Source organism: Myotis yumanensis, unplaced genomic scaffold (genome assembly GCF_028538775.1).
Source record: "Myotis yumanensis isolate MYYU_CA2020_CCGP unplaced genomic scaffold, mMyoYum1.0.hap1 SCAF_8, whole genome shotgun sequence".
Lineage (NCBI taxonomy): Eukaryota > Metazoa > Chordata > Mammalia > Chiroptera > Vespertilionidae > Myotis > Myotis yumanensis.
In genome coordinates, this window is record NW_027223759.1 from 75,353,117 (window position 1) to 75,407,097 (window position 53,981).

The 53,981-nt window shown below is 40.2% G+C and overlaps 1 protein-coding gene, 1 non-coding gene and 1 pseudogene across 2 annotated transcripts; all 3 read right to left on the reverse strand.

Moving 5' to 3' along the window:
• Window positions 1-4,961: 4,961 nt before the first annotated feature.
• On the reverse strand, window positions 4,962-49,847 carry UBXN4 (UBX domain protein 4). Its single transcript, XM_070423077.1, has 13 exons — window positions 49,688-49,847; window positions 38,943-39,045; window positions 36,176-36,204; window positions 35,184-35,302; window positions 34,413-34,575; window positions 26,786-26,879; window positions 20,227-20,281; window positions 19,331-19,495; window positions 17,043-17,170; window positions 13,675-13,777; window positions 10,955-11,086; window positions 7,590-7,789; window positions 4,962-5,618 (listed from the first exon to the last, which is right to left on the reverse strand). Exons 1-13 carry the CDS (start codon window positions 49,767-49,769, stop codon window positions 5,480-5,482), a joined length of 1,512 nt encoding a protein of 503 aa, XP_070279178.1. The 5' UTR covers window positions 49,770-49,847; the 3' UTR covers window positions 4,962-5,479.
• LOC139015346 (small ribosomal subunit protein uS12-like) lies at window positions 7,798-9,836 on the reverse strand (annotated as a pseudogene).
• LOC139015931 (U1 spliceosomal RNA) lies at window positions 15,550-15,713 on the reverse strand. Its single transcript, XR_011472578.1, has one exon. It is a non-coding gene; the product is annotated as a U1 spliceosomal RNA (small nuclear RNA).
• Window positions 49,848-53,981: the final 4,134 nt, after the last annotated feature.

A 53,981-nucleotide genomic window follows, 5' to 3' on the forward strand; every position in this document is an offset into this window, starting at 1 on the left:
ATTATTTTTAAAAATCAATGGAAAAATACCTTGGGTGAGGGTTAGCAAAAAAAAATAATAATAATAAAGTACAGCATAGGAGATATAGTTAATAATACTGTAATAACTATGCATAGTGCCAGTTGGACACTATAAGTATTAGGAAGAACATTTTGTGAAGTATATGATTGTCTAATCACTATGCTATACACCTGAAACTAATACAAAACAATACTGAATATAAACTGTTATTGGAAAAAAAAATTATTACAAAAAAATAAAGAGCATGAAAAAATTCGGCAGTTATAAAAATAGTCACAGGAAGGCCCTAGTGATCCCTGGTCTGGGCACATACAAGAATCAACCAATGAATGCATAAATAAATAGAACAAGTAAATGTTTCTCTTTTCCTCTCTCTAAAAATCAATAAATTTAAAAAATCATAAAAATAAATTAAAAAATATAGTCACGGGCCCTAGCCGGTTTGGCTCAGTGGATAGAGCGTCGGCCTGCAGACCAAAGGGTCCCAGGTTCAATTCCAGTCAAGGGCATGTACCTTGGTTGCGGGCACATCCCCAGTGGGAGGTGTGCAGGAGGCGGCTGATTGATGTTTCTCTCTCATCGATGTTTCTGGCTCTCTATTCTTCTCCCTTCCTCTCTGTAAAAAATCAATAAAATATATTAAAAAAAATATATATATATATAGTCATGGGTATGTAAAGTTTTTCGAAGGAAATAGTCAATCTATATATATAAAAAGCTAGCAACGGAAACACCATAACGACCAGAACCAGTTGCTATGATGCCCACTTGCCAGCAAACCAGCCTGATCAGGAGTAGGGCCAGCTGGCCAACCTCCCGTGGCCCCTCCCCCGCAGCCGGCCATACCCCCATCAACCCCCTACCCAAACATCCCCTCCCCCCAACTGGCCCCCCCAAACAGCCTCCCCACCCTCATTGGGGGCGGGGCTGGCCAGCCAACCTCCCACAGCCCCTCCCCTGGGCTGCTGACCCCCAATCGGCGCCCCCACCCCAATTGGGGGCGGGGTCCACCAGCCAATCACCTGCAGCCCCTCCCCCTGGCTGGCCCAGCCCTAATCGGGCCGGATCGGGTCGGGCCAGCTGGCCAACCTCAAGCCATCTCCTCCTCCCAACAGGCCCGGCCCTGATCTGCTCCGGTCGGGGCCAGGCTGGCTGGACCCCACCCGTGCATGAATTCGTGCACTGGGCCTTTAGTAATATTATAATAACTATGTATGATGTCAGGTAGGTACTAGCCTTATTGGGGTGATCAATTCATTATATAAATGTCTAATAACTATGTTGTACACCTGAAACTAATAATATTGGATAGCAACTGTAATTGAAAAAATAAACTAGCCTGGCAGTGTGGCTCGAACCTATGAACCAGGAGGTCATGGTTCGATTCCCAGTCAGGGCACATGCCCAGGTTGTGAGCCCGATCCCCAGTGTGGGGCATGCAGGAGGCAACTGATCAATGATTCTCTTTCATCATTCATCTTTCTCTCTCTCCCTCTCCCTTCCTCTCTGAAATCAATAAAAAAATATATATTTTTAAAAAAGAAAAGAAAAAATAAACTAAAAGGCAACAACAACAAAATGAAAACACTTGGGAAAAAAAGTTTTCAACTGTTTTAAAAGAGTGATCATTTTTAAATTTTTTTTTCTCATAAGCATTCCTTACCTGAATTGTTTTATCTATAGAAAATTCCTATGCTCCCCTGCCGTGGACACCAACTTGGGAGTCAAAACTGTGGTACACAAACAATTTTCTCCATTAATAGATAGGAAAGGCTTATTAGATAGGGTGAAGGTAGTTCTAAAATTGATATTAAAGATTTTTCTTAGGTAGCAAAGACTCAGTATTATAAGCTGTCAATCACACCTAAATTAATTTCAAAACTTAATAACCTTTTATTTGGGGGATGAGGACATGAGCAAAATATAAACTTTCATATTAAATAAACTTGTAAGAAGAGCCAGGATAAATTGGGGGAGGGGAGGAAAGAATATTAAAACATCATATAACTAGTTATAAAAAGTAGTTTGGTAGCAGAGAGAGAATAGAAAGATTAACAAAGGAAAAGGAAGCCTATGAGAATAAAGTACGTGACAAAGGTGACATGCCAAATCAGTGGAAAAGATGGATTAGTCCATAAATGATGGTAGGTCAACAGATTAGATCATGAGGATGGCAGCCACAGGCATGGGGAAAGGAGCCAAAGCCCTTCCTGGGATACTAGATTTAAATGTAAAAAAAAGAAACCACGAGAATACTAGAATAGAAGAGTGAATTTTTAAGAATTACTTCCTGAAGTGGGAAAGGTATTTACAAGCAAGACTTAAGAACCAGCAGCCATAAAGAAAGACACACTGCTCTAACTGATTTGGCTCAGTGGATAGAGCGTCGGCCTGCGGACTTAAAGGTCCCAGGTTCAATTCCGGTCAAGGGCATGTACCTTGGTTGTGGGCACATCCCCAGTAGGAGGTGTGCAGGAGGCAGCTGATTGATGTTTCTCTCTTATCGATGTTTCTAACTCTCTATCCCTCTCCCTTCCTCTCTGTAAAAAATCAATAAAATATATTAAAAAAGAAAGAAAGAAAGACACTGATAATACTAGTATGACCTCCTAAATACTGTGGAAAAAATTACCAATAATATATTCATGGAAAGATAAACGGGAGAAACTATTTATATCATATGCTAGACAAAGGGCTGATTTTCTTAATAAATATGGAATTCTTATAAATCAGTAAGAAAAAGATGGAAAAAAACAAAGTAAAAACTAGACAAGAACAGGTATTTCTAAGAAATTAAAATGACCAATAATATTAAAAGATGCTAAACTTCATTTGTGTCCAACACAATGCATAAAAAATGCAGACAGTTTTTCATCCATCATATTGAAAAAGATGAAAAGGTATAATACAATGTTGGCAAGGATATGTGGGGGCGTATATTCATAGAGCCATAAGAGGAGGCAATTTGGTAGGATTTTTTAATAATCCAAACTGCAAACATCCTTTGTAAGTTATACAAACCTACAGGTACATTTTCACACCTAAAAAGATACCTTCACAAAGATATTCGTACCAATGTTTGTAATAGAAACACAAAAAGAAGCAAAGAAATAATAACCAATGGCACTAGAGCAGTGGTTGCCAACATTTTGGACCTCAGACCACCAGCAGTCCGCGGACCACCAGTTGGCGACCGCTGCATTAGAGCATGAATAATAAGTTGGGGTACATTTATCAAGTAAAATGCTATATAGTCATTAATAAGATGACGTAACTATGTACTTATAGGGGAAGATCTTCAAGATTAAAGTAAAAGCAAGCTGCAGAGTAGTATATGTAATATGATCCCATTTATTTAAAATATAAAGATTACATATTTGCTTATTACGCATAAAAATTTTCCAAGAATTACAAAAGAAACTGTTAATAGATTAAGGTTACTTCTGGAGAATAAAACTGGGGGTGAGATTTCATTTTCATTTTATAGCCTCCTATACTACTTTGAGGTTTTCTTTACTATGTATACTTTTTAAAATATAAAGTTGAGGAGGGATCCTCTTATTCAAGGATTGTGAATCATTCTTTTATGTACATTTCTCTAAGATCTATATTTGATTTTTTTCAAGGCAAACTGATGAGGTTCTCCAAGTTTTTGCAAATATATATATATCTAACCAGAGGCCCGGTGCACAAATTCGTGCACAAGTAGGGTCCAGCCAGCCCACCCCGATTGGGGTGGGGTGAGGGGCCGCTCAGGGTTGGGGGCGGGGGGAAGGGCTGCGGGCAGTTGGCTGGCCAGCCCCGCCCCCTAGTCGAAATCCTGGTTCGAGGGGACAATTTGCATATTAGCCTTTTATTATATAGGATGGGCTCACACCCATTTGCCAAGTGCTATATTTTTAAAAATGACAAACCTTTACTAAAATGAGATGCTTGAATTTTTCTTTTTCAAAATCACTTTTTAAATTATGGAAGTAATATGATCATTGCAGAAAATAGAGAAAACATATAAGGGTGCAAAAAAAAGAACTAAAATCACATTTGACCACTCTTACCACAGTTAATATTTGGTGTGTTTTCTTTGCATTATATTAATGCATAGTAGTGTCTATGTTTAAAATGTGTACAATAACTGTACCTACAGGTGTATATCCTACTCCCCCCCAATATATAACAGGTACTCAATAAATATATTAAAAATTGAATTGAATTAGTATTGTACCATTTCTCCTCATTGAAAATTCTTTCTACACAAGGGATTTAGTTGATTTCTAGTTCTTAGGTAAAATAAATAACACTTAATGTATTTATAAACTTTTTCTGCATTTATGATCATTCCTCAGGAAAAATTATAGGATCAAAGAGTATGAAATATTTGTTACTGATGTTTTTCAAAAAGGTTATACCAGCTTTTACTTGAATCTCTAGCATAGCCTGTCTCACTATTTCCTTGCCTAAAACATTACTATTACCATTTTTAAAAGTCATTGTTATTTCATGGTGAAAAACAAAGTTCGCTGAGAAAATTTCTCCCTCCCATTACAAAATAAAGTCCTTCTACATGTTCACTCAAGAGTGGTATCTTCCAACCTAAAAGCAGGTTAAAAGAGGAACTGTTGAGCTTACTCCCTTTTTCAAGCATTATTCTTTTAGTAGGATTCCGCTACCAAAAACATGGATAAAGTAGCATGTAAGTCAGATTAAGAATCTTTTTCACATTATGCAAAGTGATGCCTCACTGATGTAGGAGACAGTATCATATCATCAATGTGTGTCAGAAAATTACTTCCTGCAGTGATATTTAAGGTAAGGTGGCCAGTTAACTTTCCTGAGATAGCTCCAGAAGCAATACTGATGGGAAATCAGGCACATGACCTCAACAGAGCGCTGTGCAACAAAAAGATGGTAGGATAATAAAACTTAAAGCAAAAATAAGATCATTCTGATTTTTAGAAAAGATTTTTTATTCAGAGTTTAAGATTAAAAACTACAAGAATTTACTTGTAGCTGATGAGCAGAGAGAAAAAAACATAAATCATCATCTGATTGGCTAGTTAAAATGCTCTGACTCAGAGTCAAATTACTCAGGGACATGTAGTTACTCTGTGTGGGCTTAGGAGTTCTGGAGCAAAATAGTTCTAAACAAAACGTATCATCTCAGAGCACAGGGCTAACGGGATCTGAAATACTGAGTAAGAAAGCTAATAAAGGGAGGTTGTGAGACCTTTTGATTCTTTTAGGCTTCTAGCAGTTGGTTACCATATGCAAGGACCTAGCAGCGAGTTATTTTCTCTCTTGACTTGTCTGGGTTAAACAACTTTAAACAACTAAGCAGGAATAAAGAGACACTTTATCGATCAGTTAAAAAACATAAAGTAGTCCCACCTCTCCAGTAGAATTTTAGTTGAATTAAATCATAAGAGAAACAATGATTATTGCACATAATGTACTTGTCACACTACATCTGTTGAGTAGAATTTCCATTCCAAGTGTTGTTTTCATCTTCACCATCATCTTGAGTCCTCAATCTATATATCTTCCCCTCTTTTTTAAAGTCTTCTCCCCGTTTCTCCAGCACTCTTTTTCTGACAGGTTCCCTGATATAACAAAAGAGGGAGAAAAGAGAAGATGTCATAAAATAAAAACAGAAGTAACACAAAGCTGTTTCCTTTACAATTCTATTAGTATAGGCAACTATATTTTAAGGAAAGTTCATGGGAGATAATTATATCTACTATTACAGTACTAGGTTTTATGTTTTTGGAAGTTTAACTTCATCTGTTCTCCACGATAAACCAGCTAAATTGTAGTTTCTATTTCCATGTATTTCTTGAAGACTTACTAAGCTTTAGAAGAGTGTGACTATCTGCCACCTAATCTTTCCTTTTATTTATGGAAGCTGACATATATACTAAAACATTTATAACTTACACAGCACCCTAGAAGCTATCCAAAGCTCCACTCATAGCCTAATTCCCAGAAATGGCTAATTAGCAATTTTAATCATTTTATAATGTTTAATAATTTATTTATGCAATTAAGAACAAACAGGATTTCATCTGAAAATGGGAAGGAAACAGATGAAATTTAAGGTAATTCATTTTCCAACACTAGAGGGGAACAGAGAGAGCAAAAAGAAAACAGGAAAACCAAGAATAGAACACAAAGTTTTGCCTCTTAGATATACACTCATCCCATCCTTTTCCCCAACACAAGTCCTGTTCCCTTATTTGAAAAATGTTTTTAAAAACCCACATAGCAAGGTATCAGATACTACAGTACCTCAGGATTAAATGCTCCCACCTATTGCTCAAGAAGAGTTCTAAAGTTCAGCACTAACAAGGCCTCGTTTGAATGCTGTTTTAAGACAAAGAATTTTTCTTTGTCCCCTCCTTTTGAGTAATGTATTAAGGCTATAATTGGTCTTCCTGCCTAACAGTTAAATCTTCATCTAGAGCAGCAGTTCTCAACCTGTGGGGTAGCAACCCCTTTGGTGGTCGAATGACCCTTTCACAGGGGTTGCCTAAGACCGTCCTGCATATCAGATATTTACATTACGATTCATAACAGTAGCAACATTACAGTTATGAAGTAGCAACAGAAATAATTTTATGGTTGGGTCACAACATGAGGAACTGTATTTAAAGGGCCAGAAGGTTGAGAACCACTGATCTAGAGAGTCAATAAGACTAAGAATCTTACTGAGGGCAGACAGGCAAGAATTTTCATTACTTATCATATAGGATTGGAGTGACATTTTGCTATAATGGCTATTAACAGCCTAATAGAATGTTTAACAATAACAGATACATATTAAAATAAATTGTGGTATTATTAGAAGAGGGTAGGTATAATCTCACCTAGGAAAACTTTCTGTTAAACCTTAATATGTAAAACCTTAATCATTAGTGTTATCTATTAGTATTACCATTCTGACCTTGACCATCTACAATAAAAGGTAGGTCTCTTGGTTAAGGAACTAGTCCAATGAACTCTCTGAAGGAGGCACCATTTTAAGTGAATATTCAGTTTCCTCGGTTTGGTCCTTCTCTAAATGACCAGAGAAGATAGTCAGCCAGCAGATCAAAGAACCACTAGGCTTAACATTCTCTAAAGCACAATCTCTCTAAAGAAATTATGCAAGATGACTGTGAAAAATTAATGGAATGAAGTATCTTGTCAGATTAAACATGGCTAGCAAGAAAAAATATGACTATTTAGACCGGGGGGGGGGGGGGGGGGGGATATCTGTTTTTACAGTTATAGGATAAAGAGAATCAATAAATGAAACAACAAAACCAGCAGAGGTGAAGTAGCTTTCCATGGACTAGGTTTTAAAAAGATGGCTGAGGAAACTCATGTAAGTTAACTTCCCAGGAGAGATATAATAAAATCTTCAGAACATTTAGTTTTGTTCCCATATACGGGAAGAAGGCAAAGTACCTTTTACAATTTTTTTCATTTTGAATAAGGTATTGGGCATTACTAACATTTTCCAAATGGGAAAGACAAAAAATAAATAATAAATAAAAAAACATTTTGCAAATGGGGAAAATACAAACAGATACCTTTTCTCTGAATTGCTAGATGATGCAAGGTTTGAGGATTCCGAAGATGATCTCACTGAGGTCTGTGCAGGAGGAGGATTACTAAATAAGAAGTTGCTAATCAATCTCCAGATGGCAAGGAATGGGTAAAGTACTGTCCCCAACAATGTCCAAAAGTCTCCACTGGAAGAATGTACCATAGATGTAGTTGGTCTTCTTGCCTAAAAATTAAGAAATAAACCTAGATGAAGACTACATCAGCCCAATTACATCACAAAGTTCTAGGTGAATCTTTTATCCGAAAAACAAAGTCGTATTAATTTTAGTTTATTGCAAGAAGGGAAAATTACCAACTTTGCTGTGTTGGTTTTTTGTTTTTTTTTCCTTAAGTGTATATAAATCTCTTGAAACACCTCAAGCTCTACTTTTTTTTTGTTGTTGTTCATCTTCACCCAAGGATATTTTTTCCATTTATTTTTAGAGAGAGTGGAAGGGAGGAGGACAGAGAGAAACATCAATGTGAGAGAAAGACATTGATTGGCTGTCTCCCACACATATCAAGCCTGCAACCCAGGTCCGTGCCAGTGCCTTGACCAGAATGGAACCTGTGACCTTTCAGTCAACAGGCCAACACTCTATCCACTGAGCCAAACTGGCTAGGGCTGGAGCTGTACTTTTTATTTTATTTTATTTTATTTAGGCATATGAAAATTTATTACTACTGTGATTTCACCATCAAAACTTATGATCTTGGTCTTTCCTTCTTGCCTTTATATAAGGCCAAAATAGACACATTGGCTACTCTGACAACCTGAAAGCGAACTCCAGAAATGTCACCAACAGCATGACCTTTGTGACCAAATTTAGCAACCAGAACTTCGTCATGTTCCTCAATAAAATTCAAACAACCATCACTGAGTACAAAGTCTGATTATTTGCCATTCTTGATCAGCTGGACCCTAACACACTTCCTGATGGCAGAATTTGGCTGTTTGGCTTCAACCCCTACTTTTTCCAGCACAATTCCCTTTGCATGGGACACACCTCCAAAAGGGTTGGCCTTCGGGGCCGTGCCCAAATGGACTTTCTTGTACTGTTTATCATGCCCCTTCTGATCTCCCCGGTGGCTCCAGAGCTTCCGGGCAGTACAAAGACTGCCAATACTTGCCCATCCTGCTGGTGCCACAGGCCTTGTGCTTTTAATTTTTAAAAAAATATATGTTTTTGTTGATTTAGAGAGAGGAAGGGAGGATAGAGATAAAAACATCGGTGAGAGAATCATTGATCAGCTGCCTCCTGCACACCCCACACTGGGGATCAAGCCCACAACCTGGGCATGTACCCTGACTGGGAATCAAACCAGTGACCTCATGGTTCCTGGGTTGACGCTCAACCTCTGAACCACACCGGCCGGGCTGGAGCTCTACTTTTTAAAGGAGTACTCACTACATAGAAACCAGAAGGTAGTTTTTGGTAAAATGAACCAATTATTTTTAAGAGAATGAAACTTTTGTATTGAATTTATAACTTGGATAAGAAAGGTCTTTTTCTTTCTTTAAACATATCTTTTTTTTTTTTTTTTTTAAATATATTTTATTGATTTTTTACAGAGAGGAAGGGAGAGAGATAGAGAGTTAGAAACATCGATGAGAGAGAAACATCGACCAGCTGCCTCCTGCACATCTCCCACTGGGGATATGCCTGCAACCCAGGTACATGCCCTTGACCGGAATCGAACCTGGGACCTTTCAGTCCGCAGGCCGACGCTCTATCCACTGAGCCAAACCAGTATCGGCTCTTTAAACATATCTTATTGATTTTTTATAGAGAGGAAGGGTGAGGAAAAGTTAGAAACATCAATGGGAGAGAAACACTGATCAGCTGCCTCCTGCACACTCCCTACTAGGAATGTGCCCGCAACCAAGGTACATGCCCTTGACTGGAATCGAACCTAGAACCCTTCAGTCTGCAGGCTGATGCTCTATCCACTGAGCCAAACTGGTCAGGACAGAAAGGTCTTTCTTGATTATTAAAAAGAAGATGGGAAGGTTTTAAATCTCAGTGAATACAACTAATCCTGATTATTGGAGGGCTGTTTCAGGGGTGGGGACACTAGTTCAGAGCAGGAAAAACTGTATTAACCCTGACACAGAAGACCCAGTTCTCATCCCACTTTTGGCATGTAAGGTGGCACCTCAGCAAACTCATTTAAGCCTTCTGAGCCCCTTTTCTTCATCAGAGATTAAAATATTGTTGTAAGGCCGTAACCGGTTTGGCTCAGTGGATAGAGCGTCGGCCTGCGGACTCAAGGGTCCCAGGTTCGATTCCGGTCAAGGGCATGTACCTGGGTTGTGGGCACATCCCCAGTGGGAGGTGTGCAGGAGGCAGCTGATCGATGTTTCTCTCTCATTGATGTTTCTGACGCTCTATCTCTCTCCCTTCCTCTCTGTAAAAAAATCAATAGAATATATTAAAAAAAATAAAAATAAAAATAAAATATTGTTGTAAGGATCAAATGGAATTATTTTTATGTTAAAATGTTTTTTAAAAACTTGGTGAACAGTAGAGTAGTACACAAATAAAACCCACTAAGTCTGTAAATTAGACACTCTGCATTTCTTATTTTCTTCTCCCACTGGTCATTTTTTGTCCATGAAAATAGGCGAGAAGCCCTGGTTTATTTGGCTCAGTGGATACAGTGTCAGCCTGTGTACTGAAGGGTCCCAGGTTTGATTCTGATTAAGGGCACATGCCCAGGTTGTGGGCTTGGTCCCCAGGAGGGGGCATGCATGAGGCAGCTGATCAATGATTCTCTTTTTTTTTTTTTTTTAAATATATTTTTTATTGATTTTTTACAGAGAGGAAGGGAGAGAGATAGAGAGTCAGAAACATCGATGAGAGAGAAACATCGACCAGCCGCCTCCTGCACATCTCCCACTGGGGATGTGCTCGCAACCCAGGTACGTGCCCTTGACCGGAATCGAACCCGGGACCTTTCAGTCCGCAGGCCGACGCTCTATCCACTGAGCCAAACCGGTTTCGGCTGATCAATGATTCTCTTATCATTGATGTTTCTATCTATCTCTCCCTCTCCCTTCCTCTCTGAAATCAATAAAAATGTATTTTTTATTTAAAAAAAATATTTTTTAAAAAAGAAAAATAGGCAAGGAAAAAAGTTGAAAATTAAACTGGTGCCTCACCAGAAATAAAAATACATAAAACAGAGGATAATGGAGCCATAATACTGATTTAACATATTTGGATAATGTGGATTTTAATTACCCATAATACACCATTCACCTTCCCTTTCTGTAATTATAAGAAACAATGAATAGTAGAACAAACAGATCTGTAAGAATAGAATAAATATATATGTATATACATACTGGCAACAGTACCACTGAAGCGCTTGGGGCAAGTTCCAAATCCAATAATTTCTTTTTATAATCTTCTTTGGTAAATTCTCTCCTGGGAAACATGGTTGCTAATGAAAAATTACCATATGTGTTGCCAACAGTCTGTAACATAACAATAAGTTTTAAAACATTACACCAGTGCCTTTAAAAAGATATTACATACTCATATGCATCTAAAATGACTGTTTTAACTAAAATTGCCTTGATTTTAAAAGTTCTTTTAAATGTAAACTCAAAAAAATATTTCTAAAACCTTGGCATAGCTGAAAGCTGTCAAATCCAAAAAGTATTTAAAAGCTTTCATAACTCAACAATGACCATAAAATAGCAAGAATATAGTTCCTAAAACCATATGAACAAACTGAATAAAAATGAACAATTAGGTATCTCTTAAATATAGCTGCAGTTCGCCATGAGAGTTTCTACTCTCCTTTACAAACTTATATTAACATCTCATAAATACACTTGGATTATAGGTATTCCCCATTAAAAATTTGGAATAGACCAGAATTTCCCCCATATATATCACATCAGAAATTTTTGTCTCCTCCTCTCAAATAATATAAATGGTCCATAATTAACCCACACCATACATATAATCCTAGATCCAGGAAATTACAATGAGCAGCATCATAGCCACCCTCACAATTTTAGATCACCCATACTTGTGAAATCTTAGCCAACTGTTTATCTAGAAGATTCCAAAAAAAAAAAAAAGACTAACACTTTTGTGTGTTTTTTTTGTAATTTTTCACTGTAGGTCTTATACATAGCTCTCCTTGTTCTCACTTTAACATAAGGACATACACAAATATAAAATCAGGTCATTCTGCTGGGAAGAAGTTCTAATAGGACTGATGTTATCAACGATCTTTTTTTCCCCTCTCATGGTGCTCCCCCTTTTCACTTACTTGTGGCAGAAGCAGTAAGACTCTGGCAAGGGCACCCCCTCTTAGGAGGCGAGGCCCCAGGTGTGGATTCAAAGCAAAAGAAGAATGAAAGTGGCTATTTGGGTTGGTTCTACTATAAAACTTAGGGAAAAAAGTTCTTAAAGTTTTTGTGTTGTCCAACACAGTTCACCAGTGGAGGAAGGCAGATAACAGGTATGCTTCCCTTGGGACACATAAGTGAGGCACCAGGCTAAATGCAGAAAGATCTAGTGGAAAGATCTGAACTCTAATTTTAACAATGAAATGATACATATGACAAATACTGTACATATAATGAGCCTAGATCAGGGGTGGGCAACCTTTTTGTGAGTGCATGCCAAAACCAGCAAAATCTCTGACTCAAAATTCTTCTGCGTGCCAACCCTAATTTTTTGAGAACATGTTATGCCTACTTGGTATCTCTTAAGGTGTACGTATGTGAAGAACCTTGAAGAAATAATGAAATTCATTCGAGCGACAAAAACACAGTATATGATGATGAAAAATACATTTATTTTTTAATGTATACATATACACTGATAGTCTGACAGAAAACTTTGACTCCATTTGATATTATCAGTGGGACTTTTGCTGCTGCATCACTGATGACAGAGATTTTACATCAGGTTTATATTTCGTGACCTTCAGAGATATGCAGGAGCTACTACTTTCATCCGTCAGGCTACTCCTATTATGAGACTTAACAAAATTCATCACTGAGAACAAAGATTCGCAAGTGTATGTGGATGAAACCAAAACACTGGTCCAATCTAGGAAGGCAGGGAGAGTTAAGGCAGAGGCATAGAAATTGCTCTTCCCCTCTCTCGTCAATCCATGTCTATGGTCTTTAAGATAACTTGTTATGTGAAATTATTTATTTATCTAAGATGCATCTACACTGAATTTATCAAAAAAAGAAAAAAGTCGATATTAAGAAAAAAATTGTAAATGGAAGATTGTAAGAGAGGGTTTCGCGTGCCAGCCAAAGTTACTGGCATGCCATGTTTGGCACGAGTGCCAGGGGTGCCCACCCCTGGCCTAGATCCTACAGGACATCTGACGCCTAGAATCCCATAAGATATCAATCAGAAAATAAAAATTAATTGGAAGCTACTCATCTAATAAGATAAAAAATTTCAAACCCATGCCAATTTTAGAGTAAGGCCACATTTTGGAAGTAAATTCCTAAAGAAGATACTTGTTGCCAAATAAAGATTAATGGTCTTTAGGCTTGGACAACTGGTAGGATGGTAGGAAGATGGCCAGCTCAAAAGCATTCTAAGCAACCTAAAGGAAATGTGGAGAGGACCAAGAAATACTGCATCCTTTTTACTAGGTACAACTCCGTAAGATTAGAACTCTGGAAAATACTGCATCCTTTTTACTAGGTACAACTCCGTAAGATTAGAACTCTGGAAAATACTGCATCCTTTTTACTAAGTACAACTCCGTAAGATTAGAACTCTGGAAAATCATTAAATTTTCACTCCTCCAGTTGAGTATACTAAGCAGTGAAAAATTTTCCAGAGCTTCTTGTACAATATCAGCAAATTCCTATTTCTGCACAACAAGGAGATACACTATTCCCATGTGGCACTAATCCACAATGGCAGCTCCACACACCCCAGAGTTGTCCTGTGCCTCCCTCCCGGGGATAAGTCATCACTTGTTCATCTTCTTCAAATCCTGCTTGAAAATGTTCCCTTCCTACATTTAAATAACTTACTCATCTATCTTTACTACAACTCAGGACAAATTTACCTGTGCAGCAAACTGCCTTGCCTCTTCTAGAGGAGCATCAGAAGGGAACTGATTTGTAAAGGAAGAACCATCAGGAAGACGAAATTGAATTCTTGCAACAGTGCTGTGAAGAAAGAAAATGTAAGTCAACATCTTACCTCTACATATTCCCAAACAATATCAAAAGTTAGAGAAAAACTGAAGTGAAAATGTACAATGAAAAGAGGGTATTTTTTCACAATGTCAGGTCTTTTTGTTTCTATTTTTTAAAGCTTTACTGAAATATAATTCACATACTGTAAAATTCACCTTCTTAATGCATACGATTTAGTCATTTTTAATAGTCAGAATTGTACATCACCGATTTCTAATTCCAGAACATTTTTATCACCCCAAAAAGACACCCCAAATCCATTAGTATTCCTCTCTCACCTAACTGGCAATCACTAATCTACTTTCTGAATCTGTAGGTTTGCCTACTTTCGGCATTTTATATGATGGAACATACATGTGACTTTTTGGTGACTGGCTTCTTTCATGTACCATTGTTTTCAAGGTTCACCCATGTTGTAGCATGTATACTTCATTCCTTTATATTGCCAATTAATGTTCCATTGTATGTTTTGTTCATCCATTCTTCAGTTGACGAACATTTGGGTTATTACTACATTTTGGCTATGATGAAGAATGCTGCTATAAATATTCAAGTACAGATTTTTGTGTGGACATTTTCAACTAGAGGCCCAGTGCACAAAAATTTGTGCACTCGGGGGGGTCCCTCGGCCTGACCTGTGCCCTCTCACAGTCTGGGACCCCTCGGGGGATGACCACCTGCTGGCGTAGGCCCGCTCCCTGGGGGATTGGGCCTAAGCTGGCAATCAGACATCCCTCGGGCAGCCTGAGAGCCCTCGGGGGATGTCCACTTGCCAGCAGGAAGCAGGCCTAAGCTGCAGTCAGACATCCTTAGTGCTGCTGAGGAGGCGGGAGAGGCTCCCACCACCACCACTGTACTGGCAGCCATCAGCCTGGCTTGTGGCTGAGCAGAGCTCTCCCTGTGGGAGCACACTGACCACCAGGGGGAAGCTCCTGCATTGAGCGTCTGGCCCCTGGTGGTCAGTGTGTGTCAGAGTGACCAGTCATTCCCAGTCATTCTGCTGTTAGGGTCAGTTTGCATATTACCCTTTTATTATATAGAATAGAGGCCTGGTGCATGGGTGGGGGCCGGCTGGTTTGCCCTGAATGGTGTCCCGGATCAGGGTGGGGGTCCTGCTGGGGTACCTGGCCAGCCTGGGTGAAGGGCTGATGGGTGTTTGCAGGCTGGTCACACCCCCTTCAGGGTGGGGGTCCCCACTGGGGTGCCTGGCCAGCCTGGGTGAGGGGCTGATGGCTGTTTGCAGGCTGGTCAAGCCCGCCCCAGTGGGGACCCTCACCCCATGGAGGTTTGGCTAGCCTGGGTGAGGAGCTGATGGCTGTTTTCAGGCTGGCCACACCCCCTTTAGGGTGGGGGGTCCCCACTGGGGTGCCTGGCCAGTCTGGGTGAGGGGCTGAGGGCCGTTTTCAGGCTGGCCACGCCCCCCAGTGATGGAAGCTCCCAGCCTCTCCTTTTTTTCTTCTTCTTTTTTTAATTCTGGGATTTATTTACCTTCTATAATCGAAACTTTGTTGCCTTCAGTGGAGCTCAGAGCCGGCCGCAGCAGGCGGGAAGCTTGGCTTCCTCCATCACTGGAGCAACCAAGCCTCCTGCTCCCTCTAGCTCCGTGTTTGCTGGCCGCCATCTTGGTTGGGTTAATTTGCATATAGTCGCTCTGACTGGGTGGTGGGCATGGCTTAAGGTGTAGTGAAGGCAAGGTCAATTTGCATGTTTTTCTTTTATTAGATTTTTTTTTTTTTTTTTTTTAGGGAAGAGCACAAACACAGTCCCCCACTACCACAAATTATACAGTCGAGTTTCCCACATTTGGGGAAATCGCAGGGGTCAGCACATCCAGAGTGCAATGGATAAGCCTCGCCCTGGGAAAACCACCTTCGCGATCATGGTATCTCCCCTGCCAGGTAAGTATATTCTTTCTTATTTTTTTAAATATATTTTTATTGATATCAGAGAGTAAGGGGGAGGGAGAGAGATAAACATCAATGATGGAAATCATTGATCGGCTGCCTCCTGCATGTCCCACACTGGAGATCGAGCCCGTAACCCAGGCATGTGCCCTGAAAGAAATTGAACCATGACATCCTGGTTCATAGGTTGACGCTCAACCACTGAGCCACACCAGCTGGGCTATTTTCAATTCTCTTGAATATATATTTAAAAATAGACTGCTGGATTATATGGCAACTCTATGTTTAACATCTTGAGGAACTACCAAATTGTTTTGTTTCCAAAGTGGCTGCATCAGTTTATAATCCCTTCAGCAATGTAGGAAGGTTCCAATTCTACATATCCATACCAATACTTGTTACTGTCTCTTTAAATGTAGAAATCCTAGAGGGATTAAAATAGTATCTCATTGTGGTCTTGATTTGTATTCCCTTCTGACTAGTGATGATGAGTATCCTTTCATGTGCTTATTGACTATCTTCTCTGGAGAAATGTCTATTCAAATCCATTCCCCATATTTAAGTGGATTGTTTGCTTTTTATTGTTGAGTTATACGAATTCTTTCTAAATTCCAGATACAAGTCCTTTATCAGATATATATGATGCAAAACATCATCACTGATGTTTCTATCTCTCCTCCCTCTCTGAAATCAATAAAAATATATTTTTAAAAGTTTTTTTTTTTAATTTTGGTGAAGTCCAACTTATCTATTTCTTTCTTTTGTTGCTTGTACTTTTGATGTAATGTCTAAGAATCCACTGCCTATTCCAAGATCACAAGATTTCCTTCTTTTCCCTAAGATTTTATACTTTTTTTTTTTGCGTTGCTTAAAGAAAAAAACTTTAATATTACACTAGTAACTAGGGTGGGACACCAAACTTGACAGTTGTAGGGCCAATCTATGTAACAGCGCAGGATAGCCATCTTTGGGCAATAGCCCTCAGGGTCAAAGCAAGGGTGGGAAGGAACAAGTATTAACCAGGAAGTGCAAGAGGCAGCTTTGGGTGGTGCTGACTCAGTAGACACGGACGGTGTGCAGGAAGGTGCAGCCACTGAAAAATCCTAAGTCGAACCATCATAAGTCAGGGACTGTCTGTATTTAGTACTATCACACTGAACATTCACATTTAATAACAAATACCATTGGCAGCTGCAAAACTCATCAATATGTCCTTCTGAAACTACTTATTATAGCTACAGCACACAAATCAATGTTAAAAAGCAGCCCACAACCACTGTTCTTCTCGGCTGCTACATATACAAAGATGTTTAAGCAAAAAAATAAAGTACCTTCTTTCTCTTGCAGAAGCATCCCTCTTAACTTCCATTTCTGCTTGTTTAACCAGCAAGGCAGCAGCTTTAGCAGCTTCTACTTCTTCCTTTGTCTTTGCGAAACGAGCTGCTCTCTCTGCACGATCCTTTAAAACAGTTAGATGCTAAGTATCTTTCACTGCCAGAATTCTACTCTCATATTTCCAAACACAAGGAACACACACACGCATGAAATCCCTTAAAGCCATACATGTAACTTAATCAGTCTGGATCTGGTACTCTTTAGTTTTATCAACGGCCACGGACCAGAGCTGTTATTAAACAAACATGGACTTGATTTTGGTCACTACTGTATCACCAGAGCCCGGAACAAGGTCTAGCATATAGTACATATGTATCTGTTGAATAAAGAAATAAGCAATATAAAGGTAGATGTAATTTTCATTTTCATGTGTTACAACTACTCAATTCTAAAAGCAATTGCTGCTAAACCATCCTAAGCTTCTACTTGATGGTATAAATTCTTTGAATGTCCCAAAAAAGAATGCTCGTGACTAGAGGAAACTGCTAGGTAACCAATTCTTAGCTTCTTTTCTAGAGAATCTTTGAAAATTACCTTTTGACTACTGATAAAATTCATAACATTGAGAAAAATTAATTTGAAAAAAATCTCAATTTTAATATTAACTGTATTTTAATTCACTGTACAATTTCTATAAAAGGAAGCTGAGAATTGGTACTTTTTATCAGCTTTTTTTTTACTTCAAGAAAAACAATTTTAAATATAATGTCACATGCAATAATATCTCAAGAAAAACGATTTTAAATGCTAAATGCGATAAACACCAATTATTCAAGAAAAATGATCTTACATATAATATTACATGCAATAAACATTAACCGTTTGAGTCCCAAGCAGCGCGATCGCGCTGCTGAGATTTTATGTCGAGAAAACATACGATTCGTTTGAGTCCCAGGGGGTATTGAAAAAAACACTGTCGAAGAATCCCAAACAGTGCAACTGTGCTTTCTCTAAATGAGTACGAAAAGACCCAAACAATGTGATAGCGCTTGTTTTATTTTATGTCGAGAAATACCAAGCAGCGCGATTGCGCTGCTTGGGACTCAAACGGTTAATATTTCAAGAATAAAAGGATTTTAAGTATAACACCAAAACTGTACTAACATAGTATGTCACAAAAGTTGTAGGAAATATTAAAAATCTGCAAATAACAGAATTACTTATATTATATTCTAGAATATTTTTGTTCCCCCTGATTCTATTTTTGTTCATCAGTTATGTTGTACATTCTATTCCACAAATGAGTGAGATCATATGATATTTATCCTTCTCCGACTGTCTTATTTCGCTTAGCATGATGCTTTTAAAGTCTATTTTGTCAGATATGAGTACTGCTACTCCAACTTTTTTTTTCTTTTCCATTTGCATGGAAAATCTTTTTTCCATCCCTTCGCTTTCATCCTGTGTGTGTCTTTTGTTTTGAGGCGGGTCTCTTGTAGACAGCATATAGTTGGGTCATGTTTTGTATCCATTCAGCTACCATACACCTTTTGATTGGAGCATTTAATCCATTTACATTTAGGGTTATTATTGAGACGTACTTGTTTATAGCCACTTTAACTCTGTATGGGTAGGTTCCTCTGTTTCTTCTTCTCAGCAATCCCTTACAGCAATCCCTTTAGTATTTCCTGTAATGCTGGCTTGGTGATGATGAACTCCTTTAGCCTTTTTTTTTTTTTTTTTTGTCTGGGAAGCTCTTTATTTGACCATCTATTTTGAATTATAGCCTTGCTGGATATAGTAATCTTGGTCTCAGGACCTTTCTTTCCATTACCTTGAGTACTTCATGCCATTCCCTTCTGGCCAGTAGAGTTTCTGATGAGAAATCAGGTGTCAGCCTTATGGGAACTCCTTTGTAGGTAACAGTTTTCTTTTCTCTTGCTGCCTTTAAGATTCTCTGTCTTTAATTTTTGGCATTTTAATTATAATGTGTCTGGGCGTCGGTCTGTTTGGGTTCTTCTTGTTTTGGGTTCTCTGTGCCTCTTGAACTTGTGTGACTTTTTCCTGTACCAGGTTAGGGAAGTTTTCTACCATTATTTCTTCATACACCTTCTCTATTCCTTTCTTCCTTTCTGCCTCTTCTGGCAGAATTGGTACTTTTTGAGCCACTAAAAATCTACTATTTTTGTGTACACTGTCTGGTAATAAACCAAACCATTATGCATGGAAAAACAACTTCACAAATGTTCTACAGTCAAGCAGTAAAAATAAACTTAATACTCACCAATGCAATCTGCTGTTTTATACGCTCTCGAGCTGCCCTATCTTCTGCCTTTTCTCTGTTTCTTTCCTCTAACATTCTTTTTGTTAATTCCTCTTCTTGCTTTCTTTTATAATCCAACATTTCTTTTCCAGTTTTTCTCCTCTCAATTTCTTTCTTAATCTCTCTCTGAATTAAAAAGAAAGTTTTATGAGCTCAAACATTATTTAATAATCTGCCCTAGATATTATTCTGTATATAGCAGGTTGTAGGTACATTTACTTCATAAAATGTAAGAGGTCAGTAGAATCTATTAACAGCATGGGATAAAGGTCAAATTTATACGTCTTTGCCAATGGTTCTATTAAGAGTACGATGTGGTCAATGTAATTTGAAAACAAAGAGAATTGCAGGTCACTAGTTTGAGATGAATAGGTTACCCTTCAAGGACAACAAGGCAGTCATTTATTTGACTTTCCTATATTAAATGATAACTTTCTTATATTAAAACCCTAAAGAGATGATGCAGATTAGGAGCGCATGGTGAGAAAAATGGAATGCAGCAACATGACAGGAAAAATTCGGCAAAATGTCTACAATTTTTTTTTTTTACAAAAAGAAACTAAAATTTTGATCTGTATCAAAGCAAAAATATTTTAGTTCAAGTCCCTTTATTCTTAATATAAAAAGACTCACAGCAGAGAGAGAAATAATGAGCCAATTACTCCTAGCTATTTACAAAAAGAATACTAAAAAAGTGCATACTATGATCCTACTACAGAAGACAGATAATTCCCTTCACTATGCTCCAACACTGAACTATAACCAGGAAGCCATCCTAGGTCTGCCAACTGAATAGGGAGTCAAATTTTCCCTCACTTAATGGAAGAATAAAACAATGCTAAGTGTACAAACTTTACCTGTTCTTCCTCTTTCCTTTTCTCTTCTCTCCTTTCTTCAAGTTTTTTGGTTAGTCTGTATTATAAAAGTTTTTAAAAAAATACATTAACTGAGACACATCATATTAATATAAAATATATTTAGATGATTTCTTTAGCTACAAACAACTGGGGAAATATAGAAACAACAAACAAAAAAAGCTCCTGAATACAAAGCAACAAATTATTTGCCTTGCCCCTGGCCACTAGAGAAATCCATGGTGAGTCCGGGGAAGCCCACAGGGAAGCTGACTGACTCTAGCTCTAAGCACCTTATCTCCTACTTACCACTAGTTCCCTTTTTATCCCCCCCTGATTTATTTGATATTGATTTAAAATATATACATCTAGGCCTGGCTGGCGTGGCTCAGTGGTTGAGCGTGGACCTATGAACCAAGAGTTCACAGTTCAATTCCTGGTCAGGGCACAAGCCTCAGTAGCGGGCTCGATCCCCAGTGTGGGGCGTGCAGGAGGCAGCCGATCAATAATTCTCTCTCATCATTGATGTTTCTCTCCCCCCCTCTCCCTTCCTCTCTGAAATCAATAAAAATACATTAAAAAGTATACACACACACATCTGTATCTTCAAACAAATATATAAATCAATGACTTACAAATGCTTTACCCCTTGCACAGAAGTAAACAGCAATATGGTACAAAATTGTTAAAAAATAAAAGCAAAAAACTAAAGGCTAGCATTTATAAAAACTAATAACAAGATTAATTCTCAACTGTAATAAATTCGCCAATTAAGAAACTAATGATTCTGAAAGCAGACAGTGGTAATGGTTTGCACAACGTGAATATATTAAAACTCAATGATTTGTAAATTTTGAGTCTTACAGTATATAAATTGTATTTCAATTTTAAAAAATAATGGAACTTTCTCTGAGAGGGATTTAGGTTACAAAGATATATGTAGTTGCTAAAACTCAGCTGAACAACTTATGCCAGAAATCAAGTGAGTGCTCAAAGAATGATGAGATGATTGTCCAAAGAACAGAAGACTCAGCATGAAGGGGTTCTACTAGCCAAATCTGGGGCAATCTGGGCATCAAAAAGAATAAGAGAAATGAACTATAATACATTGGGGGGGGGAGGATTTGTGAAACATCTTACTGCTGAGGGGAGTTATAAATTGGTATAACCACTTTAGAAAACTGGCCAGTACCTATGACCAAGAAATTCCCATTCCCTACAAATTCAGCCAAAATATATGTTCACCAAGGCATGTACAAGAATGTTCATAGTGTCCTATTCATAATAGCCCCAAACTGAAAACAATTCAAATATCCATCAACAGTAGAATGGATAAGTTATACAATAGTCAAATAATAGAATACCATACAGCAATGAGAGTGCACCAACTACTGCCACATGCAACAGCACAAAAGGGCCCCACAAATACAATGCTGAGCAAAGTAGTACATGTGGTTGGTTCCATTAGATTCAGGTTAGTGGGCTCAATGCCCAGTTGGGGTGTGCAGGAGGCAGCCAATCAATGACTCTCTCTCATCATTGATGTTTCTAACTCTCTCTCCCTCTCCCTTCCTCTCTGAAATCAACAAAAATATATTTAAAAAAAAAAAAGAAATCTGCCGAAACCGGTTTGGCTCAGTGGATAGAGCGTCAACCTGTGGACTGAAGGGTCCCAGGTTCGATTCCGGTCAAGGGCATGTGCCTGGGTTGCTGGCACATCCCCAGTGGGGGGTGTGCAGGAGGCAGCTGATCGATGTTTCTAACTCACTCTCTCTCTCCCTTCCTCTCTGTAAAAAATCAATAAAATATATTTTAAAAAAAAAGAAATCAAACAAAATTCAATGAATGATCCTTGAATGTGGATCTTGAATTGAGAAGAAAAGTTATAAAAGACATTATTAGGATAACTGCAGAAATATGTATATGATTGAATATTAGATAATATAATTTACAATTTCTTTAGTATGGTAATGGTGTTGTACTAAAATGTGAAAATGTCTTTATTCTTTCATTATATTATCACTTGCAGATGCAATTTTGTTCTAATTTGGTTGAAAAGCTTACTGTATCTTACTCAATGACAAATGAACTATTTCATCACTTTTGCAATCTGGAAATCTACTACTCAAAAGGTTTTTTAAAAAAATATTTTTCTATTGATTTCAGAGAGGAAGGGAGAAGGAGAGACAGACAGAAACATCAATGATGAGAGAGAGCTATGCCGCCTGTTCGCACCACTCCCTACTGGGGAACGAGCCCATAAACCCGGCATGTACCCTGACCAGGAATCGAACTGTGAACAACCTCCTTGTTCAACCACTGAACCACAATCACCAGGCTCAACTGTGTTATTTTGTGTGTTTTTTAATTGACCTGAGGGATGGGCAGAGCATGGGTTGGTGGGTGTAGACCCCAGTCTCCAAACTAGGCTGGAGGCCCTGCTCAGAGCCAACAGAAACTCAGCCAATTTTTTTATTATTAGGAGATACATACTCAAGCATTAAGAGTGAAATGAAATATCTGAAACTTTCAAGTGAATCAGCAAAAAGGTGGTTGTTATACTATTCTTTAAACTCTTTGAGGGTGAAACCTTCCCAAATACAAGGTTAGAACTGATGGTACTATATATTATCTTTCCCAAAATAACAGAAATAATAGGAGTGGATTGAGGGGATGGATGAAAAAGGTGAAAGGGATCAAATAGTACAAACTGCCAATTACAAAAATAGTCATGGGGATGTGAAGTAAAACAAAGGGGATATAGTCAATAATATTATAATAACTATGTATGGTGCCAGGTGGGTACTAGATTTATCAGAGTAATCATTTTGTACATAATGTCTAATCACTGTTGCACACCTGAAACTATTATTGTATGTCAACTATAATTAAAAATTTTTAAAAATCAAGACTTCACTTTCCCACTGAATTAAATAGCACCTGACCAAACCCCACAATAAAGGGCCACCTGTCGTATTTCTTCTCATTCCCACCAAGTCTCCAAATCCTTTTCTTAATTTTTGATTTTCCATTTCACCCCAAGTGGTCCAAGTAAGAATGCCCAGTGGTGGGTTTGGTGTTAGCAAAACAGAAGGAAACAAAAGAGGATGATTCCTTGGGAACTTCAGTTTCCTGCTATTGCTCCTCTCTCACCACTGTGAGGATTATCCTGCTTTTCAATCAAGGTCCTGATCATGCCCAACTCTTTCAAGTACAATTAGGACCTAACTGGTTTGGCTCAGTGGATAGGGCGTTGGCCTGTGGACTGAAGGGTCTCAGGTTCGATTCCGGTCAAGGGCATGTACCTTGGTTGCAGGCACATCCCCAGTAGGGGGTGTGCAGGAGGCAGCTGATCGATGTTTCTCTCTCATCGATGTTTCTAACTCTCTATCCCTTTCCCTTCCTCTCTGTAAAAAAATCAATAAAATAAAAAAACAAGAAAACCAATCAGAATCTAGGTTTTTCTGCAATTAAGCTGATTTTTAAAAAAATATATATTTATTTAATTAATTAATTTATTTTAAATATATTTTATTGATTTCAGAGGGAGAGATAGACCCATCAATGATGAGAGAGAATCATTGATTGGCTGCTTCCTGCACACCCCCCACTGGGGATTGAACCCACAACCCAGGCATGTGCCCTTGACTGGAATCGAAGCTGGGACCCTTCAGTCTGAAGACTGACACTCTGTCCACTAAGCCAAACCGGCTAAGGAATTTTTCTTAATGTTCATATAACACTAAGTGGTTTTAAGTCAGGATTAAAAAAATATCCTGCTTATCTGTTTACCATTAACTCATATAACCTTTAAGAATCATACTATGGAGAAACCAAGATGGCGGCATAGGTAAACACCGGAGTTTGCTGCCTCACACAACCACTTCAAAAATACAACTAAAAGACGGAACGGACGTCACCCAGAACCACAGGAAGGCTGGCTGAGGAGAAATTCTTCAACTAGAAGGAAGGAGAACAGAGTGCCAAGACTCAGAGGAAGCGCAGTGCAGAAAATACAAAGGTGCGGAGGTACGCGTGGAGCGGGCTGGTGGCTGAGGGCACAGTAGTCGTTTTCAATCGGGAGGGAGTCTCAGACTCTGAGCTCCAGTTCTGGGCGAGTCTCTAGGGACCCAGACTCAAACGGGAGAAGTGGGACTGTCCGGCATCAGTCGGAACGAGAGGGCAGCTTTCTCTCCGAGGTTTGCAGCGGATGCTGGGACTCTGAGAGGCAGAGCCTCCGGGAACGGGACTGAGAGCAGCCATAACTGCTCCCTCCGCCCGCCCTGTTGACCCCCTGCGACCCACCCCGCCCAAGCCCCTCCCCCCCCCCCCGCACAAAGCCATTTGCCGGAGAGCCTCAGGCAAAGGCTAGATTAGCACCTCCACAGAGGACAGAAGTTTTCCCACTGCAGACACAGCTGATTCTCACAGCCAGTTGGTCTTGAGGTCAAATCCCCCTAGTATTAACTACAACAATCAAGGCTTAACTACAACAAGACTGCGCACAAAGACCACTAAGGGGTGCACCAAGAAAGCATAAAAAATGCGAAGACAAAGAAACAGGACAAAATTGTCAATGGAGGATATTGAGTTCAGAACCACACTTTTAAGGTCCCTCAAGTACTATCTAGAAGCTGCCGATAAACTTATTGAGATCTACAAGAAATCTAATGAGACCCTCGATGTTGTGATAAAGAACGAACTAGAAATTAAGCATACACTGACTGAAATAAAGAATATTTTACAGACTCCCAACAGCAGACCAGAGGAGCACAAGAATCAAGTCAAAGATTGAAATGTGAAGAAGCAAAAAACACCCAACCGGAAAAGCAAAATGAAAAAAGAATCCGAAAATACGAAGATAGTGTAAGGAGCCTCTGGGACAGCTTCAAGCGTACCAACATCAGAATTATAGGGGTGCCAGAAGATGAGAGTGAGCAAGATATTGAAAACCTATTTGAAGAAATAATGACAGAAAACTTCCCCTTCCTGGTGAAAGAAATAGACTTACAACTCCAGGAAGCGCAGAGAACCCCAAACAAAAGAGGACCACACCAAGACACATCATAATTAAAATGCCAAGAGCAAAAGACAAAGAGAGAATCTTAAAAGCAGCAAGAGAAAAACAGTCAGTTACCTACAAGGGAGTACCCATACGACTGTCAGCTGATTTCTCAACAGAAACTTTGCAGGCCAGAAGGGAGTGGCAAGAAATATTCAAAGTGATGAATACCAAGAACCTACAACCAAGATTACTTTATCCAGCAAAGCTATCATTCAGAATTGAAGGTCAGATAAAGAGCTTCACAGATAAGGAAAAGCTAAAGGAGTTCATCACCACCAAACCAGTATTATATGAAATGCTGAAAGGTATCCTTTAAGAAGAGGAAGAAGAAGAAAAAGGTAAAGATACAAATTATGAACAACAAATATGCATCTATCAACAAGTGAATCTAAGAATCAAGTGAATAAATAATCTGATGTACAGAATGAACTGGTGATTATAATGAATCAGGGACATAGAAAGGGAATGGACTGACTATTCTTGGGGGGGAAAGGGGAATGGGAGATGCGGGAAGAGACTGGACAAAAATCGTGCACCTATGGATGAGGACAGTGGGTGGGGAGTGAGGGTGGAGGGTGGGGTGGGAACTGGAAGGAAGGGAGTTATGGGGCAGGGGGGGGGGGGGAGAAGAGGAACAAATGTAATTATATGAACAATGAAGATTTAATAAAATAATATTAAAAAATACATTAAGTAAAAAAAAAAAGAATCATAGTATAAAAGACTATTATTTATTTTAACTAAATCATTGAAGTATTAAACTAGAAACCACAAGCCAGACATTTGTATCTGATTATGAGACCAACCAATAACACATGACATTTAGTAGACACCCACTTATGCAGAACCCAGGCTCAGTATACAGTCATAAAATTAGCAGAAATTCTTGCCCATCTGGAACTTATTATTCTATGGCATAGAGAGAGAAAGCAGAAGTGACAGATGGAAACCTTCTGTTACAAAATGCCAGTGAAGCCCTAGCTGGTTTGCTCAGTGGTTAGAGTGTCAGCCCTTGGACTGAAGAGTCCCAGGTTCAATTCCAGTCAAGGGCACACACCTCAGTTGCAGGCTGGATCCCCAGCCCTGGGTGGGGCATGTGTGGGAAGCAACCAACTGATATCTATCTATCTTTCTCTCTCTCTTTCCCTATCCCTTCCACTCTGTCTAAAAAAAAAAAAAAAAAAAATCAATGGAAAAAAATCCTCAGGTGAGGATTAATTAAAAACTAAACAAATAAAAACCCCCACAAAATGCAAATAAAAAATGATTGTTTGAATGATCAGACCTAAAGCTAACTGATGACTTCAGAGATACAGAAGAACTTTACTTCCAGAATTGATCTTTATAGATACAAACAAGTAGGTCAGATAATAAAAAGTTTTCAACCCAGAATCCTTACACTTCATTTGTACAATTTTAGCTTTTTCTCAAATTAAGGAAATAACTGAAAACCACTGTCTTTTTAATAAACTACTATTTGCAAAAATAAAAGCAAACCTTTCCACTTTGACAGTGAGGTCCTCTGAGGGTCTTGGATTTGAACATCCTCTAGGCTCCTGAGATGAAGTGGCATGGTCTGATTTTTCTTCTCCTTATTTATTAAATATAAAGAAGAAAAATATTTCATTTAATGCCAATTTTTAAAAGATATACACTTTTTTAGTTACAACATTTGTTAATCTAGTTTCTTAAACATTACATATTTTCTTTAAGAATGGAGCAGGAGATAAAAAATGAACTATTACTAATTCTGAAGTATGGATGTGAATACAATCCTATATAATAAAAGGCTAATATGCAAATCAACCAAACGGCGGAACCACCGGTTGCTCTGACGTGCATTGACCACCAGGGGGGGTGCCGCACAGCCAGAAGCTGGGCTGGTGAGTGCAGAGGTGGTGGTGGGAGACATACCCCGAGGGTTCCTGGACTGCAAGAAGGCGCAGGCCAGGCTGAGGGGGACACCCCCCCGCCCCAGTGCATGAATTTTGTGCACTGGGCCTCTCATAGTATATAAATAAGGAAATAAGGCAGTTACCCAGTTGACGTTACCAAGGTAAAAGTTAGAGGTAAAACATGAAGAAATATTAATCTGGCATGAGGGGATATAACAAAAATAAAGTACGCATGCCTGGACATGGATAGGCTTCACTCCAGAGGAGTGGTTCTCAACCTTCCTAATGCCGCGACCCTTTAATATAGTTCCTCATGTTGTGGTGACCCCCAACCATAAAATTATTTTCATTGCTACTTCATAATTGTAATTTTGCTACTGTTATGAATTGTAATGTAAATATCTGACATGCAGGATGTATTTTCATTGTTACAAATTGAACATAATTAAAGCATAGTGATTAATCACAAAAACAATATGTAATAATATATGTGTTTTCCAATGGTCTTAGGCGACCCCTGGGAAAGAGTCGTTCAACTCCCAAAGGGGTCGGGACTGAAAGGTTGAGAACTGCTGCTCTAGAGCAATGTTGTCCAATATCTATGGTGTCCAGCACAGTAGCCACTAGCCACATGTGGCTAATGAACATTTGAAATAAGACTAATGCAACTGAAGGTCTAAATTTTTAATTGTATTTAATTTTAATTAAAATAGCCACATGTGGCTGGGCCTATGATATTCAACAGTGATGCTCTAAAGGCCAAGTTCAATCCTGGTTATTGCTCTAGATTTACACTGGCCCAATGGATGCCAAAATGTATACCAAAATTATTCCTTAGAGAAGCTTTTTTATGTCTCTATACTAATATTCTTTTAAGAATTTCCTGAAGAACAGAATTTTGTCCTGGCCTGTTGCAGAGGATAGTTATAGTCTGGCACTTCCTTTTAGAACCTCTACCATTTCCACCAACTTGATAACCTTTTTTAAAATAAATTTTTATTGATTTCAGAGAGGAAAGGAGAGGGAAAAAGAGAAATATCAATGGAGAGAGAGAATCATTGGTCAGTTGCTTCCTGCATGCCACACCCTAGGGATTGAGCCTGCAACCCGGGCATGTGCCCTGACCAGGAATCAAACCTTGACCTCCTGGTTCATAGGTCAATGCTCTACCACTGAGCCATGCCAGCCAGGCGATAACTTCTTTTTCTTAGCAATTTTTTTTTTTTAAGTTTTTACTGATTTGAGAGAGAGAGGAAGTGAGAGGTATAGAGAAATAGAAACATCAATGAGAGACATATCAATCGGCTGCCTCCTGCACCACCCACACTGGGAAATGAACTGCAACCCAGGCATGTGCCCTGACTGGGAATGGAACTGGGGACCTCTTGATTCATGGGTAGACACTCAACCACTGAGCCAGACCCGCCAGGTGCTTCTTCCATTTTGATCTTTGAAAAAGCAAGGACTATGGAGCAACAAAGTCTGGGTTCAAGTCCTATCCTGGCACTTCGGTAAATTACCTAATCTCTCTGTACCTCTAATCTGTAAAATGGAGACAGTAACCTTGCAGAGTTGTTTTGAGAAACATTTTAATACAAGTAAAATGTTTAGACTTTTACAAAGACTGGAACATAGTGTTTGTTATAGCCATAGTGGAAATACTAGAATTACTAAGTAGAGCAGATGGTATGTTTCATCCTACCTCTGCATTCACCTAGGTAGCTAAATCAGCCACAGTAGGAGTAATTACACCTTGAAAATTAGCAAACACTACAAATAGGGCTTTTTTTCCCTCAGAGGCCTTTTGTTAAATATTTATCAACACACTGCTAAATGTATCCCATGCCAGTCACAGCTCCCAGTTAGACATGCAATCACAAGGGTAAACAATAGATACTCTACAGTGTACTGTGTTGCCAGTGGTTTTTGTTTTTTTTTAAATATATTTTATTGGTTTTTTACAGAGAGGAAGGGAGAGAGATAGTTAGAAACATCGATGGTAGAGAAACATCCATCAGCTGCCTCCTGCACATCTCCCACTGGGGATGTGCCCACAACCCAGGTACATGCCCTTGACCGGAATCGAACCCGGGACCCTTCAGTCCACAGGCCGACGCTCTATCCACTGAGCCAAACCGGTTTTGGCCGCCAGTGTTTTTTGATACTGTGTTCTGAGCACATTCAAGTAGGCTATGCTATGTTATGTTGCTTTGTAGGTTATGCATATTAAATGCATTTTTAACTTATATTTTCAACTTCTGAATTTATTTGGACATAACGCCTTTTGGTTATGTCCAAAAGAGAATGAAAAATTTTGTACATGATATTCAGGTAAATGTAAAACATAGCTACTCTGCTGTACACCTAAATGGATTACAATCATAATAGAGTCCCTCAATCCTATCTGCATCCAGAATTTGAGTGATCTATGCATGTAAAACCTTAAAATTAGACTACTAAGAAGGGACCTGATAATTTTCCCTCAAATATTTAAAAACCTGTTATGTGTAACTCCATTAGTAGCACTAAAGTTAATGGAAAATTATAAGGCATCAAATTTCAGCTCAACATTAGAAGAATTTTTCTAAAATCCAGGGCTTTGCCCTGGCTGGTGTGGCTAAGTGGGTTGGGGCAAAGTCCCATATACCAAAAGGCTGCAGGTTCAATTTCTGGTCAGGGCACATACCGAAGTTACAGATTCCATCCCTGGTCTATGTGCATGTGGGAGGCAACTGATCGATGTTTCTCTTTCACATCAATATTTCTCTCTTCCCTTCTCTCTCTCCCTTCCTCTCTCTAAAATCAATAAACATATCCTTGAGCGAGAAATTTTTATATTTTTAAAATAAAAATAAGCCCTAGCTAGTTTGGTTCAGTTGGCCCTCGACTAAAGGGTCCCAGGTTCGATTCCAGTCAGAGGCATGTACCTCGGTTACAGGCTTGATCCCAGGCCCAATTGGGGCACATGTGGGAGGCAACCAATCGATGTTTCTCTCCCTCTCCCCCACCCCCTTCCTTCCACCCTCTCTAAAAATCAATGAAAAAATATCCTCAGGTGAAGATTAACGAAAAATAAAGAAACAAAATTAAAATTAATAAAAACTAGGGTTTCAACAATAGACTAGGCTTCCCAGGTGAAATAATGAGCTTCCTGTCATTAAATGTATTCAAATAGAGGCTTGATGATTATCCAGGATCATCTTTTAGGGTACTATGTTCTAACTTCTTGGTTTATCTAACTACAAAGCTGCTATTACACCAAACAACTCTGACCACAACCCTAATGCACAGAATAAAATTTATTTTGCCTTGCCCAGCCAGTGTGGCTCAGTGATTGAGCACAGACTTATGAACCAGGAGGTCACAATTCGATTCCCAGTCAGGGCATATGACTGGGTTGTGAGCTTGATCCCCAGTGTGGGGCATGCAGGAGGCAGCTGCTAAATGATTCTCTCTCATCATTGATGTTTCTCTCTCTCCCCCTCTCCCTTCCTTGCTGAAATCAATAAACAATTTTTTTCTTTGCCTTTTCTATCAACCCCTCTTCAACTGTACCTCTTATTTCTGTAAGCTCTATTTTACAGTTATCTTTTCACTAGTAGCCCATTGAAAAGGAATTAATTAGAGGAATGTAATTTGGACTCACTATCTAATATCAATAATATGTGACCGTGAGGCAGTCCACGTTTCTGAAATTCAATGACATGAATTTTAGTTATTACTTTGCCAAATAAATGGACTTTACAGATTATCATTTAAAAGAGCATTCAGCTTAATATTAAAAACTCTGGCTACTGCCCTGACCAGTTTGGCTCAGTGGATAGAGCGTCAGTCTGTGAACTCAAGGGTCCCAGGTTAGATTCGGTCAGGGCATGTACCTTGGTTGCGGGCACATCCCCAGTAGGGGGTGTGCAAGAGGCAGCTAAACGATGTTTCTCTCTCATTGATGTTTCTAACTCTCTATCCCTCTCCCTTCCTCTCTATAAAAAATCAATTAGAAAAAAAACAAAAAAAACCCACCTCTGGCTACCAAGTCAGGTCTGTTTTCAACTTTTTGCCAGTGTTGTAAATTGTTAGCAATCTCTGCCCATTTGGGGTTGCATGTCATGGTTATGAATAAATCGGGCTTGCCACACTTTGTTACAATTGCCATAGCATCCTGATATTGCTGCTGCATATTTCTGGGACTACCCTAAGAAGATGATGGAAGCATTATCATTTTACCAATCGGCACATTGTCATTTTCAGATCTAGATTTGAGATAATCCATCAAACCACTATATTTTTCAACTCTCAACTTAGATTGGTTTGCTTTGATGAAATTTATCCGATGTGGCAAGCCCGATTTATTCATAACCATTTTGAATATGAATCCATGATAAACTGTTGACTTTCCTGCATTTAAAATAGGATTAAACGTGTCCCGCACAGAGAGATGAAATCCATAATACTGCATCTGTGTGACTTGTGTCCTTGCATTTTGTCTAATATTATTGTCGATTACAGTTGTCTTTGAGTCTTAATGCAATATTTGTTCCCCAGTCTTTTTCACCGTGTGGAAAAAGGATATGTCATTGTATCTAATGTAGGAAACAGGATACTGATTTGTTTCATTTTAGTGGCATTTGGATTATTGGGATCTGGTTTACAATGAATGAGCAAGTCCCTTTTAAAAAAGGAGGTTCTCCATCTTCGTTTCTGAATATGACAGCAACCTCGGTTACACGTGGAGAATTATATCTACCTGGGTCACTGTTACGCTCGTATTTAATTGCCATTGTTACTTCTGTGGGAGCAATACCTTTTGCTGCTGCTTCAGATTGGGCTTCCTTTTCTACCTCATGTAGCATCTTGTATGATTTTGTTAATTTACTTATTTCATGCATGAGGTTGTTGATGCTGATCATGAGTCTTTCTCAGCAGGTCTGGTTTTCTGGCATTGCTAATCTTTTACTTGTAGCTTCAGCTGTATCCAAAATATAGAGTTGAGCAAACTTCTGAGAAACACCATCCGAAGGATGTAAAGTTCCAATACGATAATAAACTTAAAACAGTATGGCCCATAAACTGATGGCGATGCAGTATTTGCACTCATGGAAGCAAAAGAACTATTTATGGAACGAATATTTTCCATGAAATTTTTACTGTCAGAATCTTCGTTTGTCATTAATCTTTTTAAATATGCCGGGTAATCTGGAAAATGTGTATCTTTTGGACAGACTTTCCCTTTGCTACAACATGGAGTAAATTTCCCATCGATGGTTTTTCATCAGAGAAATTTAGTGAGAGGCAAAATTCACATCGAACAGTCATTCCACCACGACCATGTTTGAGAATTGCACACTTATGTACTCCACTTTCGCTGAGAAGGCAGTTCCTACCGGTACTGGTAGTACTTGTTGATGACTGTTCTCTAGACATAATCTGTCAATGCCACCGCCTTCTTTCAACTTCAAAGACACATTGGTCTTTAGACATTTTCTGTCGATAACGCTGGTGTTTTTTGGCATCAGAGCAACGTTTTTCCAGTAGCTGGTGTTCAGATACATCCTGTCGCAGGAGCCGTCTTCTTTCAGGATCAGATGCACGCTGCTCTGCAGACATTTTCTGTCGATAACGCCGGGATCTTTTGGCTGCAGAGCTACGTTGTATCAACAGTTGTTCTTTAGACATAGTCCCACCTCTCTACTGTCACAGTCTGAGATGCAGGTGAATGAGAGTCCTGGCTATCTGGCCGCTGAGAGCTGTCTGACCAATGGCTGATTCTGGCTGATTCTGTGGGGATGGGACTTTCTCCTCCCTGCTGTCAGTTTCTACAGCTGTGATGAGGAAGCTGGGGTGACAGAGGGAGCCACACCCTCCAAGCCGCCCTCTCTCTCACTCTGCTCTATGTCCAGTGGTCTCCTGCTCTGCCAAGTCCTCCAAACCTCCCGCTCTCCGATGGCAAGGTCCCAGGAGTCCGCGGGCATGGCTAGGCGCAGGTGGCCTCGGCTCCCTGACTGGCTAAAGTCCCGGAAGCCCGCAGGCGTGGCTACGGCCTCACCTCCCGGGGCTGGCAAAGGAGCCTGAGGGCATGGTTTGGCGCAGCAGGCCTCACCTCCTGGGCCAGCAATGGTCCCAGGAGCCCGTGGCCACGGCCGCTGTCGCCTCCTGGGGCGCTTGACACCTATGTATGCAAATTAACCGCCATCTTTGTCAGGTTAATTTGCATAGTCACTCGGATTGGCTTGTGGGTGTGGCTTGAGTGTAGCAGAGTGATGGTTAATTTGCATGTTTCTCTTATTATATAGGCTTCTAATTTTAAAAATACCAATATTATTCTCTTAAATATGTATTGCATTTTATCGATTATAAAGACAATTCCAAATACATTAGCTTATTTGGACCTTTCAAAATCCTCTGGCTGGAAAGAAATTTATAAAATAGCTGAGTGACACCTGTCGGTGTAGCTCAATAGTTGAGTGTGTCGACCTATGAACTAGGACATGGTTCGATTCCTGGTCTGGGCACATACCCAAGGTGTGGGCTCGATTCCCCAATAGGGGGCTTGCAGGAGGCAGCCGACCAATGATTCTCTCTCTTTATTGGTGTTTCTATTTCTCTCTCCCTTTCACTTCCTCTCTCTGAAATCAATAAAAGCATATATTTAAAACAAACTAATGAACAAAAGTAGCTGAGTGTCATAATGACAGTCCCTGAACCACAGCACAGTAGCAGAAATTACAAATCAACTATTCTGGACTGTGGCCTATTTGAGTTTGAAGGGCTTATTACTGACTTTATCCTCTTCTGCCACTAAATGACAAACATATGTATTTAAGACAACCCTTAAATTTTAAGTTAGATGAATGTGAGGGGGGGGGAAAGGCAATGTTTTTATTTTTAAGGATATTAATCTAAGGCATTGAAAATGAAGTGAAGGAGCCTTAGCTGGTTTGGCTCAGTGGATAGAGTGTCAGTCTGCGGACTGAAGGATCACAGGTTCGATTCCGGTCAAGGGCACATGCCCATGTTGCAGGCTCAACCCCCACTGGGGGGCATGCAGGAGGCAGCAGATCAATGACTCTCAGGTGAGGATTAAGAAAAATTGATGTTTCTGTCTCTCCCTATCCCTTCCTCTCTGAAATCAATTTTAAAAAATTAAAATGAAGTGAAAGAAAAAAAAAATAAAAAAATAAAATGAAGTGAAAGAGTACTTCTACTGTATCAGAAAGTACACTGAAAATTACCTGTTGCGGTATCAGAAGTGGGTGATGCCTCACAAAGTTCTACATTTCTTGACTGAGTGTTTTCAGAAGTATTGTTAGGTTCAAATGAGGTGGATGGAGTAGAGAGTGAACTTTCTGACTGGTTGCCACTTGCCTCTGATGTTTCACCTTTTAATGAGTGCATCTAGAAAGAAAACACATTGAAATTTAACAGATAAGAATCTAGATTTACCATGGCAGATGAGACCAAAATAAGAGCGAGTCAAAGTATATACTTTCTAAGTAGATAAATCTAATATATATAATCCTAAACATGACATAATCATGTTATGCAATTCTACTATAAACTGACAAGAGCATAAAAAGATTTTAAGAGTAAAATGTTACTTTTCCTTCAAATTACAATTCAAGGGGAAAAGTTACAAGCTATCTTAGTCATTTGCTCAGAGTGGATACAAATGAGATATTGAGTAAGGTCCTTAAAACATGTCAAGCAATATACCGTTAGATATCTTAAATGTGACAGAAACTCTCTTGCAACAGAGAGTCATATGCATTATGGGGCTGGGTGAGGGAAAAGAGAGAAGAGGAAACAAAAAGTCACTTAAGTATTAGGTACTTCATAATGCTTTTTTCAAAACCAGTCCAGGAAGAGAGTATTTACTATCTTTCCAATTTAATGGCATGGCAGGTCCCTGAATATAGAGAGCACTTGCAAAAATACTCCAATGTCAAGTTCCTGGCTAATCATTTTCACATGTTTACACAAAGAACAATTATGTTCCTTCTCACCTGCCGGACTTTGTGAATTCTGGTAACAAGTTCATCTGCAGAAACACTTCCTGCTATTACTTCCAAAGGAATTCCACTGTCTCCAATAAAGAAACTGGATGGAACACACACTACAGGATCTGTACAGTTTAATTAAGTCTAACAATTCATGGAAAACAAGGGAATAATTTTATGAAACACTACTGATAACAAAGCAAAACAAATGATCTTTGTGAATTCCACAAAATAATCAGCTAACATGTTTTCAAAATAATTTCAATTACTGCATGTGACATGGGAATTGATTTATGACTTATTTGTATTACGTATCTGAGTGGAGAATATCTACTACATTCCCCCTTATCATAACTTTTACATTTATATTGCCTCTTGCCAACTACTTCTAACATGCCATCCATACTGCTCCATACTACTTTCTAGATCAGTGGTTTTCAACCTTCTGCCCCTTTAAATACAGTTCCTCATGTTGTGACCCGACCATAAAAATATTTTCGTTGCTACTTCATAACTGTAATGTTGCTACTGTAATGAATCGTAATGTAAATATCTGATATGCAGGATGGTCTTGGGCGATCCCTGTGAAAGGGTCGTTGGACTGCCAAAGGGGTCGCAACTCACAGGTTGAGAACTGCTGTTCTAGATGCTTGTAATAAACTCCCTATGATTCTATTTGCTACAATGTACTCTCAAAGGACACTTAGTAATATAAAGTTCCCATCCTATATAATAAAAGGCTAATATGCAAATTGTCCCCTCGACCGGGAGTTTGACTGGGAGTTCGACAAGGGCGCAGGGCTGGCTGGCCTACCGCCTGGACCCCCTACCCCCAGCCGGCCCCACCTGTGCATGAATTTGTGCACCAGGCCTCTAGTTAACAAGAAGGCATGAGTTTGTAAATAAAAATGAGTAACTTATAAATTTCATGAAATAACAAAAATAAAAGGTAAATCCTCAAGCAAATATGTAAAACCAATTCTTTGTTGAAAGGATACAGATTTGTGAAAATTGTAAGCAGGCTTCACTGTAAAAACAAAACAAAACAAAACAGAAAATTACCAGATAAATGCATGTTTCCCAAATACTGAGTTGCTTTTATAAATATTTACTATACCAATTACAAGCATTTTTCTAAAACTACTAGTTCCTTTCATAGCCAACAGCTGGAAGGGGAAAAATATAAGTCTAATTTCTTTTTTGTTTTATAATTTTCAGATTAAAGAACTTACTCTTGCTACCCACAAACTGGTGGCTAGATCTGGTGGCTAAAACTCAAGTTATTATCTGCCATGTTGCTTCCTCAGCAACAAGTATACCCAAATACAGTATCTTGTAACAAGATATTAATGCCTATCACTTATTTGTGCAAGCGACAATACTATACCTGTAATAACAAAGAATTGAAAACAACCTAAATATCAACCAATAAAAACTGATTAGTTATGCAATCATAGAAAGAAAAATGGTGCCCAGTGGCATGGCTCAGTGGCTGAGCGTCAACTTATGAACCAAGAGATCACAGTTCGATTCTGGTCAGGGTTGTGGGCTTGATCCCCAGTGGGGGGCATGCAGGAAGCAGCTTATCAATGATTCTCTCATCATTGATGTTTCTTTCTCTCTCCCTCTCCCTTCCTCTCTGAAATCAATAAAGATATATATATTTTTAAATGGTAGATAAATAAGCCTGTATATATTCTCAAGAATTCTGAAATTCTTCCTTCTTCCACATTCCCAATAAAGCCCTACATTCTTCCTGCATTACTGACACTAAAAGGTGCTTCTGGAAGGTAATGGACAATATAAATGATACAATATACATTAAAATAATAGATTCTTTTAAAAAAAACTATTACAGCTCAATAAATATATAGTTCAGTAACTATTGTGAAACAGACTGCACTATAATTTGCTTTATGCAGTTTGTTAATACTGAAATTTTTAAATAAAAAGTTTCTAAACTTAGAGGTAAATTTCTGAATATTTTAATTTTGATAGTAACTGTCAAACGTTATTCATTCTGATATTCTTAATATCAAAATCACTTTGCAGTTGCTAATGAATTAATGTTTCTAGTAATTGATAGCTACTGCTATCATCATAAAAGAGAAATAACAGGGCATTATGCTCTTTTGTAAGCTGCATCTAATGGAAGACATACTACCATCTATGAAGTAATCTTGTAGGGGAAAAAAAAATCCAACCTGAGTCCAACTGTCAGAGGAATAGAGGACAGAGGAACAAACTAAATGACACAACAGGGCTGCAATCAACAAAATCCATACTGGAGGAAACTTTGGTATTTTCAAAAAATAAATTGCAAAGAAAAAGACAGAAAGAGATATAGACGGGAAGCTGCTATACTAAAAGAGACTTAAGACATATCAATACATGACAATGTGTGAAACTTGATGGGTTCTAAACCAAACTGTAACACATTAAATTAATAATAAAACTGTAACTCTGATGAGATCATTGAAAATTTGAGCACTGGGTGGATATCTGATATTAAGAAATTATTTTCTTTTTGAAGTATTCCAATTATATCAAAAAATTAAGAATCGCCTAACCGGTTTGGCTCAGTGGCTAGAACATCGGCCTGTGGACTGAAAGATCCCAGGTTCGATTCCGGTCAAGGGCATGTACCTTGGTTGCGGGCACATCCCCAGTAGGGGGTGTGCAGGAGGCAGCTGATCGATGTTTCTCTCTCATCGATGTTTCTAACTCTCTATCCCTCTCCCTTCCTCTCTGTTAAAAATCAATAAAATATATTTTTAAAAAATTAAGAATCCTATCTTTCTGAGACATACTAAAATATTTATAGATGAAGTGATATGACTGAGATTTGTTTCAAAATTATATAGGATAAGTGGAAATCGATAGGGGATCCAAGAAATAAGACTGATCAAAAGTTGACAATTATTGAAGTGGTTGAGAGTATATGAGGCTTTATTACACTCTTCAGTTACTTCTAATATGTTTGAAATTTTCTGTAATTAAAAAAATTTTTTTAAGGGGGGAGAAGGGATGTATTAAATAAAAGACTTGTGGATAGCAGGTACTATGAGGGACCTATAAATGTCCTTATTCCTATTAAATTAAACATCTCCTGCCTGGCCCTACCCAGCCGTTGTAGCTCAGTGGTTGAGCATTGACGTATGAACCAGGAGGTCATAGTTTAATTCCCGGTCGGGGCACATGCCCAGGTTGCAGGGTCAATCCCCAGTAGAGGCCATGCAGGAGGCAGCCATCAATGATTCCTCTCATAATTTGTTTCTCTCTCTCCCTCTTCCTCTCTGAAATCAATAAAAAAATATTTTTAAAAAATTAAACTCCATTCCCAAAAACAGAATTCAAAAGATTAGTAAACCTTTCAGAGATATTCAATATATGATTTACAGTTACTTCCAAGTTCTTAGAAGCTGAGGCTCACAGTATTTTTGTATTGCTGCTTAGTAGACTAGGAGAACGTAAGTTTTCAGCAAGACATAATGATGAATTTGGAAAACAGCAATCAGAATTTAAGACCCTACTATGCCTTAGATAAAAATCAACATTCTTATACTCTAAAAGCATCACTATAAATCACAACCAAAGACTACAGTTGAAATGTTTTTTAAAAACAAAAGATTAGGGCATCCAGAAGGCAGCCGATTAGGATTCTCTCATCAATGTTTCTATCTCTCTATCCCTCTCCTTTTCTCTAAAAAATCAATAAAAGCATATTTTTTTAAAAACCCGGAAAGATTAAAACATTAAGCAAACCTTTTGGTATCGATTTTAATAGCAACAAAACTGTTTGAAGATGCTTCCGACACTTTCTCATCTTCCCAACTTGCAGCCATCTGTGTAGACTGCTCATCATCACCTATAAAACATTTCAAGGATTCTTATTACATAAAGCCAGTATCTGCTGATTCTTTTCCCCCGGAAATCTGGGATTGCAAACAAAATATAATCCAACAAATATTGTTTTCCTCCAAATTTGAAAACTGAATTTTTCCATCAAATAAACAGTATGACTATGCATTTGTTATTAAAAAGCACAATATTGCCATTTTGTATCTACAATAATTACAAACCATGGGTACAAATGTAGTGACTATTTTGGCTTTTCAACATGACTTTAGATATAAAGGTAAATTACTCCTCCTTTATGTAGCACCTTTCTGTTGAGTTCAATATCCTTCACAACATTTATTCTCCAAAATTCCTCCAAGGTAGATAGAGGTACAAGTCTGTTTGTAGTCTTGGACTTGCTTTTTCTTATAGGTATGCTAATCATAAAAGTTATGCTGACCCAAAACTAATCTATGGTGGAGGTGCTAGGAAAAGAACATGAAGAAATCTGGGCTGCTGAAAATGTTTGTATCTTATCTGGATGACAGTTACACAAGTGTACTCATATGCAAAACTCCATGAAGCTGTTTCACTTAATATATCTCACCTAATATACTGTATGTTATACCCCAATGACAAAATTTTAAAAGTTTTACCTATCAAGAGATTATTTCCATTTCAATTAACATAACCACTTATGGCTGGACAGAGGGAAACTTACTTGAGCAGGTCACTGAAAAATATTTCTGACATTAGCAAAGCTAAGCACTTAAAAAGTGAGCAACTTTTGCCAATTTACAGATTAAAAAAAAACGTTTTCAGGCTAAATTTTTCATTTTACAAAAATGAGATCATTCTACACCTGCTCTTTTGTAAGCTGCTTTCATCACCACCACCCAATTTATTAGCCTTCCCCATCTCAGTTATCTGTTCATGGTAAGTCCATCCTTTCAGGTCTCAGGCTAAAACTTCAGTTACCATTGACTTCAGTGATTCATCTCCAAATAGTTGACCCTTGAACACAGAGGTTAGGAGCGCAAGCCCTCCCCTCATCCCCCCAATCCCACCCCCCGCCACAGCCAAAAACCTGCATGTAACTTTTAACTCTATGTATTTATTGAAAAAACACCATGTATAAAGGGACCCATGCTGTTCAAGGGTCAACTATATATCCAGAACGTAATTATCTCTTACCACACTCACTGCTACCACCCTGACTTAGGCTACCACATCTCACATAGATTATTGCAATACCCTCCTAATTGGTTTCCCTGCTCAGTCTATTCTTAACATAGCAACTTTCCTTAAACTTTCAGATTACATCAACCCTCTGCTCAAAATCCTACAATAGCTCCCTATTTTCCCTCAAAGTATAAGCCAAAGTCCTTACAAAAGTCCAGTTACCTCTCTGTCCTTATTTCCTTTTACTTTCTTGCTATTCCTTTCCTCTCTATTCCTCAAATTATGAAAGACACTCTCATTTTAAGGTCTTGGTACTAGTTGTTTCCTCTGCCTAGAATGTTCTTCCCCCAGTATCTACATAGTTAACTATCAACTACCATATGTCCTTGCTCAAATACTATCTTCTCAATAAAGCCTTTCCTAATCACCACTTTAATAAAATCATACACCCTTCAGATATTCCCAAAGATTCCTTATTTCATGTGTTTTTTTCTATAACATATATCACCTTTTAATAGAGTATTTTTTTTATACCTTGTGTTTACTGTTTATTGTCTATATCTTCCATGAGAATGCAGGCTCCAGAAGGGCAAGGATAGTTTTCATTTTTACTTAATATGTAATAACTCAAATGCCTACAACAAAACCTGGCATATAAGTAGGTGGCGTATAGCAGACTTTCAATAACTATTTTGCAGAATAAATAGGTAAGTTTTTGGTACAGTAAGTATCTTAGATATTTATCATACTTTACTAATGCTGCACTTATGAGTATACTAGAGGCCCGGTGCACAGATTTGTGCACTGGTGGGGTCCCTCAGCCTGGCCCATGGGGATCGGGCTGAAACCAGGTCTCCCACATCCCCCAAAGGGTTCTGGACTGTGAGAGGGCACAGGCCAGGCTGAGGGACCCCACTGGTGCACAATTGGGGCTGGGAAGGGACTGTGGGAGGGCTCCGGGGCATGTCTGGCTCATCTTGCCCAGTCCTGATTGGCCAGAACCCATCAGCAAGCTAACCTACTGGTCAGAGCGTCTGCCTCTGGTGGTCAGTATGCGTCATAACAACTAGTCGAATGGTTGAACAAACGGTTGGACACAGCTTATTAGGTTTTTATCATATAGGATTTTGTGTGAGAAGAAACTCAGGAATATCAGGAAAAGGGGCTTGAGAAATCTGGCCATGGAAAAAAAAATAAACAGGGACTTTACTGTATCCACATATACACACAAGACCAAAATGTTGAAGCACGACTTCTGAAGGATCAGAGATGGCAGACTGAAGCGTTCTGCGGCAAGCCAGCCTTTGCGCCGGGTGGGCGGCGGGCCAGCTTCTGGCCAATCCAGCGCTGTTGCTGGTTCATGCGAGGAAGAACATTTTCCTTGACTTTTAGGTGCTTTTATAATATTCATCTCGAAAAGAAAAAATTCTAAACTCAGGATTTGGCAAATATTTGTGTTGTCTCCTGGGGTGAGGAGTTCTGCTTCTTTTATCCAACTGCTTTCCATAACCTTGAAATGCAGATATCCCTCCTCTACGCTTTACCTCCATGATTTGGGTTGCAAAAGGCTGCTTTTCTTTTTTTCCCCCCCTCTCAAATTTAACACAGAGAATAGGATGCCGTCATCCTGCCAATTTCTCCAGGAAGAAAGAACAACTGACATGTTTCTTCTGCTTACTTATAAAGAAATTATTTTGCAAGCTGAAGGGTGATGTTTAATTTGAAACTGGTGCTTAGATGGTGATATTTGTGAATTCTTTACCATTTATTCCCAGTAAGAAGACTATATAAATAGCAAGTGTGGGTGTGAAAAAAATAAAAGGTTGAAGCAGCAGATGGGAAAAGTATCATTTGTTGTGACATCATTTTGAGCACCTCTTAAGAAACTGTGGGGGGGTGGGGGAGCCACTATAGGCTATAGAGAGATGTAAAATTCCAAATCAATGGCATTCTCACTACAAACACTTCTTAGAGAAGACTGTGAGGCATGAGGGGCCCTTTTCATTCATTCTTTCATACATTCACTGTTTTATTCCACATTTATTGTGTGCTAGGTATTGGGCTATAAACTAAATATAAAACAAGCCCAGTCAGCTTGCCTCAGTGGTTGTCTACCTATGAACCAGTTGGTCGAGGTTCAATTTCCAGTCAGGGCACATGCCTGGGTTGAGGGCTTGATCCCCAGTATGGGCATGCAGGAGGCAGGCGATCAATGATTCTCTCTCATCATTGATGTTTCTATCTCTCTTTCCCTCTCTCTTCCACTATGAAACAAATAAAAATATATATAAGTAAATAAATAAAACAAATTAAACACTGTCTGCCCTCGGTGGAAATTAAAATATAATGGTACAGAAAAAGGTATTTGTTTAGAATAACTACAAATCCTATCCTATATAATAAAAGGCTAATATGCAAATTGTCCCCTAACCAGGAGTTTGACTGGAATTCAACCAGGACCAGGGGGCGGGGCCAGCTGGCCAACCACCCTTGGCCCCTCCCCCTGGCCAGCCTGGCCCAATCAGCCTGGGCCGGCCAGACCCCATCCATGCATAAATTCGTGCACTGAGACTCTAGTAATCCTACATAATAAAAGCCTAATATGCTAAGTGTCCGGAGAGGGAAAGAGAGATAGAAACATCAATGATTCTCTCTCGTCCAGTTGGCCATTCAACCAATCAAAGCGTAATATGCTAAGGCCACTCAACTGCTCGCTATGATGTGTGATGACCAGCAGGGGGCAGATGCTCAACCCAGGAGCTGTCCCCTGATGGTCAGTGCTCTCCCCCTGGGGGAGTGCTGCTCAGCCAGAAGCTGGGCTCAAAGCTGGCGAGTGCAGTGGTGGTGGCGGGAACCTCTCCCACCTCTACAGCAGCACCAAGGATGTCCGACTGACTGCTTAGGACCGGGCCTAAGCCGTCAGTTGGACATCCCCCAAGGGTTCCCAGACTGCAAGAGGGCGCAGGCCGGGCTGAGAGATGCCCCCCCCAAGTGCATGAATTTCGTGCACCCGGCCTCTAGTTAAATAATAAATGTTGTGAGAAAAGAACCCAACTATTAGAGAAGATAATGAGACCTCCTTATACTGGTCAGGGAAGCCCTCTCTATGGTGACATTTAAGGTAAGACTTGCCCTGGCCGGCGGTCTCAGTGGTTAGAGCATCAGCCCACACACCAAAGGGTCTGGTTCGATTCCCAGTGAAGGGCACGTACCTGGGTTGTAGGTTCAATCCCCAGCCCCAGTGGACCTGTGTGGAGGCAACCAATCGATGTGTCCCTCTCTCATTGATGTTTCTCTCCCCCCCTTCTCCTTCCTTCCCTTCCACTATCTCTAAAAATCAATGGAAGGCAACTATCCTCAAGTGAGATTAACAACAAAAAAGATACGACTTAAAGGATAAAAGAGCTGAGCCAAGCCAAGAGCCAGAAGAGTTCACTGAGCAGGAGGAATTTAGGAATTCAGGTGTAGTGAAAGTCCTGTATGATAGGTGGTATGATGAATAGGGAGCACAAGACAAGGTAAGACTGAAGAGTTAAGAGTAGGGGTTTATTCAACAGGATGTACGGCAGTACCATTTACTTAGAGGTAGCAGCACAATGGGGGAGAGAAAACAGGTTCAGGCAGTAAATATACTTTTAGGCTTGAGAATCCTATGAGGCATCCAAGGGGGTTGTTAAGTAGGTAGCATGTTAAGTAGGATCTGCTACTTCTGAGGTTGATGCTTTGCGCTCTTTTATTTATGTTGTACCAGATGTCACCTCCCCACTAACAAAATCTGTCCATGACTCAGTCTAGTAGCAGCAGCAGCTGTTACTGAATAGGATTATTAATTGCCAACTTCAAATCTTTAGTTTCTTAGTTTTAATTACATTATGAACTATGCTAAGGAGTTAAATGGGCCTAAGATTTTAATGAAAAAGCACTGTCTCCCTGGTAGTATCAGCAATATCCAAAGTAAAGGTACTTTAAAATTTTTTTTTATTGATTTCAGAGAAGAAGGGAGGAGTGATACAAACATCAATGATGATAAAAAAAATCATCAATCGGCTACCTCCTGCATGACCCCTACTGGGGACCAAGCACACACCCGGGCATGTGCCCTGACGGGGAATCAAACCATGACCTGGTTCATGGGTCACTGCTCAACCATTGAACACCAACCGGGCCAAAGTAAAGGTACTTAAAGAGAACAGTACAAACTCAGAAGTAAAGAATTGCAGACCCTAGTAGAGCCAGCAATTCCAACTTAGAAAACCTCCATCTATTTTAACCCAAAAAGGCAGTAAACAGTATTTGTCAAGGAAATTTTAGCTCACTAGTCAATGAACTGACACCTCAGCTTCAGGATCCTTGTCAAATTATTCTACCTTCCCAAGAACAGAATCAAAATCTTTTTCACTTTTTAAAAAACATTGATTTGAGGCCCTAGCCAGTTTGGCTCAGCCGATAGAGCATCACCCTGTGGAATGAATGGTTCTGGGTTTGATTCTGGCCAGAGTTCGATTTTGGCCAGTGGCACATGCCCAGGTTTCAGGCTCGGTCCCCAGTAGGGGGCATGCAGAAGGCAGCCAATCAATGATTCTCTCTCATCATTGATGTTTCTATCTCTCTCCCTCTCCCTTCCTCTCTGAAATAAATTAAAATACATTTAAAAATATAGAGGGAGAAACCAAGATGGTGGCATAGGTAAACACCGGAGTTTGCTGCCTCGAACAACCACTTCAAAAATACAACTAAAAGACGGAACAGACACCACCCAGAACTACAGGAAGGCTGGCTGAGGAGAGATTCTTCAACTAGAAGGAAAGAAAACAGCATACCAAGGCTCAGAGGAGGCGCAGTGTGGAAAATACAAAGGTACGGAGGTGCACGTGGAGCGGGCTGGTGGCTGAGGGCGCGGTTGTCGTTTTCAATCAGGAGGGAGTCTCAGACTCTGAGCTCCTGATCCGGTCGAGTCCCTAGGGACTCAGACTCAAACAGGAGAAGCGGGATTGTCTGGCATGGGTCGGAATGCCAGGGCAGCTTTCTCTCCGAGGTTTGCAGCAGGTGCTGGGATTCTGAGAAGCAGAGCCTCTGGGAACAGGACTGAGAGCAGCCATAACTGCTCCCTCCGCCCGCCCTGTTGACCCCCTGCGACCCGCCCTGCCCAAGCCCCCCCGCACAAAGCCATTTGCCGGATAGCCTCAGGCAAAGGCTAGATTAGCACCTCCACAGAGGACAGAAGTTTTCCCACTGCAGACACAGCTGATTCTCACAGTCAGTCGGCCTGGAGGTCAAATCCCTCTAGTATTACTACAACAATCAAGGCTTAACTACAACAAGACTGCGTACAAAGACCACTAGGGGGTGCACCAAGAAAGCGTAAAAAATGCGGAGACAAAGAAACAGGACAAAACTATCAAGGGAGGATATTGAGTTCAGAACTACACTTTTGAGGTCTCTCAAGAACTGTCTAGAAGCCGCCGATAAACTTATTGAGATCTACAAGAAATCTAATGAGACCCTCGATGCTGTGATAAAGAACCAACTAGAAATTAAGCATACACGGACTGAAATAAAGAATATTATACAGACTCCCAACAGCAGACCAGAGGAGCGCAAGAATCAAGTCAAAGATTTGAAATGCGAAGAAGCAAAAAACACCCAACCGGAAAAGCAAAATGAAAAAAGAATCCGAAAATACGAAGATAGTGTAAGGAGCCTCTGGGGCAGCTTCAAACATACCAACATCAGAATTATAGGGGTACCAGAAGACGAGAGAGAGCAAAATATTGAAAACCTATTTGAAGAAATAATGACAGAAAACTTCCCCCACCTGGTGAAAGAAATAGACTTACAGATCCAGGAAGCACAGAGAACCCCAAACAAAAGGAATCCAAAGAGGACCACACCAAGACACATCATAATTAAAATGCCAAGAGCAAAAGACAAAGAGAGAATCTTAAAAGCAGCAAGAGAAAAAAAGTCAGTTACCTATAAGGGAGTACCCTTACGACTGTCAGCTGATTTCTCAACAGAAACTTTGCAGGCCAGAAGGGAGTGGCAAGAAATATTCAAAGTGATGAATGCCAAGAACCTACAACCAAGATTACTTTATCCAGCAAAGCTATCATTCAGAAGTGAAGGTCAGATAAAGAGCTTCACAGATAAGGAAAAGCTAAAGGAGTTCATCACCACCAAACCAGTATTATATGAAATGTTGAAAGGTATCCTTTAAGAAGAGGAAGAAGAAGAAAAAGGTAAAGATACAAATTATGAACAACAAACATGCATCTATCAACAAATGAATCTAAGAATCAAGTGAATAAATAATCTGAGGAACAGAATGAACTGGTGATTATAATAGAATCAGGGACATAGAAAGGGAATGGACTGACTATTCTTGGGGGGGGGGGGAAGGGGTGTGGGAGATGCGGGAAGAGACTGGACAAAAATCGTGCACCTATGGATGAGGACAGTGGGTGGGGAGTGAGGGCGGAGGGTGGTGTGGGAGCTGGAAGGAGGGGAGTTATGGGGGGGAAAAAAGAGGAACAAATGTAATAATCTGAACAATAAAGATTTAAATTAAAAAATAAAATAAAATAAAAATACATATATTTTTTTAAAAAATATGATTTGAGAGAGAGAGGAAAGGGGGAAAGAGAGGCAGGGAAAGAAAGAGAAACACTGATTTGTTGTTCTACTTATTTATGCATTCATTGGTTGATTCTTGTATATGCCCTGATAGGAGATTGAACCACAACCTTGGCATATTGGGGTAGGTTACTCTAACCAAATGAGCTACCTGGCCCAGGCCCAGTTTTCCTTCTTTCAATTTACAAAGCTATAATACTTTGAAAGTCCTTGTTAATTTGTTGGCTGAACTAGTAGTAATCTCTCCAGTCTCCTAACATCAATCTTTTAATATTCTTTAATTCATACATGAAAAATTCACTAAACAACTTGCCTAAAATGTTTCCCACTTGAGTAGTTACATCAACCAAAGTTACCCTTAAGACTATTCCTTCCAGCTATAAAGATTTTTAAGTTTTCTACTGAGTTAATGTATTATTGTTGAAGTCTCAGATCTAAGGTAATCATGAATTCTGGCTGTATGCTTCAGAGTTATGAACAAAGGTCTAGGCCAGTGGTCAGCAAACTGCGGCTCACGAGCCACATGCGGCTCTTTGGCCCCTTGAGTGTGGCTCTTCCACAAAATACCACGTGCGGGCGCGCACGTACAGTGTGATTGAAACTTCGTGGCTCATGCGCATAAGTCCGATTTCGGAAAGGAGATAGACCAAACAAGTATACAAGACGAGTGTGGATAGGAGAGTTGGAAGGGGTCGACCTCAGCGAACGTACCTCAGTCAGATTGAGGACGTTTTTAGCAAAGGCCAGCTTAGGAGTAACCTAATTAAGTTAATAACCATGTACCTACCTATACAGTTTAAGTTTAAAAAATTTGGCTCTCAAAAGAAATTTCAATCGTTATACTGTTGATATTTGGCTCTGTTGACTAATGAGTTAGCCGACCACTGGTCTAGGCAGTTCATGAGAGTAATGTCTACAAACTCCTAAAAGGACACTAATCTTACCTAAAATGCTAGAAAAGCCAACAGTATCGTGAAAGGGTCAAGGGACAGACTCTGACAGACTGCTAATGGTATTCCTGCAAATATTCAACAGTCATTGATATTCTAAAAGCATAGAATACATGCTCATCAGTAAAAAATTAATGGAAAAGGGAAAATTATATACACACAAAGCCCCCAAAACCTGTAACTTTATTTTATTATTATAATAATTAGCGCTACTGTTTCCAAATGGATTTTCAAATGTTTGTTAATTAAATCTAGCAATATTTCTTTCAAATTAATTGATTAGCCCAAAAGTGCCTTCTAGGAACATTCAGACACCATCAATTGTGTTTTTTGTTTAAAACCATGACTACCATAATCCTAGGTTTCCTTATTGCTACACCAATTTCAATAATCACATCAAGTCTAGAATTGTTCAGTTTTTTTTTCTTAAGAAACAAACAACAAAAACCACTTCCTTTTTAAGCTGCTAAAAAAAAAATATTTTGTCAAGACAATATGTAAATCCTTTTTGTGACCTTGGTGCGTGCATGTACTTAACCACTGTGTACGTAAGTTTCCTCATCTATAAAAGAAGATAATAAAACCTGACTCTACCTACCACAAGAATCAACAGAGACTTTATGGAAAGAACACAACTTAAAATGTCATAAAACTATTATTGCACTCTTAATAAGCATAGTATCTTATCATTTCACTTTTCCTTTTAATCTACCTTTTTTCCCTTACAGGATGACAGCTGGTATTTGATGTGAAATATAAACTGTGAGACAGCGTAAGAGAATATGAACTACTCGAACTCTTCTAAATTAACATTAGAAATTTACCTATAAATCTAGCATAACAAAACAATTATAAATTTCACGTTTAATGTTAACTGCAACTCACACTTCATCTACATGTTCTCACTGCAGTGCATAAAGCAACAGAGCTATTACGCAGTCGCCCAGGAGTCATGAGTTAATAATGAGGAAAACGTTATTAAACACAAATAGGTGAAATAATACACTTCCAATGAGCAGCAGCCACAGACACTGATTTGGTTCATGTAATGAGAATCGCAACTCGCCAGAGGCATAGGTTTACGGTAAATCTAGAAGATTTCAGTAATAAAATAGGGGAGTAATAAAATGCGGAGCACATTAACCCAGAGCAACCCGGGGTGAGTGAGTTAATACACATTCTGGAAATTGTAGCCATTGGACAAGAAAGACAACAAAAAAAAGAAAAAGAACCAAGAACTGAGCGTCTACTCCTAAACACATGGTTAAAAATAAACAAACGAATAAATGGACTTGCAACAAGGCAATTAGCGCACATGAGACCTCCCCCGCTATCATTTTTAAAAGCCAAGCCTCGGTGTCCAGCCCCACAGTCTGCGTCTGAGGAACACGGGACGCCGACGAGCGCGCCCGCCAGGTGGTCTCTCTTTGTTGTTGTCGATGACACAGCTTTCCGCCGACAGTCGGCACCGAACTGCCGGCCCGGCTGCCGGCCTAAGGGCCTGGCCGTACCCACCGACACCGGGAACTGCGCTCGGGCCTGACGGCATCCGAAGCGGGTCCCCCGGGACACAGAGCCCTGAGGGGGCGTCCGGGAGGAGACGGGGGTCTGTGGCGCCGGCCCCCGGGAGGCGGGCGAGAGGCTGGGCGGGGAGCTACGGGGCTGGGCCGCTCGCGCGCCTCCTCGCCTGGGGCGGAGAGGGGTCGACGGCCCCAGCGCTCGGGGGCGAGGCTGGGACGGGGCCTCCCGCCAGGGCGGTGGGGGCCAGGCCCGCCGTGCCCCGAACGGGCGGGGTGCCGCTGAACGCCGAGGGACGGGCAGCCCCGGCGCAGAGGCCGTGAGGGCCCGGGGTGGGAGGTAGGCCCGAGAGGTGTCCGGCCCTATTTCGGGCCCCCGCCCCTTCACCTGCCACGAACACCACGAAGACCGCGCCGCTCCTCTTGGCCGACGCGATGGCGGCCGGAATGGCGCCCTGGAACCACAGCATCTCTCCACTCTGGCCTGGTCCTCCGTGCTCGTTGGAAGTGCTGCCTTCACGGACAGGAGCTGGCCCCGCCCTCCCCTTCGCCGGACCCCGCGGCCCCGGCAGCCCCAGCTGGCCCGCCCCCCGCCTCCGGCTCCGCAGGGACGCGCACACTCAGCGGTCTTCTGGGACGCGCGCCAACGCGCGGGCGGGGAGCGCGTGGCGTCACGTGATGCCACACGTCGCTGTTGGCATGGAGTCCCATTGCCTCTTCTGGTTGGCTAGTTGGCGCGTGCGCGCGCCCGCTGGGCCTGAGGCCCGGCAGTCCCGAAAGTGGAAGGAGCCCGCGGAAAGGATGACTAAACTGCTACAGTAGTGGGCGGCGCCTACATGAGGCATGATGGGAATTGTAGTCTTCCTAGGCTTGTTCTCCTTCCGCGGTTTCCCGGCACGGTTATGGGGACCCAGCAGTGAGAGCTGCTTAATCTCTAAAGGGGAGGAGAGACAGGGGTGTCACTGATGCTTTGCCCTTGTCCCTTGAGAACTTAATGTGGAGGAAGTAGTCCCCACTCCAAACGGAATACTGCTTAGTAGGGGACGATGTAATTCTCTGTTGCTATTAGTGGCCTTTGTGGGATGGGTATGAAGCTAAATTGGTTTTGTAGGGGCTCAGTGAGAAGCTTTGATTTCTGAACTTTACCATCCCAACCTTGAAGAAAAGACAGGATAAAAAACCATCACAGTCACCTCTGTCATACTGAGAGGCGCCAATATAATCAGGTCAGAGAGGTCAGAAAAGGAACAAACGGCACCAGAGTGTTACCAGAGTGTTACATTTTACGGCACCAGGGCAATCAGGAAGGTCAGAAGGGGGAGATGAAACAATCAACTTTTATGGGAAACAGCTGCAGCCAGGGAGGTTACGGGAGATGGCCACAGCCCGGGAGTAAACTAAAAAACAAGCAACTTGATAAGAAACTAGACAGGCATTAATTCACAACGGCGTCAAGATTCCCAGAAGAGTGACCCCCTTGCTCCCCCCGTTTGCTTCCCCCGTTTGCTAGAGGGGTATATAACCTGTGCTTAAACTCTTAGTCAGGGCTGACAGCCGCTGCTCTGCTGCGTTCAGAGTAAGCTGTAAGCCCCAACATGTTGGTAGCTAAATAAACCCTTTGCCTTTTGCATGAGAAGCGTCTCTTGGTTCTTTGTGACAGCGGCTTGCGTCCCGGGCTTTACAATACCATACAGCCCGTGTACCTCGAATGGAAGCCGGAGCAATTTCCTAGTCAATGACTAGAGCAGCGATGGCAAACCTATGACACGCGAACTCATTTTTTTGGTTGATTTTTCTTTGTTAAATGGCATTTAAATATATAAAATAAATATCAAAAATATAATTCTTTCTTTTACTATGGTTGCAAATATCAAAATATTTCTATATGTGACACAGCACCAGAGTTAAGTTAGGGTTTTTCAAAATGCTGACATGCAGAGCTCAAAAGGTTCGCCATCACTGGACTAGAGCATTACACAACCGAAAAACAACTAGCTATACTTTCTATGGCTGCTTTCTAAATAATGATTTATTTTTCAACTACTTTCCATGGTAATATGAAAAAGAAGAATAGATCATGATTTTGTTTACAATTTTATGTAAGAGTGTTTTATGATCAAGGCATGGCACTTTAGCCCTAGCTGGCTGCTCAGTGGTTAGAGCGTGGGCCCATGGACTAAAGGGTTTGATTCCTGTCAAGGGCACATACCTTAGTTGGGGCAACCAATCGAGGTGTCTCTCTCATCTCTCTCTCTCTCTCATCTCTCTCTCTCTTCTGCCCCCCTTCCACTCTCTCTAAAAATCAATGGAAAAATATCCTTCCTTGGGTGAGGATTAAAAATAAATAAATAAACAAATATCAACAACAATCCAACCTGCCTTTTAAAAAAAAAGATATGGCACCCTAGCTGGTTTGGCTCAGTGGATAGAGCATTGGCCTGCGGACTGAAGGATCCCGGGTTCAATTCCAATTCTGGTCAAGGAAACATGCCCGGGTTGTGGGCTCAGTCCCCAGTAGGCAGCATGCAGGAGGCAGCCGATCAATGATTCTCTCTCATCACTGATGTTCTATCTCTCTCCCTCCCCCTTCCTCTCTGAAATCAATAAAAATAAAAATATATTTTTTAAAAAGATATGACATTTTGTGGTTGGTGCCATTAAAATGAAAACTGTTCCATATTTAATAATTTCATGAAATTGGCATGGTCTCTAATAACTACTAGCTAAAGTCTTGTATGGTTTATTTAAAGTTGCATATGCTATCACATTATACATTCTACATCAATTAAATATCTTCTGTAGCAGTACAACCATTTGATAATCTTTGCAAGATTAAGGAGATGCTACATCTGAAACGTTCCCTTTCCTGCAAATAAATAGCCTAAAAACAGCTAACAGATTGCACTTCAATTTTTATTTACTTTTTCCAATCAGGTCTTTCACATAGAATTACTATAAACTGATTATAGACAGCTGCTGCCTGTACAGGACACCTTTCCTCAGGAAGAATTACAGTTAGTCTTCAACATCAACTTTTTAAGTGGATTTCTTAAAATTTGATCAACCTATATATTCTTTCAGTAGAGCAATTATTTTAATTATTCCTAATGTTTTAATTATTCCTTAACTGTATTTAAGAATCATAGCCTTTCATTCATTCATCAAATGTTTATTGCTCTCCTACTATGAGGTAGGCATTGTACTTGGCACTGATAATGAAGTGAGGCAATCAAAGGTCCTCCTTTTGTGACTTCAGACTGTTCTAAAGAGGAAGGCAGGCATGGAACAAGTGATTGTGAATGATGATGACAGCCACAAGAGGGGTCATTTTGAGTGCTTCAGAGGCGCGATAATGCGACCTAACATGGAGAGTGGGGGTGGGAAAGGCTTCTGAGAAAATGACACGCCAGGAGAAATGTAGATAGGCGAAGGAGAAGACTGTTCCGGGTGGAAGAAACAACAATGTAAAGCAGTGATGGGGAATCTTTTGAGCTCGGCGTGTCAGCATTTTGAAAAACCCTAACTTAACTCTGGTGCCCTGTCACATATAGAAATTTTTTGATATTTGCAACCATAGTAAAAGGAAGACTTATATTTTTGATATTTATTTTATATATTTAAATGCCATTTAACAAAGAAAAATCAACCAAAAAAATGAGTTCGCGTGTCACCTCTGACACACGTGTCATAGGTTCGCCATCACTGATGAAAAGGCTGTGGAGCACGTGAGAACAGTACACTGAAAAATGGGGAAAAGTCCAGTGCAGCTAGAACATAGAAAGGGGAGTGTAGTGTAAACGAGGCTGGAAAGATAAGCAAGGATTAGATCATACAGGGACTTGGAAGTCATGTTAAGAGTTACAGATAGTTTTCTAAAATCTGTAGAAAGCCATTGAGCTTTAAACACAATGGAGGCATCTACACTAATAAAAGAGAAACATGGTAATTAGCGTACGACCGCTACCCTTTTCATTGGCTAATCAGTGAGTATATGCAAATTAACTGTCAGCCAAGATGGCGGCCGGCAGCCAGGCACTGAAGCGAGCATGAGGCTTGCTTGCTGCAGACTCCAACGTTCCCCGCCTCACTTGCCAGCCTCTCAGCTGCAACTCTAAGCAACTATATACTATGTTGCAAATAAGCTAAACAAAACACCAGAAACCAGCCTGACTGAAAGCCAGTGGACTGAAACTTTGTATCGATGTTTTCAGCAGCGAGGCCTCAGAGCTAAAGGTGGCCCAGAATAAAAAAAAAAAAAGAAAACAAGGAGCGGTTGGAAGCTTCAGTCACTCGCTTCCGGAAAACAGCCCTCAGCCCCTCTCCCAGACTGGCCAGGCACCCCAGTGGGGACCCCCACCCTGATCCAGGACACCCTTCAGGGCAAACCAGCCGGCCCCCACCCATGCACCAGGCCTCTATCCTATATAGTAAAAGGGTAATATGCCTCCCGGCACCGGGATCAGCGTGACAGGGGGCAGCGCCCAAACCCCCTGATCACCCTGCGGCTCTGTGTGTGACAGGGGGCGGGGCCACAACCTCCCTATCCGCCCTGCTCTGTTCGTGACAGGGGAAGGCACCCCAACCCCCTGATCAGCCCTGCTCTGTGCCTGATAGGGGGGAGCTCCCCAATCCCCTGATTGCCCTGCGGCTCTGTGTTTGACAGGGTGCAACACACCAACCCC

What these genes read in the sequence shown, in the direction of transcription:
- UBXN4 (XM_070423077.1), bottom strand. Translation starts at nt 49,769, where the DNA reads ATGCTGTGGTTCCAGGGCGCCATTCCGGCCGCCATCGCGTCGGCCAAG. An exon ending in CTTCGTGGTGTTCGTGGCAG is followed by an intron (nt 39,046 to 49,687) that starts GTGAAGGGGCGG and finishes AATGTTTTATAG; the next exon opens with GTGATGATGAGCAGTCTACA. An exon ending in CACTTCTGATACCGCAACAG is followed by an intron (nt 26,880 to 34,412) that starts GTAATTTTCAGT and finishes TTAATAAATAAG; the next exon opens with GAGAAGAAAAATCAGACCAT.